The sequence below is a fragment of the Gossypium arboreum genome, chromosome 6 (genome assembly GCF_025698485.1).
Source record: "Gossypium arboreum isolate Shixiya-1 chromosome 6, ASM2569848v2, whole genome shotgun sequence".
NCBI lineage: Eukaryota > Viridiplantae > Streptophyta > Magnoliopsida > Malvales > Malvaceae > Gossypium > Gossypium arboreum.
The window spans coordinates 125,409,764-125,481,852 of NC_069075.1; the positions used below are offsets into that span (position 1 = coordinate 125,409,764).

The following is a 72,089-nucleotide window of genomic DNA, read 5'->3' on the forward strand; positions in this document are numbered from 1 at the left end:
AACCCTACACACCACACATTTGTAGAATATTTCATATAGTAAATTAAACCTAAGTGCATGCTTTTCAAAATTAATTATTTCATTCACACAATCAGAAGGTATAAGGCATACCTTAATACTCAGCGGTCTCCCTTAGTTGCAAAAATTTGTAGTTCATTTAATTATCATCACATGGAACAAGTAATAAAACCATCCAAATAAGCAATCAAGCAAGGAATTATAACGTTCAAAAATCTAAAAAAAAAAAATAGTTTGTAATATCCATTTATAACCTATTGAAAATTTTATTTAAAAATTCTAAGTCTAATTTTAGTACTAAAACCTTGGAACAACCCACATTGCCTTCACTTCGGAGTTTAAAATCTCAACATACATACTCTAGAAAAAATGCCTTGTGATGGATCACCGATTTGCCACCCTCCCTGCTAACCTACGAAGTATTTATCTACAAGGTAAAGTAAGGAGTGTGAGCTTGGAAAAGCTCAATAAGTATACATGCATACAACACAAGTAAACACACTAACACATGTTAGGATTTAAACATACCTTAACAATACACATATAACACAACTTTCACACTCAACACAGTGATATATATTGGCAATTAATGAATATGAAACATAGTCAAGTTAATGCTCATTGGATAAACGGATTTCTAAAATGCACCACATGAATCATAAAGTCATACGCTACCTCCATATAAGTTTAGCATGTATGCTCACACTCTCCAAACACACCACACCATCTATAATGAATGGAGCTATGCTCGACATTCCTCTATCTCTCCAATGTTATCTCTGGGTCACAATGCCTAGCACATAATAAAAAAGGGTGAGCGCTCACAATCCTATGGCATGCCAATGATATCCAATTGTTTTAAGTGTTCACATTGCCAACATATCTATTTAATCACATTTTATTATACAATATAACTGGCTCGCATTACTGTTGAGCTCACACTTAGCATTTCAGAATAATATAATTTTGCACTAATAAAAAATCACAATATCATAAATCTCATAATTCACTTACTAGTTCGTGCATGCATAAATGTGCATTATCAATAAATTTTATATGTTATACAAATCTATATTATATTATTTATTTTTATATTTGTTTGCAAGCATTACATAACCATATATGAATATATATTACATATATAAATGTACCTATTTAATGACATTTGTCACTTCAAATTTTAGCATGCATTTAAAGTCTTATAAATGTATATATACTAAATAAAACAAAACTTATAGACATATATATTATATAATAAAACCCACACATAATATATAGACAGCCGCACTCATATATATTTTATATATATATAACACGCATATATATATGTATATTACCAACTCCCCCATTTATATATTATAAACACAACACGCATATATATGTATATTGCCAACTCCCCCAGTTAAAACTTATTTTCTTCCAATAAGCGAATTCGGAAAAATTTAAGGAATAACAACTATGAAAATAAGGGCTTTTGTTCGTAAAATTTATGAAAAATGTCGCCTAATCCGTGGGAGGGGACGAATTATCGTAATTTGTTTTAACCCGAGACATAAACAAAGACAAGGATAATCTTTCTATTCTAAAAAGAACTTCTGAAAGAAAAGAAACTAATCTTAAAGAAAGCGATAAACAAATAAAAATAGAAGATCTATTTTGACATGAAATGGATATATCCATATATCTCGACTTATCTTTATGAAATGATAAAATATGGCAAAACCTATACCAAAAGTTGGTTCACGAGGAATGGGCGCAGAGTGCACGAAAAAGTGCACGAGAATACCAAAAGGAGTTATTCATGTTCAAGCAAGTTTCAACAATACCATTGTTATTTATTACAGATGTACGGGTCGAGTAATCTTTTGGTCCTCCGCCGCACTTGTGGATTCAAGGGTACAAGAAGGGGACCCTTTTCTGCTCAAACCGCAGCAGGAAATGCTATTCGAGCAGTAGTAGACCAAGGTATGCAACGAGCGGAAGTTATGATAAAGGGTCCTGGTCTCGGAAGAGATGCAGACATTACGAGCTATTCGTAGAAGTGGTATACTATTAAGTTTCAGACGGATGTAACCCTATGCCACATAATGGCTGTAGACCCCCTAAAAAAAGACGTGTGTAGTTATATATATAACCTCCACTAATATTTATTGTACACAAAATAAAGGCCAATTATATATATTATAAATTCATGCATTTTGACTATTAAAATCACATAGTATATATACATAGCGATTCAACCAAAATTGCAAGGATTTGCACAAGGAAGAAGTCAAGGTTTGCATACCATAAATGGGGATTCACAAGTGTCATTTCAACTCTCTAGATCTCTTAATTAATGCTAAAATACAACATACAAATGCACTCACCTATAACTCATCACGGCTCTTCAAACTAGACAACTTTATGCTTGCCTTTATTCTGATTTGTTGAGGCTCTACTAATGTTTTCAACTTCGCACAAAGATATACATATTACTAAGCATTCAAAAACAATCTAGCTTACTCTCTTTATTTTCATACAACGGCTCTTCACTCACACATACTTATTTGACTTATTTTGGACAATCTATTTCGCTTAATTTCTTATTTTTAACTTAATTAAATCCTTAATTTCTACCTCCTAACCCCCTAAATTGTGCCTAATTATAGATCTAAATCTCTAACTTTGCTCAATTTCTTTAATTAATATTTTCTTCGGAAAAACATTGTTCATCCTCATTCTCAAAAGACAACCATTTAATTCATGCAGTTACTTAAAGATTTTGATAAATTGAATTTGTGAACCTCTTAATCTCGTTAAAAATACTACAAATCATTTTAAAAATATCTCTTAGCTCTTTATTATGAGATTCACCATTTTTATGCAAAAGATAGCTTTAAAACTATGGATCTTTAATTTTCTTGCTTAAAAAAACTTGTACATGCTAGTGACTAGACCTAAATTTAGGAGGATTGAATTCGTCAAGGAACATGTTTGTTGATGAGCAAGTGACAATGTTCTTATATATTATTGCTCATCATCTTAAAAATCGAGTTATCAAGCATCACTTTAATAGGTCCAGGGAAACCGTTAGTAGATCATTTCACAATGTTTTAAATGCTATCATACACTTACAAGATGTGTTATTTAAAAAGATAGAGTCAATTACAACTAATTCTACAGACCCAAGATAAAAATAGTTCAAGGTATTGGAGTGAGTTCCATATATAGCTTGTACATAATTTAGTTTGTTTAGATTTAAATATAGTATCCTAACTCCAAGTTTTATACATGTGATGTAGAATTGCTTAGGTGCTTTAGATGGAACCCACATCAAGATTAAGGTTCCAACAGTTGATAAACCTAGATATCGAACACGAAAAGGTGACATAGCAACAAATATGTTAGGTGTTTGTACATCTAATATGTATTTTGTTTATGTTCTTCCTGGTTGGGAAGGTTCTGTTGCTAATGGATGGGTTCTTCAAGATACCATTAGTAGGAGACATGGATTAAAAGTTCATCATGGTAAAGTGCATAATTGGAGGAATTTGAATTAATTTTTAAGATCATATTTTTTTTGGGGGAAATTAACCATGATAAATAGTTTTTTATAGGTTGTTATTATCTAGTTGACGCTGGATGCACAAACTGTGAGGGATTCTTTGCGCCTTTTAGAGGACAAAGATATCATTTGAATGAGTGGCGTCAGGGTTACCAGCCAAGTACTCCGGAAGAATTTTTCAATGTGAAACATGCTTCAACGCGTAATGTTATTGAAAGATGCTTTGGGTCATTAAAATTTAGATGGGGAATACTTGGGAGTCCATCATTTTATTCTATAAGGGTGCATAATAAAATCATTATTGCATGTTGTTTACTCTATAATTTTATTCAAACCTATATGAGTCTTGATCCTATTAAAGCAGAGTCCCGAGAAAGATTACCTAGTAATGTGATAGATAATGATGAAACGAATATCATAAATATTCATCGATCGGATGCATGGGCCACCTGGAGGATAGAACTAGCCAATCAAATGTTCGATGAATGGCAAGCATCTAGAAATTAATTAGGTTTAGGGTAAAAATAGTAAACATTAATTTGTTTATGCTATTTCATGTATCTAGTTTATGAAACTTTGGTGGTGTTTGAACTGTTTTTCCATATTGTATTAGACTTGTTGAATTATAATCTATTTTCTTTTTTCATCATGTGTTATAATTTTATAAAGTGTCGACTTTTTGATTCATAATATTGAATTTAATTTTAATTTGTATTTTTTCTTAAGATAATTATGTCAGGTTTTTCACGATTAAGTGTTTCTTCCTAAAATTCTCAATGAACCAAAAGGAAATAGGTTCCAGAAGAAGCTACGTTGGTTGCTTATATGGTTGACTTGCACAATGTTGAAACCTTAATGTAGATACGAGATTCAAAATCAGTTATTTAAATGAGTTGAAAAAAAATGTTAGAAAAAGTTTTACCCTATGCTATGTTAAAGGCTAAACCTAATCTTGAATGGAGGATTAGGATATTGAAAAGGGATTGGGCAATTGTTTATGACATGCTTAGTGGAAAAAACAATAATGAATTTGATTGGAACGAGCATAAGCAACTTGTTGCTAAAGATGTTGTGTGAAACTCATATATAAATGTAAGAATTATTTCAAGTCTTTATTATCTTGTTTTGACCAGACTTATATCTAATATGGATTCTTTATTTTTTATAGTCATAAAGAAGTCGGTCAATTCAAACATTGTAGTTTCCCTTATTATAACTAACTTACTACCATCTACGCAAAAGATCGAGCTACTGGGAAAGATACTTAAACAACTGTTGATATTATTGAAGAAATAGATGTTAAGGATGTAGCTACTACAAATATTCATGAAGAAATATATGATTTCCATGGATGCGAAGCTGATGTTTCTTTCGATGACATGGATCTTTCAGCTACACAACCGCAACCACCTATAAACCAAGGTGATTCCACATTTTCAAAAAAGAATAAAAAGATTTCTGATGCAGGTGATCATATTTCTTCTACTTCATTTATTGATGTTGCCACTTTATTGGCCGAAAACATACGGACCGTTGGCCTTAAAATCAATAGGAGCATTGCCTCCGAAGTGCTAATTCAACAAAACTTAGAAATGGTCATTCAAGAAAGTGCTCTAAAATTATACCCAACCTTATGTAAAGCAGAAGGTTTAATTGAGGATGAGCGCTATTGCGCGTTGAGTAAAATTCTAGACTATCCAACGCAAATGCTCTTTTTTTTAGTTTACCTTTTTCTATGCGATTGGAATGATTGAGAAGATTTCTTGCTGACCATTAAAAATCATGGTTGTGTTGGTGATGTTTTGGTAACTTTTTGTGTTTGTAATATTTGGATGGTATAATGACATGATAGAATGTCATTACAATGTTGTAACTTTTGATGTTGTAAAATTTAACATATAGATTATGACATATAAGCTAATGAAATCATGTAATTTTTGTTAATATATGAATATTATGTTTGGATATGAAATATAATTCTCAAGCTATTTATTACTTCTAATAAATTATTTTTATTTTAGAATAATTAAATTATTTGTTTCACTAATGATATTTTAACATATTAAATATGTATTGCGTTTAAAAATAATAAAGTAGATTATATATTGTTTTTATAATATTATATATTATGATTTTTAATTCATATTATAATAATTATATTAAAAATATTATTAAATTATATATTATTCTATTAAATTGTATTTAATAATAATTATGTTAAAATATAATTAAATTATTTATTATTATTTTATTAAATATAATTTTATTAAAATTTAATAATAATAACAATAATCATCTTCCTAAAAAATTCTACTAAAGGTACTTTGGTCATTTAAGTTTTTTTCCTTATATTATTACATCTATTCTATTCAACCAAATACAAGAATGTTATTACAGCTCTATTTCATTCCATTCAACCAAACAATTGAATTACTGATTACAGTTTCTATTCTATTACAACTTTATTTCATTACAACTCTACTCAATTACAGCCCTATTCTATTACAGTGAACCAAACGTACGCTTATATTCTTTACAAAATTTAATAATTCTTTAATATATTATTTATATTCCTTACCAAAATTATCAAATTTCCTCAAATAGACCTCGAGCTAGAATTATTTAAGTTTGAATTTTCTCGAGCTCTAATTTCTTTTCGGGCTCTAATAGTTAAGAAATTAGAATTTTTTTTGTATTCGAAAACTATTACCGACTTGGATCAACATGAACAAGCTTTCGAGTTCGGGCCTAGCTTTAGTGTTAGATTATATGTTTGGTATGTAAATGAATGAAACAAATCGAATTCGAAGTTGGATTTTATTTATTTTGGGTAAACTACACTTATGATCACTGTAAAATAGAGTTTGTTTTATTTCGGTCAGTTCAATTTTTTTCTCAATTTAGTCATTTTAAATAAAACAATTGTGCGAATTAGTCACTGTAGTTAAAATTTACATTTTGTTTTAACGGATTTCTAATGTGGCACATTAACACATTTAATGACTAACATGCTATTTTTTTGTTGACTTTTGACTAAAGTTTAGAGATCTTTTTATAAAGTTTTGGAAGAAAATATTTTAGACTTATTACAGGGAGACCCCTAATTTTTAGTCAAAAGTCAACAAAAATACCACGTGTCAGTCACTAAATATGTTGATATGCCACATTAGAAATCTGTTAAAAAAAAACATAAAATTTAACTGCAGTGATTCGCACACTTATTTTATTTAAAATAACTAAATTAAAAAAATAAATTAAAATAACCAAAATAAAATAGACCCTATTTTAAAGTGAACATTAGTGTTTTTAGGCCGCGAGACCATGGATTTAAGTGTCACAATGAAGGGCCAATAACATGGTCCATTAATATTCGGTGAAACGGCACCGCTTTGTTGAGCCGTATGCAAACTAGGGTTTTCTTATTTGTGCTTATTTTAACTTGAGCTCTTCCATTCTGTATCCTCTCTTCGGCGCGCTTCTGCTTTCCTTCAATCCAATCCAGGTCTCTTTCTCTTTCTCTCTCTCTCTCTCTCGCTCACCGTTTCCCTCCATCAGGTTCCCTAGAAAACCCAACGAGGTACTCTGAACTTAAGAAAGATCTCTAATACTTTTTGATTTTGAACTGAATGCAGGTAAGGGCTAAGGCAAGAGGGAGTGAAAATGGTTGAGAAAACAAGAGGAAGAAAGGAAGAGGTGGTGACCAGGGAGTACACCATCAACCTTCACAAGCGCCTCCATGGCTGGTAACTGATCTCTCCCTCACTAGCAAAAATGAATTTCTTTTCTTTGTTTCTTTTTTCCCCTTCTATTCTTACTATTGTGATCTTTGCTTGGCGGTTATTTTTTTTATTTTTGTTGTGAATTTTGCCTCTTTCTTTCGAAGTTATTTGCTTTACTTATTACTCTTTTCTATATTTTCTAATGTTAATTTGACTTCAATTGTTTGCTTTATTCACATTGTTAGTGAAAAGTAGTTTAAACTATTATACCAATGGATTTGGTTGGCTAAATAATGATTTTCATGGGTATAAGAAATGGCGCTATAGGGTTGAGCTTGTAAATGATAGTGAGGTTCATGATTCTCATTGTTTTTCCAATGTTTGGTACATGCCTTCAAGTGAAAACGGATAGCTTAAGGTGACACCACTGCAATTAAGTTAATTGTGCTTGGAAGTTGTATGAATGGATTTTGGTTATAGGAAAATAATGCTAGATTGAATGCCAAATATTACATATTTTAATATATGGCTTCTTGTTCTTTTGGCAGCCATAGCTTTATGGATAATCTAACTATGATTCTGTCTTTGGATTGGGTGGAATTTTAAGTTATTTCTGCAGCTGTGTATCACTTTTTTCTGGGAATATGTTTAACCTTATGGTATGTTTTTTTTTTTTTTAACTTCATGGTTATCTTGTAAAACAGCACATTCAAGAAGAAGGCTCCCAAGGCTATACAGGAGATCAGGAAGTTTGCAGAAAAAGCAATGGGGACAAAGGATGTGAGAGTCGATGTCAAGCTGAACAAACACATCTGGAGCCGAGGGATCCGAAGTGTTCCTAGAAGGATTAGGGTCCGCATTGCTCGCAAGAGAAATGATGATGAAGATGCAAAGGAAGAGCTCTACTCTCTAGTAACTGTTGCTGAAATCCCAGCTGAAGGATTGAAGGGTTTGGGCACTAAGGTCATTGACGATGATGATGAGTAATTTATTGATGTTTAGTTCTATGAAAAACTTGCATTTATTCACCAAGAAATTTACCCAGAGTTTTGGCTAGTGTTATATTTGTGACCTGTGAGACATCATTCTACGAATATTTTGGTTAATTGTTGTCAAGACTATTTAAGCTTGTTCCTTGTGCAATTGAAATTTCCGGCAGATTTTAGAGTATCGTGGTATTGAAGCTTAAGCTGCTATTATATTGTTATGAAGTAGGCCAGGTAAACCCTGTTTTCATTTGGCCATTACGGGACACTGTTGGGTTCCCAGCTTTTTGATGATAAGAACAAAATTACCAAGTCTAGGTCTTGGCATGAATATTGTCAAAGCCTTGTCACCATTCTCAATTGTATGTAAAACGGTAGATTAAATAAAAACAAACCTGGCATGTTAAGTCTTAAATTTGGAGCTTCTGTTCTTAGATTGCATATGTAGGTTTAGAATTTGATTTCTTGTATGCGTAAACCCCTTTTTTATCTCTAAATCATGAAGTCATCTACGACCCTTGTCTTTATCCCTAGACTGCACCCTTGTCTTTAAATCATGATCAGAACATATTTCTTACACTCGGGCTTTTCGATTAACTGGCATATTAGGTGTAACCATGACGGAAAGACCTTTTAAATACCTGGGATGTCAGATGGGACATATCCTTAACGGAAACAGTTCTTTCAATCCACCCTTGAACGCATTCAAATCAAACTCGCAGGAGGGAAAGCCAAACTCCTATCGCTGGGATGTTCCCCGTAAGTTGGTACTTATAAAAGCTACTTTGACATCCATACCAATTTATTCTTCATGTATCAAGGCCCAACAAAATATTATAGACAAAATACACCGAGTTATCAAAAACTTTTTGTTGGGGTCACAATTCCAATACAAAAAAAAAACTACAACTACGTAGCTGGAAACTTCTATGTCGTCCGAAAAGAGAAAGTGGACTAGCTAGCTATACCCCAAACAGAGCTTTTGAACGAAGCGCTTCTATGTAAGCAAGCATGGCGTATTCTCACATAACCACACTCCTTCGGCCAGGCACTACTGTCAAAATACTGCACCAACATCAACTTCCTTGAGGTTGGACCGAAACCAGTGGATTCTTGGACATGGAAGAGTATCCTAAAAGGCCGTGACATATGTTTACGAGGACTTAATATCTAAATCTGGTCAAGCCGCAATGTCTCTATCTGCGGCAACGGTCTAGCACTCCGGCAATACCAAAAACAGAAAATACCGAGAATTCCATTAACAGACATGCAAGATACAGAAAACAAACAGTGGCGTTCCCAGTTTATACAAGATCGACTGAGAGACAACTGGACCAATGAACTACATTAGAGAAGTTTCTCTTTAACCAAAAATGAGGACAGGTATGTATGGAAACATAGCTTCTCAGGTGAGTTCTCAGTAAAAGCTGCCTACAATATGCTAATCGAGGAAAACAACCCTGAACCCAATAACAGCCAGTTTCATATAAAATGGGAGGCTCTATGGCGCATTAATGTCCCACACAAGATACAACGAAACCCTATGGAAGTAATTTACCGTGTAATAACTAATCATAGTGAACACAATGGGGCCTTGCAAACAAAGGGCAAAACAAGGGTTGAAACAACAAATATTTGGAACCCCAATACATCAATTCAAGAGAGGTCTACTTCTACCTATCACCTAACATTATCGTTCACCTACAATCACCAATACTCAATATAGGGCGCAACAGCAGCCCTCACCGTTGAAAGCCCTCCTCCACTAATCTTTGCTATCTCCCTACAACATCTCGACCAAACCCACAGCAAATTAACATTGATCGGTCAAATTCTATGCCCGCTCCAACGGCTCCGAATTTCAGAATTTCAACATGTGTTATTTATCTCCCCAACAGGAAACGGCGCAAGTATTTCCTTGGCCAATGTCAAGTCCATTGGAAGACTCCCCAACAGATATAATACACTTGTAAAGAGGGATCCAAACACACGTACATGAGGAACGTCATCCACTCCAGGCACTGGTTAACAGGTTGGCGTATCGAGCAGCACACTCCGGGTTCTCAAAGCAATGGTCAACGTAACTTAGAACTACCATGTTTCATTTGTAGATTACCAAAAAGAAAAAAAGAAAAAAAAAACTGAAAAAAGGGCTGAGAAGAGAAATGAAGAGCTAGAAGAGGTGTCAAGATGTGATTTTCGTTCCACTGAGAATTACTGGTTAACAGGTCTTTGAAGAGCAGAGCTAAAGTTGCTTCTAATTCTAATCATGCTAAACAAGATAAATTCTGCTAAAAAATGAGCCTAGATGAGCTAGAATGCTGCTTAAATTGAGCATATATAAGATGTGTAAATATCTCCATTAGTAAGAAAGCAAGTATTGCTTTTATTTTTTTTTTTCTTCAAAAAAAAAAATTCCTGCCTTTTGAGCTCATTTTTTTTCTGATCTTTGTAAGAATTACAAAAGAAAACATACTACTTCCCATGGAAATCAGACAGTGTCTTGTTTCTAACTCAGGCTTCATATATTACTCAAGACGGTAGTTTTATCATTTAATTTGTTACTAAGATAAAACTGTAGGTTTTAGACATGAGGTAAAGAAGACGTATATATTATTGCATTAGATGATAACACTAACATCAATATATAACAAACATGTGGTGCTGTTAAGGATGAACAGAGAAAGAACAAAAATTAAGAAACAGTTATACTTTTACAATTCTTTTCAAAGTACGTAATATGATTGCCAATGCGCAAAAATTACTAAAACCCATGAGTATTAAACTGAAAATCAAGACCATTTTCTCACGTCATCTTAGAAAAATCCAATCAGAGATCAGCTCTTCCCGGATATCTTGGGAAGGGAATAACATCTCTAATGTTCTCAATGCCAGTGGCAAAGAGAACCATTCGTTCAAAGCCTAGCCCGAATCCACAATGTTTAACAGTTCCGTATCGCCGCAGGTCAAGATACCACTCATATGGCTCAAGAGGCAACCCCACCTCCAAAATTCTGCGAGGAATAGCAACAAACTCATGTTCATTATTATTTTCAATATCCAATGCCAATGATAAAACCATGACAGCTCAGCAGTACAAAACAAAAATACCATCATGGCATGAACCAGGGAAACACTCCTACATACCTTTCCCGAATGACCTCATAACGTTCTTCCCTTTGGCTTCCCCCGATTAGTTCTCCAACCTGAAATATTTGAAAAATATTAACTCGAAAACATGACAAAGCAAAAAGGTAAGATTGTAAATGAATATGTAATGACAGAATAGGAAGTAAATGCCGACCTTGGGCACAAGGACATCCATAGCAGCAACAGTCTTCAAGTCATCATTGAGCCTCATGTAGAATGCTTTTATTCCCTTTGGGTAGTTATAAACAATAACGGGCTTCTGAAATTTAACTTCAGTCAAGTATCTGCAAGGCCAACGCAAAATAGGATTTTAGCATCCACATAAAGCAGGTAGAAGAAACAATTAGAAAGACTTGCATACCTTTCATGCTCAACATTTAAAGCAGGTAGAAGAAATAATTAAAAAGACTTGCATACCTTTCATGCTCAGAAGCCAAATCAATCCCCCACTTCACTTCATTCTCAAATTTCTTACCACCTTTCACAGCTTCCTCTAAAAGCTCCACCGCTTCTGTGTATGATATCCGTACAAAGGGAATTGAAGCAACCATTCTCAACCGATCAATGCAACCTTTATCATAACTTTTAGCCATGAATTGCATATCGTCAAGGCATTTATCAAGCAACCAATTGCACATATACTTCACATAAGCCTCGGCACAGTTCATGTCATCCTGTAAAAGCATCCAATCTTTTCACTTAATTTTCTACATAGATGAAAGTAAAGGAGTACTATAAATGCCAGCCATACCTGTAGATCTGCAAATGCTATTTCAGGCTCTACCATCCAAAATTCTGCCAAATGCCTTGAAGTGTGAGAGTGTTCAGCCCGAAAAGTTGGCCCAAATGTATACACGTTACTAACAGCACAAGCATATGTTTCAACCTGCAGTTGCCCAGAAACTGTCAAAAAAGCTTGGCGGGCAAAGAAGTCTTGAGTGTAGTCAATCTTCCCATCCTTCTTGGGAATCCCAGGTTTCAATTTAGATCTCTCCTCCAGCTTAGAGAGATTCTCCTTTGCTTTGTTAAGTTCAGCCACAGAAGCAGTGATTTCCGATTTGCTTGCTTTGGCAGCTTTAAGCTGTTTAACAGCCTCTCCTCTCTCGCTCACAACTTGCCTAGCTGCTTCTATGTCAACCTCCGATGGAGGAGGGTTTTTAATCAGTTCCTTCTCCAGCTTTTCAGATTCACTAATCAAAGTTGTGACTTGAAACATCTCACCAGCACCCTCACAATCACTAGTAGTTAAAATTGGAGTGTGCACATAAAGGAAATTATGCTCTTGGAAGAATGAATGCGTAGCAAAGGCAAGTGCGTTCCTAATTCGAGCAATGGCTGCAATCTGAATCCACATATAATTACCAAGAATTACAAAATAACAAAACAAATAGCAAAATACCTATTGCACAGCATTAAAAGGTTCCTAAATTTACCAAATTTGGTTTCCAATTGAACTCAGCACTGTTCACTTGTCAGGAATATTAATAACTATACCTTCAATATTGTGTAGTAGTAGTAAAATTTTAAGCTTTTTTTTCAGGGAAATAGTATTATTTTTCAACGTTCCGTAAAAAGAAGGGATGAGCATTCAATTTGAGTAATGATTCATACCGTGTTGGTCCTAGCTCGAAGATGAAGATGATCTCTCAAAAATTCAAGCGTGAGCTTCGTTTTTGGAATCGGGTACTTAGCAGGATCCACCTCGCCTAAAGAAACCACTTTTTCGACCCGAAGCTCAATCTTCTGCCTCGTGCCTTCAGGTGGCACCTTCAATATCCCATCCACCACCACGCAGGTGCCGGTCGCCACCAGCTTGCTCAGAACAGCCAGTCCGGCGTCCACAATCACCTGCAAGTTCGCCGGGCTCGACCCATCATTCAATTCCAAGAAGGCGAAAGTTCCTTTCCCTTGCTCTCTCCCTGTCTTTACCCAACCACCGGCCCGGACTCGTTGCCCAGCAAGGCCAGCCCCGCCATCTGGCCGGCCCACGATGGAACGGATCAGGACACGGTCAGAAAATGCGTGTTTCTCAACGGTGTCAGTCAAGTTCAGCGCGGCGAGTTGGTCCGACGGCGGCGGCGCCTGATCTGTTTCCGCCATTGGATTTTTTGAGCGAGACAAAAATGAACGAGGAAAATGAGGGCCTTAGAGAAACTTAAGTGATATAAACCCTAAAACTAGACTTTATATGTAATCAGGAGCGATCTGTTGCAGCCAAGACTACATTAATTTCAATGTACTCCAATGGGGCAGGGTCACAATGTCTTTTTAGTACACGTGTGTCTTTTTAATTGGTGCATAATGAATCCCACGGAATCTTTTGCGTCTGAAACTGACGAAAAAACTACCAAGGATTCAGAGAGCGCGTTATTTTAAGGTGGAATCCTGTTTTCATGCTGGCGCTGCTACAATCATACTTCGTCCAAAAACTTGTTTTTTTAATTAATTTCACTTTTAATTCTTTATTATAAAAAGTAAAAAAAAAAAAAAAAACAGATTTAACTTCTTTATAGTAAAATGTAAATATGGCAAATAAACAATTTGCTTGTCTCATAATTATTTTTTCATTAGTTTATCGATCTGCGCATGCATGAGTTAATATTATATATAAAATTTGATATGCTAGCTTATTCAATTATGTTAAATTCTAAGTTTAGTGATAACAATGAGATGTAATGTAATGATCTATTAGAGGGAATGTTTTCTTGAGTATGATGCATTAGAGAGAATGCTTTCTTGAGTTTTAACTGTGTTAGCAATCATAAAATATTAGAAATCTTATTACATACGTATACATGCATATAAACCAACAATTTTAAGCTTATTTGAGTTAGCAATGACTAATCTTTTTTACATTCCAATTTGTTAATATCACTATTTTCATCTTTTACTGTTATCGTGTCTTGTTATCTCTCTCTCATCGACAACTTTAGTTTGCTTCTGTTTACTTTGCTATTTGCTTCAGTTTTTCTTTATGGTTACTTGTTTTTCTATACGGTTCTTGGGTTTCTCTATTACAATGACCATTACAGATTTCAATGGAAGAGGTGAAGAGCCTATCACTGTAACATCCCGAAATAGGGCCTAAACGGAACAGTGGTTGCGAAACCATAAATCCGAGGTAGAATGTAACGGCCTAATTTTCAGTGGTGTCAAAAATGGTGATTTGAGATCACTAAATCGGACAAATAAGATTGAACAAGATACTAACTTAATATTTATGAGTCAAGTAAGAATTTAGAAGAATTTGTGAAATGGTGAAATTAGTGAATTAAAATAATTTATTAGGTCAGACGGGTCAAAAACGAGGTATCTAGACCTCGAATTTGAAAATCGAGCTATAAATATTTTTATAAATATTTATGAAGTGTCATTGAGTTATTATTAAAGTTTCGTTAGAAAATTTTGATGTTTGGATAGCTAATTAATTAAAAGGACTAAATCGAAAATAGCTCAAAATTTGTTAAATTGTGAGTAAATAGCTTAAGTATTTAAAAAGATAGATTTAAAGAACAATTAGACCCAAAGGTTAATGGCTGGACGGTTTGGGTATGAAATAAGCAAGAAAACAATGTGAACAAGAGACAAAATTGGAATTAGCATAAAAGTTAATAGTTAAAAAATGATGTAATTGAAAATCTAGACATTTCTTCATCTTTCTCAGCCGTAAACGCCGTAGCAGGTCTCCTATGCTGGTTTTTCATATTTTTGCACCATGTAAGTTCAATTTTACTATTTTTTAGTAATTTTATGTTTTTGTGACTTTTACAATTAGGTCCAATCATCTAATTCATTAGTTTTGATTTGGTGGGTGAAATTGGAAGTTACCCTGGCTGAGTAAGGGTAGTTTATGATGAATTATTATGAAATTGAAGTTCTAATTTCATATTAAGGTTGTTTTATTAAGTCATTTTGATAGAAAATGGTATTTAGGACCTAATTGTGAGCAAAATTGTGAATTAGATGTTGGTGTTGAAATTCAGAATATCAAAGGCTGTGAAATAGTTTATAATGATAAAATAGAAGTGTTAATTTAGAAAAAAAATTAGTTCAATTGATGGGTGAATTGAGCAGGGACTAAATTGTAAAAAAACTGTAAATTTTGGGGTAAAAGTGCAATTTCAAAATTTGAACAGCATAAATTGTGAATTGAAATAGAAATCAAATAAATGCTAATGAGTAGAAATATTTTATATTATAGATCAAGAATCCAAAGAAGAACGAGGAAAAGAAAAAGTAAAGGACTAAATTGTAAGGTTTAGTCACATTTTGTATCAAGGTAAGTTTACAGTAAATAAATGCAATATTCTTTTATTTACATTATTATTGTCAATTTCCAGCATTTATATATTTATGTTATGAGAATATTTAAAGTCGAATTAAAGGCGAAGTAACAGAGAAAAAGCATCGAAGCCCCGTTTGAACCTTAGGAATGTTAGGATATTGGGGTTGACAGACGAGACAGACAAAATGAGCCATGTAAGTCCATATCAGATATATGGCTTTGGAGACAGGAATGAGCCATGTAAGCCCATAATATATATATATATATATATATATATGGCATTGGAGACAGAATAATTCATGTAAGTCCATGTCGAAGACATGGCATTGGCGAGATATTGATAGAGCGTGAACGACCCTAGTATCCTTAGTATTCCGAGTGGTTCAACGGGTCATTGTACACGTTAAATTGCAGTGAATTATCAGCAAAAGGGAAGGTAGATTATATTTATGAATAGTGAAAGGTCGTAAGAAAGAAGGTAAGTGAGTAAAGAAGAAGGTAGAAAATGAGAAGTAAAGGAAGTTTATGAGGCTAGGTGACATTATGTATATTTATTCAACATGTTGAATGTTGTAATTTATTTGCTTGTAAGCTTACTAAGCCTAGTGCTTACTCTCTTTATTTTCTTTTTCTTATAGTTTTATCAAGCCACTCGGGGATCAAGGAAACGCTTGAGACCGATCACACTATCGAAGAAACCACATTGGTATAGTTAAACGTTTCGCTTTTGTGTATGGCATGTATAGGAACTTGGTTTCTTTTAATATGATATGATCAATGAATGATGTGTAAATACTTTCTAGTGATTAACTAATAGAATGGCTGATGATATACATGTTTAATAGTATGTATGATTAAGTAGTAACTATCACATGAAAACTATGAAAATGTGAAAGTAACTTAAAACAGATTCAAGTATCGAAATAACGTGATTTTGAAAAATCACAAGAAATTGTAGAGACATGGGTTGATGGTGAATAATATATGAAATTAAAGCTCATTGTGTCTATTTTCATATGGAATAATCAAAACAGGCAAAGGTTTTGTATTTTATAAGATATCTGGGTTTTAGTGAAATAGGGCCAGAGCGATTTCTGGATCCCCTGTTCCAACTTTAGAAATTCACCATAAATTTTACAAAAATAATTAGGTGGTGTACTTTATATGTTTAGAATCCTTATTGAATCTAGTTTTAATGGAAACAAGCGGTATAGTCATATGAATTTTGTACAGAGAGAAAAGTGGTTCGTAGTAAGTAGAGGCTAGTGTAGTCGAATTCTGAAACAGGGATAACTTTAACTAATAAACTGTACTAATTGGCTAAGTAAAAAATTCTAGAAAAAAATAAATAGATAGATATATGAGTCTAGTTTCAGGAAAAAATTACGGATCTTAATTTTGAGTTTTGAAACTCAAGAAATGAATTTTTAAGCAACCATGACGCAGAAAATAGTTTATTCCGAAAATTAAAATAAGTGATTTAGAGTTGTTTAAAAGGTAAGATAAGTTTAGTAACACCTCAAGCTTGACTCCCGTAACGGTTTCGGGCGTGGGGGCATTACAATCACCATGGACTACAATAATCCAATGTAGCTGCATCCTTCAGATACACCAGACACATAGTTGGTTCTGCATAAGCTAATGGGTCATGAAAATTATTCCATTTTGAGCCAATCCATGCGAATTGCATTGTTGGCCAAGAATAAGCTTGATTTTGTTGATAGAGAATTGATGCAACCAATTTTTCAATCACAATGTGATCGTTGCAATGCGATTGTTCTTTCATGGATCTTGAACAATGTTAATATCGATCTGTCCATTGGAGTCGTGTTTGCAACCAATATTGTCCAAGTATAGAAAGACCTTAAGGAATGTTACGATAAGGCCAATGGGTCACATATATTCCTTCTTCATTGGGAGATTGCTCCACATATTCAAGGTACTACCTCCATCTCTAATTTCTTTACTCGATTAAAGTTGCTTTGGGATGAGTATAATGCCTTGGTGCCAGTTTCTTCATGTAATTGTGAAATGTCCTCAAGATTTTAGAGCATGTTCAACAATAGAGATTGTTTCAATTTCTCATGAGCTTGAATGATCATTATACTGCTATTTGTAGTCACATTTTTCTTATGCAACCATTACCTGCGGTAAATCTTGCATACTCTATGATGATTTAAGAAGAATCCCAACGGCAACATACTTCAGGAGTTTCCTTTAATGACCCAATAGTCTTGTATTCTTCAAACATTCAACAACAATCTAAAAAAAAAAAAGGTTTAATGGAATATGTTATCATTGTAAGGTAAATGGGCATAAACGAGAATCTTGCTACAAGTTGATTGGATTTCCTCCAGACTTCAAATTCACTAAACGCAAGTCAAATACTTCAATGGAAAATTAGGTTGGCTCAAACAAATCGTCAACTGAAACTTCTATTGCTACAAATTCTCTACCTTCAGCCTCGATATTCACCTAAGAGTAGTACCAACCAATTTTAAATCTCTTGAGTAATGATTTGAAGCCAGTAGATAATTCGAATGTAGGTGCTACACATATGGTAGGTATGGTTTCTACACTGTCTTCCTTCTAGTAGATTTTGGATATTAGAGCTACAAACCATATGATATCTGATGAACGATACCTGGAATCTTTGATTTCATGTGCTTCAATCTCATTGTTTGTTCAATTGCCTAATAGAAAGCCGGTACCAATTGTTAACAATGGTTTATACACTTTATTTCCCTTTGCCAAGCTTACTAATGTTTTTTATGTCCTAGATTTCAATTTTAATTTGCTTTCTATTTCAAATTTAACCCGATACTTACATTGTTTTGTTTCTTTTTCCCTTCATTTTTGCCTTCTTCAAGACCTCTACAGTAGACAAGTGAAAGCAATTGGTTGAGCAACATGGTTTCTACATTATCTTTCCACCACATTCTCCAAATTCTCTTCAACAACATAAACTTTCTATTACACCACCGGTTTCATCTTTGGCCACACAAGATTCTTCATTTCTTTGGCATGCTCATCTTGGACATGCTTCCATTTCCAAAATCAATAAATTAGATAATGTTCCATGTAATGTTTCAAAAAAAAAGTGTATTTCTCAATGTCATATTTGCCATTTAGCTAAACAAATACGACTTTTATTTACTATAATTCATACACGAGCTATTGCACCTTTTGATTTGGTATATCTCAATTTATGGGTTCCTTACAAAATTTTAACCCATTTGGGACATCAATTCTTTCTTACTATTGTCGATGATTTTTCAAGAATGACCTGGACTTTTATTCTCAAGCTTAAAAGTGATACTATTGTTATCTTAAAACAGTTTATTGCTCTTGTTAATACTCAATTTTCTTTGTCTACTAAAGATTTTTGCTGTGATAATGGGACGAAGTTTTTTAATTCCAAGTTTAAGCTGTTGTTTGCTCAATGGGGATTGTAGATCAAAGTTCATGTGTCCAAACACTACAACAAAATGAATTCGTTGAACGTAAACATCGTCACCTTTTGGAAATAGCTCGAGCTCTTAAATTTCAGTCAAATGTACCAACTAAATTTTGGTATGAGTGTGTGTTGGCAGCTTGTTACTTAATACATCAATTGCAACTTTTTTTCTTGATTGGAAAACTTCTTTTGAAAAACTATATCATAAACCAGCTTAATTATCTCATTAACGGGTGTTTGGTTGTCTTTGTTATGAAAAAAATTTAATCCCATCGAATAATTTTCCCCTCGGTCATTACCATTGGTTTTCATAAGTTATTCAATGGTTTAGAAGGGTTATATTTTGTATAATTTGGAAACAATTTTTTTTTTGTAAGTTGAGATGTCTATTTTATGAGGTTGCATTTCCTTTTAAATTTGATCTATCTCATCAATCCTTATTTCCTCCTAACATGTCCTATCCTTGCTTGGACAATGAGTTTCTTACCTTCGCTCCTCTTGATCAAAATATATTAGCTCCACCAACCCCACATGTGTCTTGACTGACCTCTAATTGTCAAATGACCTTATATTTTCTTCAATCGGTCGTTGTAGCCATTCATTGTACCTTCACTCCTTCCATTACCCACTGTGTTTTCCATTCCATACTCTACGATTATCTAAGCCTCCAACCTGGATACAAGATTATGCTTGCTTTTCTCATTCAGCTTCTTCCTCTCCACTTCAGGTAGGTCACTTCTTTTATTTCTTATCATCATTTGCTTTCTCGTAACATTTCCTTTGTTGCTTCCATTTCCCACATACCTGAACCTTGAAATTATGTTGAAGCTATGCAGCAAGAGATTCGGGCCTTAGAATCAAATACCATTTAGGATGTAGTTCCTTTACGCCTGGTATGTAACACCCCCTACCCGTATTCCGAGCCTAGAATAGGGTATGATGCATTACCAAACTTAATATGATCAATCATGTAAAAAAATCAGCCATAAAATTTTTTCTAAATTAAAAACTTTCATACATATGTTTAACGTCCCTTATATGGGCCTACGGGGCCCAAAACATACATTCAGGGTGGTTCGGGACCAAACCGTAAACATATGAAACTTTTGCAACACTTAGAAAATTTTCACACTTTGGAGAGTCACACGCTCGTGTTTTTAACCCGTGTAACTCTCTGCTTATAACTTCATCACCCTTGTCACCGTGACACTTCATATAAATAACAAGAAACGTGTATGGGCTTAATTCTCATTCAATTTCTCATATATATATACATAACTTCACGTTATGTAATCATACAACATATATCAGCCATATCTCCGTAATCTAAATATATTTTCATAACAACTTATCTTGATTTCAGACTATTTCATATTTAAGCTTAAATAACCAAAGTATTTGAAATATCATATTTATGCAAATAGTACACATGAGGTATATAATTCTATAATTATGAATAAACACATTTATCAAACATTTTCCATATTCATATATCAATGTCTCATGTCTCCATATATCAATAACCGTCATTTTCATGAATTCCGAGTTCAATTTCATAATTATTTGTCTCGTGTTCAATTTATTCCATATCGGAATTTTATTCATTAAAACATTTGAATTATCAATACATATGGACACTACATTCAAGATGAACAATTATATAATCACAAATGAATTCATTTATCAACCAAGTTCTATACTCGTATCTTATCAACTCGTACTTCCTTGTATCACATAATTCCATGTAACACTTACCAAACTTTGTCAAATTAGTGAACGTCTTACGGAATTGAGTACTTCGTTTTCTCGATGCCATAGTTCAACTATGGTCTTACACATCTTCACATAATGATGCCATAGCCCAGCTATGGTCTTACACATATTCATATATCGATGCCATAGCCTAGCTATGGTCTTACACGAATCACATATCTCACTGATTCCATATCCCAGATATGGTCTTATACAGTAGCATATATCACATCGATGCCATATCCCAGATATGGTCTTATACGGAAATCACTTGTCACTTGTAGTAGAAGCTACCACTATTCACTGATTAGGTAGCCGGAGCTACCATTTTTCACTGATCAGGTAGCCGGAGCTACCACTTTTCACTGATCAGGTAGCCGGAACTACCACTTTTCACTGATCAGGTAGCAGAAGCTACCACTTTTCACTGATCAGGTAGCTGAAGCTACCACTTTTCACTTGTCATTTGTCATTGATCAGATAAGTGTAGCCGAAGCTATCACTTATCACTTGTTGCCATGGTCCAACCATGGTCTTTTCCTTCAATTCATCTTGTCACTGAACTGAAACGCTCAATTTGATCATTTATTCAATTTTCATGCTTTTACATTATTCACGATTTTATCATCAATACATATGAAATAATACATCATGAAATTCATAAAATTAACAAATAATCACTAAAATTTAGCTATATAAACTCACAAGTTCAATTTTTGTATTATAACGATAATTATAATTTCATAATAAATATACCAAATAAAACATTATATCATTTCTAATCCAACACTTATCGATTATAATCGGGCATGAATCAATTTATACACGAGTCATTCATATATTTTTGTATATTTTTGTATATTTTCCTCCTCCTCCTCTCCATCCACATCCTTAGTATAAACAACACACTTGTAGGTAACATTATCCATAATTTTCACTATCTACTTATGTGAATATTCAAGCTGTCCATCTGTGTCATAGTTCACTAAATTATTTTTATCTTGAGCTACAGAACTCCAAATTAAGATCCATAAATTTTCCCAGAAACTAGACTCATATGTATTCTTACCATAAACATTTCATAATTTTTGGTTGGGCCAATTAATACAGTTTATTCATTGAAGTCTCCCCTGTTCTGCTGTCTGACAGTTCCGACCCTTCTTCACTAAAAATTAATTATCTTCTCGTACAAGATTCGAATGATGTCCTCGTTTGTTTCTCTTGAAAGTAGACTTATTCAGGATTCTAAACATATAAATTTAAGCCTCTAATTATTTTTATCCAATTTTTGATGATTTTCCAAATTCAGAACAGGGGAATCCGAAATCATTCTGACCTTGTCTCACAAAAGTTATTGTATCTCATGATTTACAATTCCATTGCTTACATAATTTCTTTTATAAGAAACTAGACTCAATAAGCTTTAATTTCATATTTTATTCATCCTATAATTAAATTTCTACAATTTTTGGTGATTTTTCAAAGTTAAACTACTGCTACTGCCCAAAACAGTTTTAATGCAAAATGTTGATTTCCATTTTACCCCAAATTTCACAATTTATACAATTCACTCCTTGCTCAATTAACCCCTCAATTAAGATAATTTTCTCAATTAATACTTTTTCTAGACATTATAAGTTATTTCATAACTATTTAAATTTATAATTTCCACAGAAAACTCTAACTTCAAACTCTTTTACAATTAGGTCCCAAACATTCACTTTCTATTCAATTCTTTCAATAAAATCAGAATATAAGCAATTTAAAGCTCTAATTCCATGCCAAATCATCATATACTTCCAGCACTCATCCATAACAACTTCAAAAATTAGACATGGAATAAAAAACTAATGAAATAGTAAGTTGGACCCAATTGTAAAAGTCCAAAAACATAAAAATTTCAAGGAGAAAGCAAGAATTAAACTTACATGAAGCTAAAGTATGAAAACCAGCTTGAACCCTCCTCCATGGCTGTTTTTCAGCTGATGAATATGAAGAGAAATGAAGAGAATTCTAGATATTGCAATTTAGTCCCATTTTTATTTAGCTAATTTTGACAATTTTCCAATTTTGCCCTTATTTCACCCATTTCCTGATTTTTCTCAGCTATTGCCGCCCAAAATATCTCATTTGGGCTTATTTGAACTTTAGGTCCTTACTCATTTGACAATTGAGCTAGTTAATCCTTTTAGCAACTTTTACACCCTTTTCAATTTAGTCCTTTTTATTTAATTAACCACCCAAACGTCAAAATTTTCTGACTAAATTTTATTACTACCTCACCAACACTCCATAAATATTTCTAAAAATATTTATGGTTCGATTTATGAAGTCAAGGTCTCGATACCTCATTCTCGACCCAATTTACCTAATTAATTCTTTTAAATCACCAAATTCATTAATTCAAAAATGCTTTTATATTCACATTTGACTCATAGGTATTAATTTATTAAATTTTCAACTCACCCTTCGGATTTAGTGATCTCAAATTTCTATTCCCGATACCACTGAAAATTAGGCTGTTACATGGTAAAATACCTATTGGTTGCAAATGGGTCTTGAAAGTCAAGTATAATGCTAATGGTTCGATTGAATGGTTCAAAGCTCATCTTTTTGGTCAGGGGTTTACTCAGCAAGAGGGTATTGATTACCATGACATATTTTTTCCGATTGCCAAATAAGTCACAATGCATATTGTCATTGCCCTTCTTGCCCAACACGGATGGTCATTGTTTCAAATGGATATTTATAATGCTTTTTTACAATGTGATTTACATGAAGAAGTTTACATGTTTCTTCCTCTCAGTTTTTGCATTCATGGGGAGACTCGGGTTTGTTGACTGCGAAAATTACTTTATGGATTGAAGCAAGTATCAAGACAGTGGAACATGAAGTTTATAGAGGCTCGTTTACTTAATGGTTATTCACAAACTAAGCATGACTATTCTCTTTTTACTAATAGTCGATGATCGAATTGTTATCATGGTTATATATGTTGATGACTAAGTGATAATTGGAATGATGGGGAGCTTATTGATGAGTTGAAACAAGTATTACTTCAGAGTTTCAAGATGAAAGATTTCGGAGAACTTAAATATTTTTTCAGTATTGAAATTTTTCAGTTAGAGAGTATGATTGTAATATACCAAATAAAGTATTCTCTTAAACTAATTTCAGATATGGACCTCACTGGAAGGAATGTAGTTGTTATCCCTTTAGAACAAAATCAGAAGTTAGCTTCCATTGAATACAATGAAACAGTCCAAGTAAATCATGATGATAAATGTTATCATATGTGCAAATGTGTCAATAACTTATTGGGAGATTGTTCTACTTGACTCACACAAGTCCGGATATTGCTTTTGCAGTTCAACACCTAAGTCAGTACATGCAATGACCAAAAAAGTAACACTACAAGGCAACATTATGAATAGTAAGATATATGAAGAAAGATCTCAGTAGAGGGTTGTTCTTTCTAATAAATGGGTCCTTACAATTAATAGCATATTATGACTCAGATTGGGTATATTGTCCAATATCGAGAAAGCCAGTAACAGGATATTGTGTGAAAATGGGAGAATAATTGATCTTATGGAAGTAAAAAAAAAAATACACCATCTCAAGGTCATTAGCAGAATACAGAAGCATGGCCTTGACAATATTTGAAATTGTATGGTTAAGAGGGTTATTGGACGAGCTTGGAGTTAAAGATAAGGAGCTAGCCACGTTATAAAAGTTTTCAAGAGAGCTTTTAATAAAACCGTTCTATTATTATTAACTCAAGAACTGAACTTAAATAGAGAAAAGAGTCCTAATCCTAATTGGGTAAATAATTCCCTTATTCTAATAAAATACTAAAAGATAAAATAAAATATTCCTAGAATATGAATAAAACTTATCTACCTAAATAAGATTTATCTACCTAAATAAATTTAAAATATATACATATTTCAACACCCTCCCTCAAGTTGGTGCATATATATCAATCATGCCCAACTTGCTTACAAGAAAATCAAAACTTGTCTCAGAGAGCCCTTTGGTGAGTATGTTAGCAATCTGTTGTTTTGAAGGAACAAACGTCATGTACACTTGGCCTTCTTCAATCTTCTCCTTGATAAAGTGTCTATCAATCTCAACATGTTTAGTTCTGTCATTGTAGCTTTACTATCACAGTACAACTTCATTGGTGAAGTTATTGGTCTTCCCAGCTCTTCCATAATTCTTTTTGACCACATCATTTCACAAATTCCTTGAGCCTTTGATCTAAACACAGCCTTTACACTACTTCTTGTTACGATACTTTGTTTTTTGCTCTCTGTTCGGATTTCTTGAAGAATAAACCCTTTCCAGGTGAACTCTTCATGTATCTTAGAGTTTGAAACACTACTTCTTCATGTTCCTCCATTGGGGAGTGCATAAATTGACTTACTAACCTCACTGCAAAAGCTATGTTTGGCCTTGTATGTGATAAGTAAATTAACTTACCAACTAATCTTTGGTACTGCCCTTTATCAACTAATCGACCTTCTTTATTTCTGAATTTTACATTTGGATCAATTGGTGTGTTAGTTGGGTGGCAACCACTCATTCTAGCCTCTTTTAAAATATCAATCACATATTTTTTCTGAGAGACCACAAGACCCTTCTTTGATCGAGCAACTTCCATTCCAAGAAAGTATTTCAAAGGACCCAAGTATTTGATCTCAAACTCCAATGCTAGATGCTCCTTGAGATGTCTTATTTCATTTATATCATCTCCTGTAAGAATGATATCATCGACATTAACTATAATAATTGCTATTCTATCTTTTTGTGAATATCGATAGAACATTATGTGATCAGCTTGCCTTTGTGAGTAACCTTATTTTTTAACGACTTGAGTGAACCATTCAAACCAAGCTCGAGAAGACTGCTTTAGACCATACAAATGTTTCTTGAGTTTACATACTCGAGTTCCAAATTTTTCTTCAAAACCTAGAGGAGGATCCATGTAAACTTTTTCTTCAAGTTTCCCATTTAGGAAAGCATTCTTCACATCTAGTTGTTGTAAAGACCAATCAAGATTAACAAGAATTGATAAAAGAATTCTAACGGAATTTAATTTGGCTACTGGAGCAAATGTTTCAAGATAACATATCCCATATGTTTGAGTGTACCCTTTAGCTACCAACCGAGCTTTGTACCTATCTAAAGATCCATCTGGTTTGAATTTGGTTGTGAACACCCATTTACAGCCCACTATTTTTTTCTTACAAGTAATTCTATTGTTTCCCATGTACTTGTCTTTTCAAGAGTACGCATCTCCTCTAAAATAGCCTCCTTCTACTCAGGAACCTGTAAAGCATCTTTCATATTTTTGGGTATTTTTACAGATCGAGACACAAAATAAAGGTTGAGAATGTCGAAGATAAGGCTTTATAGGATACAAAGTTAGACATGGGATATTTGACAATACTTCTAACACCTTTTCTTTTGGCAATTGGAATATCTAAATCAGAAAATTCGTTGGCAGGATTATAGCTTTACTTAGACTTTTGACAGAATCTTGCGGGTCGGATTCTTGGTAATGAATCTGGTGGATTCCACTTTCTTGATTTTGATTTCTTCTTGAGTAAACAATTAACTCCTTTGTTTGTTCTTTATTCTCATGATTAGACTCCACACCTTTATACTCCTTTTCATTAACATTAAAATCATTAATTTCTGTGTTAATCATAAATTCGCCTTCCCCCTTATTAGAATCCCATTGTTATATATTCCTAGTCTTTTCTTGATCAATTATAGAATATTCCTTCCTATAATTCCCTTCCTGAAGATTAAAATCAAAATAAGATTGCGTTTTAATAAATGTGACATCTATGGTAACAATAATCTTCCTATCAATTGGATCATAACATTTGTAACCCTTTTTATTAAAAGCATAGCCAATAAAGACACATTTTTTTGCTTTAGGATCTAGTTTACCTTGTTGTGAAGATGAACAAAAACACTACACCCAAAAACTCGAAGGGATAAATCTGTGATCAATTTAAAGTTAGGAAAGTTATCTTTAAAGAGATGAAAATGAGTTCTATAGTTTAGAGTTTTACTGGGCATTCTATTAATAAGATATATAGTTGTTAACAAGGCTTTGCCCCAAAGATAACGTGGTACCTGAATAGTGAACATCTAGGTTCTAGTTACTTCGAAAAGATGTCGATTTTTTCTTTCTGCAATCCCATTTTTTGTGGTGTATTTGTATAAGAACATTGGTGACTATTTCATATTTGATTAAGAAAACACCTAATTGGTCACTAAAACATTCCCCACCATCATCACTTTAAAATACTTCTATTTTCACACTAAATTGTGTTTTCACCATAGCATAAAAAGACTGAAACACAATTTTAACTTTAGACTTAAATTTTAATAAAAACACCCAAAAAATACGAGTATGATCGTCAATAAATGTAACAAACCAATGTTTTCCTGAAAAAGTCGAGACTCTTGAAGGTCTCCAAACATCACTATGAATTAACGAAAAAGGTTTGGAGGCTTTATATTTTTGAGATGGAAAGAATGACTGATGATGTTTAGCCAATTCACAAAATTCACAATGATATGAAGAATGAGTTTTATTTTTAAATAGATTAGGTAACAAATATCTTAAATAGTAAAAATTAGGATGTCCAAGCTTATAATGCCAAATCATAACCTTATCACAATCAGAAGCAGAATTTAAATATAAAATAGTTGTTGGTTGACTTAGATGATCGTCTTCAAGAAAGTAAATTCCACCAAATTCTTTAGCATTGCCAATCATCCTCCCCGAGACCATGTCTTGAAATTTACACATAGAGGAGTCAAATATAACGTAACAATTCGAGGACTAGGATAATTTACTAACCGATATGTAAAACCAAGGAAGATAAAATTTTAACAGTGCTTTTCCCGGCTATTGCCGAGAAAGACCCATCTGCTACTTTGATCTTTTTGTTTTATGCGCAAGATGTGTAAGTTGAAAAAAGAAAATGACTACTAGTCATGTGATCATTAGCTCCAGAATCAACAATCTACGTGCTTGTTTTATAAGGCTTGACACTAAAAAACAGAAAAATCAGTACCTGATTAGGCAAAAGAGGAATAAGGATTATTGGATGAGTTAGGAATAAAAGAATCCATCCAAAACTGTAGCGATTGAAAAAACTTGTGTAAATGCTCTAATTGTTGAAAAAACTTGTGTAAATGCTCTAATTGTTCCTTAGTGAATGGAGTCCCTTCTAAAGAACTTGGCCCTCATAATTTCCATTAATTATTTGGAAAGCTCTGCTATCCCCTGATTGTGAACCACGACCATTGCCACTCTTTTTTTTTTCCATTTGTCGATTTTCTATGAAGCTTTCAACACGTTTCTCGAGTGTGCCAATATTTTTTGCAGTGATTGCACCAAGGTTTTTTCCTTTTTTCACTATCATCATTATTTTTAATAGTTACAAGAGTAGAATTATCATCATTAGCTTCAAACCCTGGCCTTAACATTACTTTTCTCATTGTCTCCTCTCTTCTAACCTCAGAAAAATCTCACGAAGTTTTGGAAGCGATTTTTTCCCTAAGATTTGAGATCTCACTTCATCAAATTCTTTATTGAAACCAGCCAAAAACAAATAAGCTCTTTCATTTTCTTCTTTTTTTCATAGCTTTTACACCATCTTCGGGACACTCTCATTCATCATTATAATATTAATCCAGTTTTTGCCAAAGAGACATAATCTCGTTATAATCCCCTTGCCTAGCTTTCCAAAGTTTTATTTTTAACTCAAAGATCTATGAAGCGTTTTCTAAATCTGAATAGGCGTCTTTCACAACGTCATAAACATCTTTAGCAGTTGGGAGAAAAAGAAAAGGTTTACCTACGAATGCTTCCATGGAATTAATAAGCCACGCAATTATCATAGAATTTTTGACCTCCACTTGCTCATTTTTGGATCGCCCACCAGTGGTTGCTTAACTTCTCCATTTAAATGACCTAGCTTACCGCGCCTATCAATTGCTAATTTTACGGACTGCGACCATTCTAGATAATTCTTGCCATTTAGCTTGTGAGATGTCAGCTGAAAAGAAATGTGAGACGCCTCTATCCCTTGAGTCATTGTACTTTCAGTAGTTGTTTTAACGATAGAACTTTCCTCCTCTGTTTGATTGTTGGATCTCTTATCTCTAGTGAAGGTTGTTTTAACCATGATGCTACTTTTAACCTAGCTCAAATGCCATGAAAGTTTTCAAGAGAGCTTTTAATAAAACTGTTCTATTATTATTAACTAAAGAACTGAACTTAAATAGAGAAAAGAGTCCTAATCCTAATTGGGAAAATAATTCCCTTATTCTAATAAACTACTAAAACATAAGAGAAAATAGTTCCCTTATTCTAATAAACTACTAAAAGATAAAATAAAATATTCCTAGAATATGAATAAAACTTATCTACCTAAATAAAATTTATCTACCTAAATATATTTAAAATATATACATATTTCAACACGTTATTCGTAATAATAAAGCAATAATTCAAATAGTAAATAATCCTATCTCTTACAAGATAACAAAACATATAGAAATCAATTACCACTTTGTGAAAGAAAAAATACAAAGAAGGTGGTTTAGACTGAGTATGCTGATATCCTAACAAAAAGATTTGGAATTTAGCAAGATGAGCACTTTGTTGGCAAGTTGCTTTATTTCACCCTCATCCACTAACTCGAGAGGGAGTGTAGCATTTGCAAATATGGTTAGGCAGTTTAGATAATTACTAAGTTTGTTTAATAAGCAGTTAATAAAATAATGTATATAAACCAACGATTGTAAGCTTATTTAAGTTAACAATAAATAATATTTTTTACATTCCAATTTGTTGATATCACTATTTCCGTCTTTTCTTGGCCAAAGAAATTAATAACATGTAAAATGTAACAAAGGGCTATCAACCATACCCTTGATTGGTTGTATACTTAAATATTTTCAAATTACTTTATTAAGATCGATGTTCTCTTATTTTATTGTAATTTAAATTATTGTGCAATGATGAGTGACATGAGATGATAAAGTAATCAAATTTATATAAAATAATTCATTACCCTTTGAATTTAAATTGTTTCTATAAATGGTGAAGACATGAAATTTTGTGGGCGATGACAGTAATTTAACGCCTTCATCTAATGTTTTTCCAAGTAAGGCTTTTATGAGAGATGCTACACTTAATGAAAGATTTGATAATTCAAATTAACATGGTCATAGGAAAGAGGATTTTCTCAATAATGAGACATCCTAAACCTTTTTCTTGAAACTTCTAATCTGGGGAAGTAGACACTTGAGGTTGTACATGATAAAAGTAAAAAATCAACTTCAAGTAGAAAATCATCACAAAAGATATTAACTACTCAAATTTAGAAGTTGTGTGAGAGTATGGCTACTCAAAGGAAGTTAATAAATGAAATTAATTTCCTTCGTTTTCAATATACTATTTCAGATACAATGGATGCATTATGTGCTTTAGAACTTAGAAGATGAAATTCCAAAAAAGAATGATTTTTACTTTTTGTCACCAAAATATTCTAAACCCTAATAAAACGAGAGATATTTTTGAACTTAGGTCCTAATGTTAGGATTTGGTGGCTTTAACGTGAGTATGATGATCAAAATGTTAATACACATTTTTCATTATTGTTAGCAGCATCCTCATATGGCTTTCAACCATTTCAACAACCGTCTCCACCACAAGGTCCTTAAGATTACTAATATGATATGATATGCTATCATTTTGTCTTATTATAACTTTGTTATGATATTTCAGTTTGTACTTGCAAACTTTGTTATAGTTTTTGGGGTTGTATTTGCTAACTTCAGCCAAAACTTGATGTGCAAATAGAGGCGAAGCCATAAAATTTTTTTAGGGGTTAGAATTAAATTATATATTTTTACGATAGTAAAATGCTGGAATTATAATTTTTAAAGGATTAAATTAAATTTTATCATTTTTGGAGGGTCAAAATGTAATTTTACCACAACTAATTTAAAATTTTATAAATTATAAAGGGGCCTAAATAAAAAATTTTCATTTTAGGGAGGGTCGAAACCTTTGCCAGCCCCTTAGCTCCACCCTTTTATGTAAAACTAATGTATGATACTTTTTTTATGTATGATGTTTTTTATGGTATGTTTTTTTATTAAAGTGTCTTTGTATTGTATAGAATGTCATAAAATATAGTTTTTTTTATTTGTTTACTTTTTCAGGTTATGGATGATTTTATGTACGAAAGTTTTGATATGAATTATGATAATATTGAATTAAATGAAAAAGTTCAACGAAGAATAGCCACATTGTTACACAAGTTGAAACAAGGAAGATCATGTGTTGGATTCAAATTATATTGATACATTATAAAATTTATTTCACTAAACAACCATGTATGGATTCAAATTATACAAGATAAAAGTGGGTGGAAGAAGTATTAACTGGGCATAAAGATCATTGTATGAATAGTTTTAGGATGCCAAAAAAGATATTTTTATTGTTTGATGCATGATTTGCAAACAAATCATGGCTTAAAGCATGAGAAAGTATCAACAATGGAGAAGTTAGCAGTAACATTGTACATTCTAGAAAATAGAGAATCAAACTCGAATACGGCAGAGCGATTTCAACGATTAGAGAATTATTAGTTGAATTTTTAATGATTTATAATTTCTTAAATGAGAATAGACACAATTAAACCCATTGAAGGTCAATTCGAGGAAGTACCAAGTCAAATTATATTGGCCTCACTTTAAGGTAAAATTTGTTGGTAACGCAAAATAGGTGTATCTCACATTGATTAAGTATAGGCTACTAAAAGAGTTTTTATATAGTCTTTGCTATTACTTTTATTGAGTAATTGGGCTAAAGTTCTAACACATGCACGTTGTTTTTACTATTGCTAAAAGGGTGGGTTAGGCTTGTTACTTCTCTTATTCTTCTTCTTTTTTTTTTTTTGTATTATCTTTGGGGGATAATGTCCACTACATGATTACATCGATCAGGGCAAATTTGCTTCTAAGGCAATGGTTCTTCCACGACACAGTGATTCTTTCTTTTATTTACGCTTGGTTTATTTTCCAATTAGTGCTAACGATTTTGTTTTGCAATCGTATATTTTAAACAAGATTTACATAATTTTTTTTATTTCTTGAATAAAACTAAATACTAACTTTTATCACATTGCATGTATTTATTTTAAACGATTGTTTTGGGACCATAGATGATAAAAACATGCATTTCGCCTTCTCATCAAATACCTTTTATTGGTAGGAAACATTGTAGTTTGTGATTTCAATATGTGCTTTATTTTTTCATTTCTTGGTTGGGAAGGAACAACAAATTAATAGTAAATTTTTTTCCAAGCACTTGGAAGGCAAGAGTTAAATTTTTCACACCCTCCACCAAGTTGAAGTTTATTTATTTTAGTTAATAATTACATAAAAACAATATCATATCTTTAATTTAATTTTAATATTTTTGAGATTAATATCATTTCTACCTTTTACATAGGAAAATTTTATCTTGTAGCTTCAAGATATCCATAAATAACAGGTTTTCTAGGACCATATAAGAGAGAATGATGTCGTTTACCTAATTTTTCATCGAGGTAATTGTCGGTATCATGAAAAAAAATTTAATCATGAGTGTTCTTTTTTATGCTCCGTGATTGAATGAACATTTGAAATGTGGAAGAAAAAATTGCCAATATTAAGAGATATTCCAAGTTACTCATTCGAGAAACAAGTTTTAATTGTTAATGAAACAATGATTTTGCATAATTACATTCCAAGACAAGCTGAACTAAATTATGAAGATTTTAGAGAATTTAAAAATATGCCCGACATACTAGCCTCTTGAAGTCATTTTGATTAAGGTGAATTGAGTTCTTTTATCATGGAAATTATGATGTTAAGGAAACTATTTCAATGAGTTCATCTTCCTAAAGAAACTTTATATCTTAATTTAAATTCTAATATTAATGTAAGTTGTTATGTATTATGTTAACTTAATTTATTTCCCAATATTAATATATTTTATTGTATTTAAAAATATTCAAGTAGATTCTTTAAAATTTATAAGTATGGTGTTATTATTAATATTATTATTTTGGTGGTGTTATTATTTGTAAAAATAATATTGGGCATTTTAAAGAAATTAATTAATTATAAATAAATCATATTTATCATTTAATATAATAGATATTTTAAAATGAATATGAAATAATTAATTAAAATATTTCTAAAATATATAATGTTATACATTATAATTTTATTAAATAAAATTATAATTTCACATACTTTTAATAATTTCATAAAAATAAAATAATTTAAAACTTTTACTATATTTCATTTTAATCTAACATCCCTAATAGTTACTTTCCTTTCTCACCTCACCGATACAATTGCATTTGAATCCAAACATACACCCCACCACTATTTTCAATCTCACAGCTAAAAGTAATTAATCTCATCGCTACCGCTGTTTTTAATCTTACCAAGGGCAAATTCACCGCCTATCCAAAAGAAGCCTAAGTAGTTATCAGTTCCATTTGTTCCCTCAACAAAAGCCATTGTTTTCCAACCTAAATTTCTTTTTTTTTTCCAAATCCAAATATGTGGATATTTCTTTCATGGCTTTCCTCAACTTTTCATTCGTTTGTGTTAACACCCATTTCTTTAAACCCTTCATTAAACAAGGAAGCCTTAGGGCAAATCCCATTCAAGTTTCTTGAATTTTTCAAGAAGCCAGAGATTATGGTTTGGATGATTGGTAATAGAAGAAACGAACATGAAAATCCATAACTTGGTTATGAAGATTTTGATGTTGGTAATGCAAAGGGTTGGTGTTAGTGGGTATATCCCACATTTATTAAGTACAAGCTATTAAGAATATTTTTATATAGCTTTACTTCTTACTTTCATTGAGCAATTGGGCTATGGGCCTATTACACACGTGTGATGCAATTGTTTACTTGTGCTCGTGTCCTCAACACGTATCGTGTGTATATTTATTTTGGATAAAAAATTATTATTTTTTCAGAAAATAATATTTTCAACAATCTTTTTTTTTCGTTATATGATCTGAAAAATCTGGGATTTTTGGCTGTTGGGGCGGAAATAGTGGGGGTAGTTTCAGTGCATTTTTTACTTCTGCGCCCCTACCTTTTTACCGTTTTGTCCTTCTGTTATTAGTACAAATAAAGGGTTAATTTCCTCATTTTTCACACTAAACAGAAACACAACCCTCTTTGAAACACATTCCTCTTCTCTACTTTCAGTCTGCGATTTCTTTATAAACTTTGTTGTTTTTTTCCCTAATCACTTTAGAGAAAATTATGCTTAGGAGTTTGGGTTTTAAGCGGGATAGATTGTGTCCCCTTAAACTTTCCTGGGAATTTTTCCTATTATGATTTCTTGAAAAGAGAAACACCAATCGAGTTCTATCTTTCATATTTGGGTGTACGGATATCGAAAGACTACCTTAACATTGGGGGACGATGTCCACTACACGTTTACACCGATCAGGGCAAATTTGTTTCTAAAGCAATTGATTTACCACGACGCAATAATTTCTGTTTTCATATTTAATTATTTATTCTTTAGTGCTAATAGATTTGTTTTGCAATAGGTTTTTTTTCCCAACATTTGAGACTAGTAAGCTTTAAGGGTTGAGCTTTATCTGATGGGCACCTCTTATAAATACTTGATTGTTGTTACTAGCATTGCCGACTAAATTGGCATTGGCAAGCTTCCTTTTGTTTCACTCAAAGCAGAGATGGATGCTCTTGCCATGGAGGTAGTCTTTGTCAATATTGACTTTGTTAGGCAATAGCATCACTTTCACCAAGTAGCATATTTTGTAGGGTTTATGAGCTTAGATTTAAATTAAAAAAATTCAATACCTTCTCTGTTAAAAGAGTTTTTTTATATTAAATTTCTTTGAAAGGGAATTTTGGATTGTTAAAATAACTGGTGGAGTGGGACCATAAGAGCAAAGTTCTTGGAAAGATACATGCTTGACTTGGAAGTATTGTTAATCAGGTACCCAACCAAACCCCCAATACTAGTTGGTATTGTCTCTGTGTCAAGTCGAGCTCAAGCTTAAGGCATTGAATTGGGCCTTGCATGACACACAATCATTTACCAAGGGATGTGCATGTCTCGCTCTTGGTAGGATTCAAACTCTCAACCTATAGCATATAAGTCATTGTCAAAAGGTATGGTACCACTTGATCTAACTCCTACTCTATGAACTTTCCTCAAGCTCAAACTCTCATTAGAGTTGGAAGATAAAATCCTAGTTCGACTTAAGGACAATATCGACCACTGTTTGGGTTTCGACCAATTTCTCAGTGGATATCGAAATGATTTGCAAGTTTCTTTTATATTTTCTTTGTTGATTCTGAAAAAGTAATCGGTTTGCATCCATTTCAACTTTGTTATTTGAACCACTTTGTTAGAATAAATGTTGAGATAGATCAATTTATAATAGGGTAAAGCAAGAAGTAAAATAAGGAGAGAAATAATACACAGTATTTGTTAATGCAATTCAAATAACAATCCTACTCTTCAGTTAGTCAAATAATAATTTTATTAAGCAATTCATTCGAACAAACTATTTGCTAAAACTCAAACTACCCTTTACACACAAATACTTGCAGCCCTAAAATTAAGCCTTATTGAGGGGGGTCAACTTCTTTGGGAGAAGTCTTCAAAGTATCATCTACCAAGCTGTTGACTGCTCCCCAAACAATAGAAGGTATTGTCCCTCTGTTTGAGTTTTGTCTCCTATATTCTATCAAGAACCAGCATGCCATGAGCAGTTGCCCGAAAGGCCTAGTTCACAAAACTAGAAGCACCTTAGTTGATGGACTTGCAAAACCAAAGACGTGAGAATATTATGAAATTACTTGTGTGCAAGGTGACTCGAACCACCAACCCAAGGCTTATGACCCACTTATCTTCAACTATGGTGAAATTTTAAGCTTCATTAGTTTTTCATAGTTGTGAGTGAGAATTTTATTATTTTATGCTTTTTATGATGCTTATGGGTCATGTTGGTTGGGTTCATGTATAATACTAATATGATACATAATTGTTTAAGCTCAATCTAACTCGAAATATGAATATGAATTTTTTCTAAATTTATCTATATTTATAAATGATTAAACTAAATCGATTTAAATATATCCATATTATTATTTAATTATATATATTATTTAATATCTAGTAATGATATATATTATTTTATTTTAAATTTTAATGATAAACAACTTAATATCTATGTTTTTAACGGGGGTAAGTACAAGAGGAAAGACAAGGACCTTGTTCTCCAAATGCTAAAAAGGTTGATTAAAAATATAATATTATAAATTAGAATAATGGTAAAATTGTCTTTTAAACTCACAAATTTTATAACTCAATTTTAGTCTCTTTAAACTTTTTTTCTACTTGCACTCATGATTTTTATATTTATATTATAAAAGTATATATTTAATTTTAATATGATATAAATTATATAATATAAAATTAAAAATAATATATTAAAAATTAAAAAAAATGAGCCAAGCCATGAATTTACCCAAGTCTAGCCCATACTCTAAATTAGTATTTTTTCTGGTCTAATATTTTTAAACCCCTAGATATCATACCCACCTTCAAGCTTAACAAATCTAAAAAGAAGGTTAAAATATAAAGTCTATCCCATTCTTCAATAAAACAACTAAAAATTAAATTTTTTATTTTTCATTTTAAAATCTTAGTCCAATCATTAATATCATTTGTATTTTCTATTAAAATTTATCAATTCAACATGTTGATTAGATGACATATGATTGACAAAAATAATTTTACAAATCAAAATTTAACAACCCAACATGTTAATTAGATGGCATTCATATAAGATCAAATATGATTGACAGAAGATAAATATGCCAAGTTAAAATAATTGACGATAATTAGACTAAAAATTTTAAATAAAAAAATTAACTTTTACCTTTTTTGGATTAAACATATTTGGTACTAAAAAGCAAGATGCATGATTTATGTTAAAAGATGAGTTTTCTTTTTCAAAGTTGTATGAAATATAAAAGCAATGATTTAAGAAACTATTAAATGTTGTTCAATTAGCTCACAATCTTGTCTTAATAGAATAGACAGACATTCGAATCGATAAATGCTTTTTGTGTTTAGTAATACTTTTTAGAAGCACTTTTGAAGTAAAAAGATTGCTAAATAAATAATTTTTTGTTAAAATTTTTAGCTTTTTTAAAAATACTTTTAGCTAAATAGAGAAACTAAAATTTTTACAGTACTTTCCCTTCTCTGGTTCTCGCTCCTCTTCTCATTTTCTCCAAGGTTTTTGTTGCTCTCTCCCTCTCTCTTTTTCTACTCCCCTAATCTCATCTTCTCATTTCAACTCCCCATTTAACTTTCTCATTTTCCCCCATTTCAGGTTATTTTTGGTCGCTGCTGAGTTTGGTTGCTCTCTATTTCAGGTTAACTTTCTCATTTCACCTTTGATTTTCTTGAGTTTTCTGTTTGGTTGTTGAGTTTGATTATTTTCCTGAGTTTAATTTTCTTCGGACTTACAATGAAGCTATTAAAAGTGTCCTTAAATGGCAAACACACACAACAATTAACCCCTAATAAAAGAGAAACGGTGAAAAATGGGAATTCTCTTTTACAACATCAATTAGATTAGTGAAAGAATTTATTGAGAAATAAAAGATAACAGAACTTGACAAAGTTTTTAACAATGAAGCCTTCATTAGTTACTATACTATGTTTTTAAAGATTGAAAAAAAAAGGTGTCGCTATCCTTGGGACTAGTTTTCTGGCTGCTGATTAGTTTTTGGCTGCCAAATTTGTTTGGCTTCAAGGATCAAAAACTTTCATGATCTCTTTCTTTTAAGGAAAATCCAGACTGAAAATCCCCGTTTTGGTTCCAAATATGTCCCTTTTTTTTTTCTTTTTTTTTTTCTCTTGGAAAGGAATGAGCTTTTCTTTGTGTTCTTTGAATGTTCAATTCCATAGTCGTCTTTTTGATTTTTTCTCTTTTTTGTTTCATTAATAGTTGTGATTAAAGCTCGATTAAGGTTGTTGGCTTGAAATGGCGCTAAGTTATTCCAAGACACGAACTTTTTCATTTTTTTTTTCATGGTAAAAGGGGATGTTGGGAAATATTTATAGCTTGGGATTTCATGCTAATGGAAATCTTGATATATTTTTATGCGTATTTGGTTAGGAAGAACATCTAATTTTGCTTGGTTCATTTGATTTCAGCTGACTTTTCTTTTCTTTTCCTGCTGTTCTAATTTGTGGGTACGTTTACAAAGAAAATTTTCAAGCTTGTTTTAGCTGAAATTAGATGTTGGGACTTGAAAGATCAGTCTTGAAAACTTAGCACTGGTTCATAAAAAAATTGTTCTTTTTTCAACTTAATTAGCATATCCTCAGATCTCATGTTTGTATGACGTGGCGAAATCATAACTCAATTGGCAAAAACACCTTTCCTTCAAAGGAAATCTAAAGTTGAAATCTTTTTTTCTCAGCCAACTTAGTATTTTATATATCTGTGTGTATGTACTAGAAAGATAATTCTTTTTCTGCTGATCTATGTTTCTCAGGTTAACTTTTTGTTTGGTTAGCTTTGATGTTCTCTTTATGACGTGTGATTATTTATATGATTGTTATTTGGTAAATTACCACTGTGGATACTCTTTATATCTAATATATTGGATATTGTGATGATAAAATGTTGTTTCAAAATTTAAAACTGTACGACTCAAGTTTTGCTAGGCTCAGTAAGAAAATCTCATACACACCTTTCTTTAGCCTATATGTGACATCCTTTGCTAATACCAATATGAAGGATACTCTTTGAGGTTCAAGTAAGAATAAGAAGACTGTAACTTGTTTTGATTTCAAATTATGCTACCCTGGCTTTATTTTGTTAAATCCTTGCGTGTTTGAGAAGCTTTAAACCGATAGTTTGGTTTTTTTGGATATTGAATTTATGTTCTACTTATTTATGTATAATTTAGTTTTATCAATAGTTATTTATGTTTGATTTTGGATATAAAATTTGTTCATAGGTGATAGTATGATTGGCAATTCCAGCGGTGATGATGAAAGGGAGAAGTAAGATATTTTACAACGCATGGAATGTTTTTAATTGGGTATATGAGAATATTATTGATCGAGAAGATATGCATGATGGACAAAGTAACGATGATGATGATGATGATGGTAAATCAAACAATTCAAATGGTTTTGAAATGGGATTAACAAGATATACTATAGATTCTAGCTTAATGAATTCATTTTAAATTACAAATGCTAATATAAAATTTTTAATATCTATATTTGGTATATAAATATTATCTATTTTGAAATTTTAATCCAAATACATGTAATATTTTAATTTGTTATGTTTATGTCTTCTATATTAGAGAAATATCTAATATGAGTTATATATTCAAATTAAATTTTAAAATAAAATAATACAAATGTGTTAAAATCATTAATTTAAAAATATTTTTAAAATAATACAAATATGTTAGTATCTCATGGTTATATTTAGATATTTAAAATATAGTTTATATTCTAATTAAATTTTATAAATAATTAATATTAATTGCTTACAAATATTTTAAATTTATATTTCATATATTAAAATATTAACAAGTTATAATAAATTATTTTTATATTCTTACTAAAATTTCATAATATTAACTAATTTGAACATTATTTAAATACATATTTGTTATTTTTAATATCATGTGTAAAATATACATTTTATTTCTTAAAACATTTTTTTATACCAATACTAAACACCTCAAATTTTAAACTAAACTTTTCAAAAGTACTATCATTATTCATAATAGTTTGGATGAGATATGCAACTACATACTATTAGAGTTCATCACGATAACTTACTTCTGGAGGTGAAGTATATTTGGTCGGATTTTGCAAGAGGTATGTTATCGCCAACGATGCATGTAAAGCTGCACCGTATGGAAAAACATCTTCATTTACTCTGAAGTAGGGTGAATGTCCCGAGTGAACTGCGCCTTCCGTCTCCTTCATTCCAAGAAAGAAAAAAAGTCCAGGGATCGACTCTGAAAAGAATGCAAAATCCTCTCCTCCCATCTGCGGCTGCATTTCTATAATGTTCTCAAAGCCCAAAATCTCCCCTGCAACCTTTCTGAAATGCTCATGCAACTCTTTGTTGTTTGAGTTCACAGGGTACATGGACCTTTCGTCGAAGATCACCGTTGCATTGCATCTTTGTACGCTTGCTTGTTTCGATATAACCTGTAAGTTTGCTTTGTGTGATTACATCAATAAATAAATAAAGCTATGTACATTAGAAGTAAGAGACAAGTGCACCTCCTCAATCCTTTGTCTGAGTTGAAGAAAGCTTTCTTTTGAAAATGCCCTGAAAGTGCCACCAATGGTGACAGAATCCGGAATGACATTGAATGCACCACCCCCTTGGAATTTCGCAATGCTGACCACCTGTCAAATTTATGTTTAAATGAGCATATATGTAAACAAAGTATCTGGAACCTATACAAATAACTTGAATTGCAACCAGATAATACTTTAACACAAGGGAAATCCATAAAAAAGAATCAAAGAAACCGATAAAACATGAACAGCATAATGCCATAAATGAAATGGATTAGTTTCAAAACCAAAAGCTATACAGGTTATGTAAACTGAAAATCATTAGATGCAATTTGCATAAGTTCTTACTTGACAAAAACAAGGATGGGGGAGATTAAATACATGAATGGGTTTCAGGCAGGTTCTCCAAGGTGAAACCTTTGGAGCGTTTCTAATTAACAGGGAGCAAAAGGAACCATGGAAACTAAGTAGAGCATGAGCGCAATACAGAGAAATATTTACCTGAGAATCCAAGGGATCAGCTTCACGTGAAACTAGATGTTGCAAGCTAACAATCACATTGGAAGCTGCTAAAATGGGGTCTACTGTATGCTGAGGAATTGCAGCATGTCCCCCTTTTCCATTAATTACAGCCTCAAAGAAACCCATTGCAGCTGAAATCGGACCAGGTCGGGAGGCCACCATACCGATGGGGACTCTAGCTGTAACATGGAGTGCAAAGATGGCATCAACTTTGTCCAAAGCCCCTTCATCTAACATTATTTTGGCTCCCCCACCCCCTTCCTCTGCCGGTTGAAAAATAAGAACAACTGTTCCCTATTAAACAACGATTTTGAAGTTCATATGTACGGCGATGTACCAAATCAAGCAACCTAAGTTCAATTAAGAATTCAATTGCTACTTGCGAGGTCAAACCTATAAAACAAGGAAGGGAAAATATAGCAAGGAACCTGCAAATCATTTTGATTATGTTGAAGCATCTTTGCAGCACCAAGAAGCATAGCAACATGAGCATCATGTCCACAAGCATGCATCTTTCCAGGAACCTTGCTCTTATGCTCCCAATAAAACCAGTTCCTTCAACAATCAAAACCCAAAAATACCTTCTCACAGAAATTTCATATAAAAAGAAACTATGGTAATATTGAAGGTACGGATAATTTTTTCAACTTAGATCTAAGCTCATAAACCCTACAAAATATGCTAGTTGATGAAAGTGATGTGATTGCCTAAACTAGTCAATATTGTAAAAGACTACCTCCATGGCAAGAGCATCCATATCTGCTCTGAGTGCGACAAAAGGAGGCTTGCCGGTGCCAATATAGCCGACAACACCCGTAACAGCAATCGGGCACTTGTAAGGGATGCCCATAAGATCAAGCTCAGCTCGTATAAGCTTACTAGTCTCAAATTCTTCATAACCAAGCTCCCGGTTTTCATGTATTTTTCTTCTAATATTAACCATCCAATCCATAATCTCTGGTTTCTTGGAAAATTCGAGAAAGTTGAGTGGGATTTGCGCTAAGGCTTCCTTGTTTAATGAAAGATTTGAAGAAATGGGTGTAGGCATAAACGAATGAAGAGTGAAAATCAGTAAAACCCACTTGAGGAAAGCCATGAAAAAGAAAAAGATTACGGATTAGAAGAAACTTAGGTTGGTACTTAGAAAACAAAAGGTGTGAAGAAACAATGGCTTTTGCTTGGGAACAGAAAGTAGAAGAGCATAAAAGGGAACTAGTAAGTACCTAGACATGTCACATGAAAAAGAAAGAGGTTTGGATGGATGTTTCGGCCTTTTGGTGAACTTATCGGGTCAACCGACAGTTAAAACTGTATCACTTTTTTTTAAAGTAAATTTTATAATAAATTAATGTAAATACTTATTTAGTTTCTATAAATTTTAAAAATAAATAAATTAAACTCTCTGAATAAAAATTTAAAAATTAAAATAATTTTTAAAAATTTAAAATATTTATAAAAATTCTAAAATTTATATTTTTAAAAATTATACAAGTTTAAAAATTCTAAAGAAAGTTATTTTTAAATTTTAAAATAATAATTTTGTGATTTAAATAAGTTAATTAATTATTCAAGTTCATTATATTAAAATATTTTATTTTTTTATTATTTTGCTTTAAAATTTTTTCAAATATATATGGTTTCAAATTCATGTGTTCTAATATAGAATTAGTTTATATCATTTATCACATGTCAATCATACATTGATTATTTTTGCTATCATATAAAAAAGTATTTTTAATATATTGGAGTAATTTGTAAAATATTTGACAAGTACCAAATCAAAAAAATATTAGGTATCAAATTAGAAAAAAGAATTAAGTTTAGGAATCAAATTAAACTCCAAAAATATTAATTATCAACTTAGGAAAAAGTGTTAAATTTAAATACTAAAATAGAAAAAGTATCAAATTTGTATACTAAATTAAAAGAAAAATTAAGTATCAAATTAAAAAATTGTGAATAGGAAAGGTTTTCTTATATATTTTTAACCATTATTTTGATTCCACATCATTTTCATGTAGTATTATAATTAAAAAGTTAACTCAAAACTACGATAGACCGTTTTGGATTATTTAAAACCCAAAAAACTGATACAATTCATCTTGTTCATTTCAATGTTCTTCCATCATAAAGAAAGGGCAAAGCTGAAGTATAGAAGGGAAGCCACAACAATGAACGGAGAATGGAGCTTCCAGGAGTGTTTTCAATCACCGATCAAGTTCAAATTTGGGGAAAACTCAAAAAAATTCCTTCCTAAATCTTGAAATGAAACTAAAAAATTCCCAAATTTGTCCTGATTCCAACAAATAAAAGAAATTTCAATATTTCTGTTTTAAAAAAACACAAAATTTCCCGAAACCCACTATCATCCCTTCCCTTTGAATTGACACAACAGAGTGAGCAGAAGGGTTACCACGGTTTTGAACTTATCACAATTTTTTTAACCTATTCAAACCTCTTTTATTTACCCATATTGTAGTTTTGGGTTAATTTTTTTTAATTATAATATTACATGGAAATGATGTTGAATAAAAATAAGTCATCCCACAGTACTTAGAAAAATAAAAATCATCCTCTTGTAATTTTTTGAAGTCTGGATTATTTTTTATGTAGTTTATACTTTTTAAAAATGTAAGGTTAGGTACATTTAAGATTTAGTGATTGTATTTAGTATTTAATATTTAAGGTTTAGAGTTTAATATTAAATATTAGTGGTTAAAATTTAAGGTTTAAAATATAAGATTTTTAAGTTTAAGATTTAGAATTTTAGAGCCAAATATTTAAGATATTAGAATTTTATTTAAATACTAAAATTTAATATTATATCAAAAAATTTAAGGTTGTTCTTGATTGGGTACGTCGTGCTGATTTTGCTGCCGAAAGATTCGTTCAGCTGGTGAAGATCGGACACCTAAGGGGACAAAACGAAAGGAAGAAAGAGTGCCAAGAAGCAATCCCATCGAGTCGAGGCAGCGAACGTCTAATGGATCGGCCTAGTAAGCAACATGTAAGTCTGAAATAGGAGCATTAGAGCCATGCAAAAAAAATAACAGTTGTGTAATAAAAGAGCCTAAAATGAGAGGACGCTTTCCATTTATAACATGTTCAAATTGAAGCGCATACCAATAGCCCAAATTTACTGGACAACCGATGTACATACACCATTATAAGAATAATTCCGTCTTCGAGACAATAGCCAAAGCATCTCGTCGGCTTGAGAAATTATAAGCCAAATAACGATGTATGTAACATAAGCCAGGGTTATGAAACCATAAATATTTTGATGTTTTAGGGCTATACACAGTTTTGACATTATCTGTTAATAAGGCAAGGGACTCGACAGCCTTGAAGTCTGCTGGAAAAGTACACAAACTGTTCTCATAATCAGTGGACATAGTATACTCCTCTGTCACAAAAGCCAATGCAATATTAAAATCAATGAGGGATAAACTATGTGTGGTACCAAGCAACCGAAATTTTATCATGCCATTTGGTCCCTTATACGCTATCCAATAAGCCCAAAGTGCGTTATTTAGCCGAAGACTCCAATCCTTTTGATTAGGCTAAACTGTTTTTTCCAAAATAGTATTGATTTCCCTATTCGAGATTTCTACTTGGACGTTCGTTTAGGGATGGTAGGCTGTAGCTATACGGTGGTGAATTCCGTATTTTTTCATAAGTGCCTCCATGACTTTATTGCAAAAGTGGGTTTCACGGTCGCTAATCAAAGCTCGATGTGTGCCAAACCTAGAAAAAATAGTTCGTTTTAGAAACTCCACAACAATTTTAACATTATCATTGCAAGTAAGCTTTGCTTCTATTCACTTAGAAACATAGTCTACTACAAGAATTATATATATTTCTAAATAAAGAAATAAATGGACCCAAAAATCTCACAGACATGAATCAGGGATAGGGGCATTTGATTTTGTTTAGTGATGTTACTTATATGTTGACATTTATCACAAGACTTACAGAAATTATATGCGTCTCAAAAAATTGTGAGCCAATATAGCGCACACTCTGATACCTTATAGGCAGTACGTTTAGGGCCAAAGTAACCTCCACAAGCTTCTGTATGACAAAAAGTAAGGATAGAAGTTACCTCAGTTTCTAGAATACATCGTCTTATTATCTGGTCTGAACAGTGTTTCCACAAGTATGGGTCATCCCAAATGTAATATCAAGCTTCCCGTCTAAGCTTGTCCTTCACAGAACGTGCTAACCTAGTGGGCAATAAACCTGTGGCTAGGAGATTTACCATATCCGCATACCATGGGAAATGCGCCTTATTCGAAAACAGGCTTTCATCAGGGAACTCATCCTTTATAGGAATGTTATCATAATGTGTTTTTAACCTACTCAAGTGGTTTGTCGCCAAGTTTTCACATCTCTTTTTATCTCGAATCTCGATGTCAAATTCTTGGAGTAGAAAAATCCATCTAATGAACCCTGGCTTTGCTTCCTTTTTTGCGATCAAGTACTTAAGAGTTGCGTGATCAGAAAAATAATTACTTTAGATCCCAACAAATAATATTGAAATTTATCCAAAGCAAATACAATAGCTAAAAGTTCTTTTTCCGTGGTGGTGTAGTTGCTTTGTACATTATTTAGGGTTTTTGAGGCATAACAAATGACATGGGGCTCTTTGTCTATCTTATTCCCCAGCATAACCCCCACACTATGCTCGCTTGCACCGCACATAATTTCAAAGGGTAGTTCCAATCTAGTGCTTGTATTATAGGAACGAAAACCAATTTTTGTTTGAGTGTGTCAAAAGTCTCCTTACATTTTAGGCCGAACTCAAATTTCTTATCTTTCTGTAATAATTCACACAGTGGTTCAGCTACTTTTGAGAAGTTCTTTATAAAGTGCCTGTAAAACCTTGTATGGCCAAGGAAAGAACGTATTTCCCTTACAGTAGAGGGATATGGCAAAGAATTTATAATGTCAGTTTTAGCTTTATCGACTTCTATTCCCTTTGCTGAAACTATATGACCTAGAATCAAACCTTTGTCTACCATAAAATGACACTTTAATTCAAGACAAGATTAAATTCTATGCACCAATTTAAAATTATTGTGAGGTTTTTAAGGCATTCATTAAAATAATTCCCATACACAGTAAAATCATCCATAAAAACTTTGATAATATTTTTCATATATTCAGGAAATATACTCATCATGCATATCTGGAAGGTGGTTGGTGCATTGCAAAGTCTGAATGGCATCCTTTTGTACGTAAATGTGCCGAATTGGTATGTAAAAGTGGTCTTTTCTTGGTCCTCTGGTGCAATTGGGATTTGGAAGAAATATGAGTATCCATCAAGGCAACAAAAGTGAGTTTTACCAACTAAACGCTCAAGCATTTGATCTATAAAAGGAAGAGGGAAATGATCTTTTCTAGTATAATAATTCAACTTCCTGTAATCAATGTAGACATGCTACCCATTTTGCACTCAGGTTGGTACCAAGTCACCCACAACATTTTTCTTTACTGTCATGCCCTTTTTTTGGGCACGACTTGTACCGGACTTACCCATTTGCTATCAAAAATGGGATAGATTACGTCAGCATCCAGCAGCTTGATTATTTCCTTTTTTACCACCTCCATCATATTCAGGTTCAACCGTCTTTGCACCTCTCACTTTGGTTTCATGTTTTCCTCCAAGCAGATCTTGTGTGTGCATGTCAAAGGGCTTATCCCTTTTAAGTTGGCAATGGTTCAGCCAATCGCCTCCTTATGATTTTTTAGTACCTGGTCAAACTTTCTTCTTCAAGCTTGGAAAGTCTATTTGAGACTATGATCGGTAAGGTATTATTTTTCCCTAAAAACGCATACTTAAGATGCTTAGGAAGCGATTTCAATTCTAAATCTAGAGCCTGCACAACAAAAGGTAAAAATTTAGTGTTCGATGGAGACAATAATTCATTAACAGATTCATAATCATTAAATATAAATTCAGATTTATCTTCATAAATCGACTTAAAAATTTTTTCTACTAATAAGTCAATTATGTCGACACGGTTTACGTTCAAAATTTCACTTGGATAACTAATAGCATCATAAACATTAAACTTTACGATCTCCCCGTCAAATTCCATTGTGAGAGTTTCGCTTCGTACATCAATCTTTGTACTAGCGATACTAAGGAAATGTCGGCCTAGTAAGATGTCCGAAGATCCAGAGTGCTATTCTCCTCCATCTTTATCACATAAAAATCTGCAGGGAAAATAAGCCCGTTAACTTTCACTAATATGTCCTCGAGGACTCCTTCAGGATGTACAATAGACTTGTCTGCTAACTGAATGATAACACCTGTTTTCGTTAAAAAAATCGCGTTAAGTGACTCATAAATAGAAAAAAAAACATTATATTTATATAGGCCCCTAAATCACACATAGTTTTTTTAATTCCTAAGTGGCTAATTTTGCATGGTATTGCGAACATGCCCCTATCTTTGCATTTCGCTGGCATCTTCCACTGTAACACTATGGATACATTCTCACTAATGCTTACCCTTTCATTACCAGTTAATTTTTGCTTGTTGGTGTAGAGTTTTTTTGAGGAATTTGACATAACGCAGAATTTGTTTGATAGCATCCAACAGTGGTATGTTGATATCGACATTTCTGAATGTTTCGAGGATCTCCTTGTCCTCTTTACCTTTCTGACATTGGTTCAATCGTCTTGAAAATGGAGGTTGAATTTTAGGCAACGGAGGTTTCGTTGGGACCTGTTCATTGTTTTCAGGCTTTTTTTAGGCAAAACATTGGCCAAGATTCCTACCAGGAATTGGTTCCAATTCTCTTTCACTTCACAACATCACTACATTCGTGTTTTGTCTTGGGTTCAATTCCGTTTGTGATAGCAGCTTCCCTTGAGAATTTATTTTCTCAATTGATGTGGTCAATTCTCTTATAGACGCCTCGGTTTTCTATTGAAAATCAAGCATATTAGCTGCTAATTTATTGACCATGGTTTCTAGAGAAATACCTAAATCTCGTGGCTGTTGTGGAAATCAATTTTGGTATGGCTGATTATATTGTGGGTTGGCCCCATAACTCAAGTTAGGATGGTCTTTCCATCTTGGGTTGTAGGTATTTGCGTAGGAGTCATATCGTTTTTGTGGTGGCCTAGGGAAATTTCCCACAGCATCCAAATGAGCCATAATATCATCATACAAACTAGGACATGCATCGTTTGTATGTTCAGGTGTAGCACATATTCCACATAATTGGGCTGGTTTTGCTTTTTCTACAACAAAAGAATTCACAATATTAGTAAGTCTATCAATTTTATCTTCTAAAGTTGAATTACTTAGCTGGTGAACCCTTCTAGGGGGCTCAAGATTGGCTAGAAATTGTTGAGTATTTATAGCCATCATGGATATTAAGTCCCTTACTTGTTAAGGAGTCATGTTGACCAACGCTCTTCCATTGGCGGCGTTTACCATATTCATCTCTATGGGTTTCAAGCCTTTATAAAAGTATTGGAGTAGAGACTGTTCTGTTATACCATGTTGTGGGCAGCTGGCATACAACTTCTTAAATTGCTTCCAATATTTGTAAAGAGACTTTATTTCTTTTTGCCTTATCCCAACTATCTCCCTTCTTAACTCAGCTGCACGCGATGCTGAAAAAAACCTGTTGAGAAACAAATGAAAAAGATCAGCCCAAGTTGTAATAGACCCAATGGGTAGATAAAATAATCATTCCCTAGCTGGATCTACTAGGGAAAAAGGGAAAGCACGCAATTTGATTTGATCGTCAGTTATGCCCTGAAGTTTCATACTAAGACAAACCATATGAAACTCTTTTAGATGTTTGTGTGGATTTTCATTTTACAACCCAAAAAAAGTTGGTAGTAACTGGATTAATCCTAACTTTAGTTCAAAATAAGTATCCATGGAAGGATACGCAATGCATAATGGTAGGTGTTCTGCCGGAGCTTCGGCTAATTGTCGAGTCGTTTGAGCCATAGGTTGATGTGCTAGATTCGGGTTTTTGTTAACCCTAGTGTTAAGTACTTCTTCTGGTGAATCAGCTTCTAATTTTTCACTTTCAAGTGTTTGAGTAGGGTTTTCGTTAACCTTTGACTCAATTTCATTGTCTACTTCAATTTCTGAAGGTGGGTTACTCTGAGTCCCAACCATCCCTGACTACTTTTTCTGTAACTTCGTTTCCTTACGACTGGATCTCTTAGCCTTCTCTATTTTTGAATTGATGATCGTTTTATGAACCACTAAACTAAACTACGATCACAATTAAGGCAAGTGCACCTATCGAATGGTAATATAGTTATGGTGAGTCCAGAATATCATATCCACAAGGACTAAAAGTACTAGTATTAACTTTCTTTCTATTATTTAGCCTAAAATATAAAGGGTTTGTTCTAATTTAAAATTAACTAACTAATTAACTATTGCAAGCAACAGAGAGTGAAGAAAATAATCGAATAAACCAATAATAAAGACAATACCCAAGGAAGAATCCACCTAGACTTCACTTATTATTCTGACTCTGAATCAAACGATTTATTCACTGGTCTTGATCCGTAGAAATCCCTAATTTTTGTTAGTAAGTTTTTCGAGACTAAGAACAACTTGCTCTAGGTTGATTAATCGAAATCTCTTTCTAATTAAAACCCCTATTGTCGTATTAACTTGATCTATGGATTCCCTTATTAGATTTGACTCTAATCCGGCAGAGGGTTGCATGCAACTCCGCTTAATTGTGTCAGATCTACTCTTAAACAGGGACTTTTGCTCCACTGAATAAGCACATCAAGCTTGGAATAATATCCTAAAAATATTAAAGAAAGAATTAATAACACTTAATTAAGAACAAGAACAAATATTTATCATTAAATTCAGAATATTAAATAATAACATCCATCTTTGGTTTCATCTTCCCTAAGTATATAGGGAATTTAGTTCATAATATAAAATGAAGACATCTCAAATTTAGAAAAACAACAAGGCATGAAAAACCCAAATAAACTTCGAGAGAAATTTGAATGGAGATCTTCAATCTTGATGTGGATCTGCTTCTGAGATGATTTCAACGGCTTCCTTCGAGTAATTTCTGCTTTCTGATCTGCGTGTTCCCCCTTAGGTCTTCTTCTAGTATGTATTTATAGATTTTTGAATGCTCAGAAACCCTAAAAATTGGCTTTTTTCGCGTGTTTGGGAAACAGGGAGCGATATCGACATGGGCTAGCACATGGGCGTCTGGCCTACCCGTATGGATCACGTGGGCGTGTGGCCTGCCCGTGTGGATCCTGAAAACTCCGATTTTGGCCCATTTTTCACTCATTTTGCTCTCAAATGCTCACCTAAGTATAGAAACATGAATTTAAGAGATTAGGAGCATCAAATTCACTAATTTACATCATTAATCATCCATAAAGACATTAAGAATGTGATTAAAATATGTTACATTTATGGTTTATCATGAATCAAACGCAAAACACCTAGAGCAGATCTGGTCATGAGGAACAAATAAACAAAATTAGTACGTTACCAGTTGCCGGCAACAGCGCTAAAATTTGATGTGTCGTTGAGAGCACACAAAAAATATACTATCCCTATAAAATAATGAAAAGAATAGTATAAGGGAAGTAGGGTCAAATCCTCAGGGACTGGATTTGTACAAGTTCCTATTCCTCGAGATCCTGGACAGAGTCGTGCCCAAGAAAACCTGCGTACCTGGGAAAAAATAAAAAATAGAATTAAAAGTTTGATTGAATTGAAATTGTGAAAATGAAAATTAAAATTGTATAGATAAACAGAGTTGAGGAAAAAGAGGTTTTATGGAGAGATTCCAACCTCCAGTTGTCTCGATCTGCCTTGGGTTCAATCCTAGGCTTTTAGGTGATCCCTTTCGAACATAATAAGCCAGTTATAGTGGAAGAGGATGCCTACGACCACTAGCTCTACTTAGATTTTAGACTTACAATTTAGAGGAACCTGACTATAGATAATCGTCACTTTTGTGGGACCGTCTTACACTAGATCATCACTTCTCAATGGAGAATGCCACACCTTTTATCTCTTAAGCTCGACAACCACTGACGCAGTAAGCTAACGAACCGACTGTGCAACCTTCTCAAAACATACAAAGCAACCATTCTTTGCACAAGTTGAAAAAATCACCTTTGAAGGGACATGGACTAAAGCGTCAGCCCCATAATGCGGAAAAACAATGAATACTCGTTGAGAAGGCTAAGCGCGGATTCTAAGCCTCATGAACCCTTTTTGGGGAATTTTAACAACCTTTGGCTAGATAAATTTAGTGACTCATGCTTTTTGGGGAAAAAGAAATAAACGTAATGAAAATGGAATTTTTATTAAATAATATGAAGGGTAACAAAAGCTAAGCTTTCTGGGAGATAGAGTGTTTACAGAAAAGATGAGTGAGATTTGTGTCACTCCATCCCTTATTTATAGTACTAGGAAACCTAGTCTATTCCTAGTTAAATTCTAAAAGATAAATAAAAATAAATAAAGATAAAAGCTAAAATTAAATCTAAATAATAATCTTTAACAATTATCCTAATATAATTAAAATTTAAATAGAGTCTTATGTTTATAAAATCTCTTCTTTTCACTTTTGCCCCCAAGTCTTCCACACTTTACATTTTCGACATCACTTCTTTCCTATTTTGCATGATGACCCATTTTATCTTCAAATTCACGCTTTTTGCCCCCAAATTTCCTTTTTGCCTTCAATTTAGTCCTTACAAGATAAAAACCATAAATAGATCAAATTAGTAGGATCATACTCAAAATAAATATGTAATTAATACATAAAAATATGTCATTCTAGAGTACTATCACTATGTATCTAGAAAAATAATGGGTAAATTGTCAATAGTTACTCAAGTTTTAAGGCGTTGTTTGTAACACTTCATACCCAACCCGATTGTCGAGTCCAGATGTGTGACACCATATTCATTGTTGCAGCAACTTAGATTAACTTCTCTTTCAAAAACAACAACATAAGCACAATGGCGAATCTAAAGGGGGGCCGGCATGGGCCCCGACCCCCCTAAAATGTAAAATTATTATTTAAGCCCTTAAATTTTTTTTAAAAAAATTTAAATTAGTAAAGGTAAAATTGTACTTTGGCCCCCTAAAATTATAAAAATTTGATTTAATCATTTAAAAATTATAAAGATATAGACTATAAAAAATTAAAATTTCATTCGGCCCCCCTAAAAGATTGTTCTGGCTTTGCCCTTGTATAAACATCAAGCATTTATCACATTTTTAATTAAAAAAAAATTCAAGTCATTTTAAACACTTTAAAAACATTTTTAATAGAGTTATAGGTGTTCAAGGATGATCGAGATCAAGTTCAGGTTTTTAAGGGGATTGTTTTGCCACACTTGTATTGGTATAAGTTTGGACTTCTATCAGTAGAAGTCCATGCTACTGTTCATTTTTGGCTAATGACTTGTTCTGATACATCTGACCATTTGTACCAATAGAAGTTTACTAAGACCCAAAAATAACCTCAAAACACATCTAGTTTGATCCAAAATAAAAACAAATCATTTCCAAACATTATGGGACATCAAAATCATATTTAAACACCATTTAAGCATACTTAAACATGTTTGCACACATGCTTTCAACCATAAACACAACATTACCGACTTGAAGCATCAAATTCTCTTACTTAGCATATAAATAACACCTAAGTTATGACATATCTATTGCATTTAAGACTAATATACCAACATAACCATGAATAACTTATTTACACACCATTTACATATATAATCATATAACATATACAAATTCCTAGCATAGTAAATACCAAAATGATAAAAAGGTCTCCAAATTCAAGTTATGACACTATGTACATGCCAACTTGTTACAAAATGTACCAAAAGCTATACAAACTTTGTCCAACAGAGAATTGAGTCTTGGATGTTGTCGACTTCACAAACCCTTGTGATCTAATCAATACTTGTGCACAAAAAAGAAAACATACATTGAGTAATAGAGCATATTGAAAACAATATAAACAAGTATCATCTAATCAAATACATACACTAATTATGTAATTCAAATATAATTAAACCATGTCAACATTTCTTGTCTCTTACCTTTATTTTCATGCTTTCATGCTTGTTATAATATATCACATATTTACATTTTGAACTCAACCATCATACTATTTTAATACCATTTCAATTACATGAATATATACATATTCATTTCTCATTTCACAATCGAATCCATTGATTCATTTTGATAACTTTATCGACCCTTAGGGCTCGTAATTCTAGAATTGCTTGATCTTTCACATGCTACCTTTCAATGCATTAATATTCATATGCAATTTCTCAATCAACATTTAACATTCAATATCCAATGTCATTTAGCATATCACTTGATTTATAATCTCTATTAATTGGACACAGACTCAAGACGGATACACAGGTCAACCAACCATTACACCAATATAATTTGCGCCTACTTCATCATCAATATGTCCGAAGTAATGTGCGCTTCGTACCTCATCAGTATAAACAGAAGTAATATATATAAATGTGCCTTGTACCTCATCAATACATTTGAAGTAATGTGCGCTCCGCGCTTCATTAGTATAAATCGACGTAAATCCCATACACTAATTCTATAGCATGTCAATTATACTTGACTTTATTCGAAATTGTTAATAGGGTATTCAATGTTTCAAAATATATATGTCTCACATGTTATAAACTATTACATAGCAAATTCATATCATTCTCAAATCATTTGTATACCATTACATGTCATTATTATGTTTCCACATTTCATATACAATCAATATGACAATTTGCATCATTCACATATCATTTACATCTCAATTCCATGCTTTTGCATATCTTTTACATATGTATTCATACTTTCACTTACCATTATCACATTTATCTCATAGCCATATTGTAACGCCCTCAACCCGATCTGTTATGACGGATCTTGATCTTGGGTAGTACCAAACGAATACATACAAAAACTTAATCTACTTAAATAAGTTGCAATCAAATTGAACCTTCTTTGTTATATATTTCAAACTAAATTACCAAAGTTTATACAATAAGAAAATAAAATTACCACACATGGTAATTAAATTACAATGATATCCAAATTGAAATCCTAATCTATTGTAGATATCCCAAAATATGGATTTCTATTTAACAATTCAGAATTCAAACTCGCTACCAAATCCGTTCTATATGCATAATAACTTGATACGCCATTTCTTGGCATAGTCCTAACATCGTCCCTCCTAGTGCAGTCTGACATCAACTCATTTGTAACGTAACACACCCAGATAAGTTCATAAGAACTTAGTGAGGAAAACATCATTTACATTAGTCACATTTGCATGTTGCAACCAATAATTAATATATATAGATGGTTTCATCTTTCTTAACCTTCAACCTTGTCTGTTGTGAATGATTCCTCAAGTTCTATTCCTTTACACTCACCTATTACTGTACCTTACTCAGAAACTATTTCTTTTTGTCAACAAAATGTTTTCATTACATCACTTACATCATTAATCTTTGAGCCATCACCTCATTCCAATTTAAGAAGAAACACATACGTTGATCACAGATGCTTCATTTGAATATATAAATTCATGTCCTTAATCAGAATAAATTTTCGATACTAACTCATTACTTCTCCATGTGTTCTTAATTCTTTATTTCCAAACGAATCTTAGAATTGTGTGATACTTTACCATATAATCCATAGGTACATTATCCTTACTAGTTTCACATATTACATTTAAGATTTATGCAAAATACGTTAATTACTTGGTGTAGAGCTTGCCATAAAGAACGTCCTTCAAAGTTCTTCACTAAGAGCCTTATTAGGACTTACCATAAGAGTCCAATCGGAGTGCGCCATAAAGGCTTCTATTGCAGGATTCGCCACAAAGGTGATTCTTTCATAATTCACAACAAAGGTGATTCTTGCAGGATTCGCCATAAAGATTATTCTTTCATAATTTTCCAAAAATGCTATTCTTTTGTAATAAGCCACAAAGGCTATTCTTTTTTAACATGTTTATGATATGAATTTGTCTAAACTCACATTACATGAGATTTTCCCATCATCGTCTTGGGACATGCAGAGAACCCCATTGGGTAATCATCATTCATAATTCATTTTCAAAAGGTTCCATACATGTAAAGTTACCAGTCCAAGCTAAACTTTTAAAATGACAATAGATTACTAGTCCAGGCTAAATCTGTGTCACATGTACCTTCAAGTCCGCAAAAAATGTTGGAGCTCGGTCTCAACTAGACTTCCTTTACAGACCTTTCATGCACTGACACAAACTAAGCATAATCATTCTAAACACCACTGCATAACAAAAGTACTCACATCACATAACATACTGTCTAGACATAGATTCATATCAATATTTCATCACATACTTTAGCTTATTAGATTCCATACCAGATTTATATACTGTCCTCAACACATGTTTATACTATCATAGATATCCTTTAATAATCACCCATAGAGTCACATACTATACATTTTTTAATAAGGTATGAACAATACACATGCAATAGTTAGTATAGAGACTCACCTAACAACCACATATAGCAACTTTAATTCCAGATTCAACATCCAACGAGAAATTGCAACAACCACTACTTATAAAACATAAGAACACCATTAAACTCATTTGTATGACTTTTACCATCATTTCAAACTCAAATTGCTCTCAAACAAAGCCTTATTTCTTCGTTTTACTATTTATGCTCTCTTATTGACTTAATCTTTCATAACATAACATATAGAGTCATAAATTTGACGTGGAGTAATCACTGATAAAGATCCAGATCTACAATTCTAGCTTAAAGGAGAAAAGAATATTTTAGGTTTCTTAAGGTTCAAATAGTAGTACTTCTTGAAGAAGGAACAAGAAAAACTCCCCTTTCTCTTACTTAAGTATCCATTTGTACAACCTAAGTCCTTATTGGAACTTGACACATGTTGCCTTCTTTCAAAATTACCCCAATAGTGGTTTACAACTATAGAGAAAACATAAAAGAAAATCTAATATTTTTATATACCTCTGGCTGTTCCATTAGTTCCTAACCAAATCATTTACAACGTAACTAACACAGTAACCCAATGAACTTGGCATATACTACCTTCGGCGATAACCCAATTTACCCAAAAATCCTCATTACCCTTGCCAAACTCTTATTCTTTACAACTCTACATGTTTCAAGTTAGATCTTTACGTAATATTCTAACGTCTACTATGCACTTGATTTATACACTAAAGCAATAAGTAGGTGGGTAGAACGATGTCTCATAGATTATTCTCAGTCTATGTGCCAAAACTTAAGACCCGCCAAACCGGGGTGTTACACATATTTTCACTTCAAAATACCATATACATTCAAATACACCAACTTTCATCACATTATAACCATTCACCATAATACACAAGACAAGATTTTGTGTTACCTTAATGAAGTTATTACTTAACAAGTTATATATTGAATTCAAATTCATGAAAGCACAAATCGGGATAGAGTTATTCGTTTACGACCTTTGCCTTTCCCTTATCCTGCGACGTCTCGTTGTCATCTTTAGCTACGTACTATAAATTCATTGTAGAAACTATATTAGTTTCACACAAACACATAAATTAAATATGATTTAAATTTTATTCAATTTAGTCCCTATAGGCCTTAATATATGGAATGCTTGTATCTTTTGTTATTCAATATTGAATCAAAATACAATTTCATATTTATTTACTAAAGACCTCTAGCTTCCAATCCATGACAAAATTTTCTAACATCTTTTAATTTATTCAATTTAGTCCCTAATGTTATAAATCAACTAAATGTCTTAGCTTAATTTTAAGGTAAATTTATTACTTCTTACCAATTTCCAACATCTTATTAACATAGTCCAAATCCAACACTCATTAATCTATCACATCCAAGCTTCAATTCACAAAAACTCATTAATGGCAACTTGAACAAATCTTTCTAATTGAAAAATCTAAAAGTTGGGTTAACTAAGCCAAGCTCACATGATGTAAAATCCATAAAAAATTCAACAAAAGATCACTTTTACCTTGTAAATTTTGGATCTACAAAAGCTTGGAAAACTTTCATTTTTTTTCTTTCCTATGTTATGGCCAACATTTGCATGGGATGATGATGAATTTTTTCTATCTCCCAGTCACTTGTATATATATACTAAATATTAACAAATTAATCAAGCTTAATTAAACCTAATGAATGTCATGGAATTAAAACCAGAGTAGGAATGGATGGATGAGATTTTCTTATCCTACTAACTGTGAGTTAATGATGGTTAAATAACCATCAAGTCCTTAGTTGAATTGTTATATAGGTCTGTTTACATTTTTAAATTAAAACTCAATAGTTATTGCACTTTTACAATTTAGTCTTTGTACTATAATTAACAACTTTCTCGATTTAATTACTTAATTGTCCAATAATATATTGTCATACTAAATATGTAAATCCTGCTATTCATAAATTCAATAACTCAATTTAAGGAATTAGATTTCGAAGCCGCATTTTTCAACATTGGCTAAAATTAGGTCGTTACATTGTTATTCTGATCACAATTTAAAAAAAATCGTCACTCTCTTTAAATCAATTTTAAGTTCTAATCATTCCATTTTTAAAAAGCAATTGGTCAACAAATGAAATGCTAATATGACTTTTTTATTGGTATAATAGCAAATTTAGCCATCAACATTTACGTGTGACTATTTTTTATTTTTTTTGAAAAATTTAAAATCAAGACCAAATTAATATAATATGTAAATGTGGAAGATAAAACTTGTTGAATTTTTTTTAAAAAATTGAGAATAGATTAGCAAAATATGTAAAACATTAAGGGCTAAATTTGTTATTATACTAATCAAAAGAAGGTCACGTCAACCTTCCAATTGGTGGCCAAATATATTTTAATGGTGGTATGGCTAGAATTTGAAATTAATCTAAAATGGGTGATGAAATTAACAAAAAAAATATTGGTGACCAATATAGGAGTGCCCTTAAACTTGAATGGCTATTTTGGTAGTTTATCCAAAAATAATTCACATGTTAAATAGAGGGGGTTTTTTTATTCAAATATTGTAAGAAATAAAATTAATTTTCTAAATAAGGAAGGTTTGGGATTTTTTTTAAAAGAATATACATTTTTAGAGAAGTATTTTGACACCGTGGGTATTGAGATTCTTTATTTTAAAACAAGAATCCTAAGAGAACCTAAGTCCATGTTTGAAAAGAAATGAAGATAACAAAAAACAATAAAGAAAGAATGTTGAAAACTTGGTTTCTTCTATTCATTAAAATCAATCTACTTTTAGTAATGTTGAAAACTTGGTTTCTTCTATTCATTAAAATCAATCTACTTTTAGTTAACTCTTTCACCCTTATTTATGCTAACTTAGTTAACAACTACTCATGATGTATGTGCTAAATGGTTATGGTTATAACTGATTTACTAGATGGTTACAACAGGTACAACTAATTACAACAATACTAACAACTTGTAAAAATATTAACAATACCACTAACTAACTACAACCAACTATATTTAACTAGGACGGGAATATATTAAATACTTTAACATTCCTTTTTCACTCTAGACTTCGTTTGACACAACATCATCAATGGGACAAACATGAAGTTAAGAGCATAATTTGACAAAACAAGCTACTGATAAGGGCTTAGTAAGCAAGTATGCAAACTATTCAATGGCAAAAATGTGATTGACTTGGAGATGACTAGCTACAATTTTCTCTTGAACAAAGTGGATATCCAACTTTACATGTTTCATGCAAACACGAAGAACTAGATTAGAAGCAATGTTAACTACATTAAGAGTATCACACTATAAATTTGGAGGCCAAGAAAGTTCAACACTAATTTCATTCAATGAATTTTGAAACCATACCAACTCAACAACTATTTCTGCAAGACTTCTATATTTTGCATTAGAAGTAGACCTAGTTACAACAAGCTTCTTTTTAGAAGACTATCCAACTAGGTTATCGCCTAAGTAAAAATGAATCTAGATGTGGATATCATATCTTTTAATGAACTACCCTAGTTAGAGTTTGAATAGCCCATTAATGTGAAAAAAAAATCAAGAACTCAAAAAATCAAGCCATGATAAAGACTGCCTCTCAAGTATCGGAGAGCTTGCCGATGTTTGTTAATTGGCAATTGCATATACTAATTGACCTTATTAAAACTAAAACTAAGATCAAGTTATGTAATACAAATGTACTGCAATGCACCTACTACACTCTTATAAGTCTTAGGATCATCAAGAACATTCCCATTAGAAGATGATAATGGTGGAAAAGTAACCATAGGAGTTGGAATAAGAGTAGCACTCATCATACATGTCATTTAAAAGTGTTTCGATATATATTTCCATCGATTCAAGTGCAAACTGTCATGGCCTATTGTCACTTCAATTATAACCTACCCAACCCGACTTAAATATTAGACCCGAATTCAGAAGATTACGTTAGCCACCAAAGTGACCAAGTGAGTTATTGTGATTTTGAAAACAATCATTTTAAAACCCTTGTTTAATTTAGTATAAAACTTAGTTCAATACCAATTTATAAATATTCAAAACCTTCATCAAGGTATAGCAAAAAAAAGTGATATGTGGTTATTTTTAAATAAAATAAAATTAAGTGTCATGCATAATATAATTCATAATCCTAAGTCCTATAACATAATTCATATAATATAATAATACAATCTCTGAATAATATTATAAACCCAAAATAATTTTGTAATTAAAAATCGAGTCGAGACCCTTCGGATGTCGTGTCCAAGTTCTAACCTAACGGGTTATCTATAAGGATAAAAATTAAAGAGGGAGTGAGCTATGACGCTTAGTGTGAGTTCTATCACAAGTAAATTAGTGTCAAACAGTAATCCAAGCATAAATAATAACAGTTCTCAATACATTAGTAATCGTATAGTCTCGTAAAAGATGACAGTTCATTTAAGCATATTTATGCGTGATGATGCAATATAATTAGAAATTTTAGTTGTGATGATGCAATATAATTAGCAATTTTAGTTTAAAAGTATAAATAGGTCCTACCCCACTACTACACTCCACAGTAAGAATTCCCCAGAATTCTTATATCCCAAAGACTCCAGTTTGTGGATAATCCACCAGTGTTGATGGTTAATACATTACCGGTAGCTGTGAATACACAACGGGTTTGCAGATAATAGTTGTCAGTATAAGTTGTGGATAAACCATGAGTGCTTGTAGGTTAATATGCTGCCAGTAGTTGTGAAAACACAATGATTTTACAGATAAAAGTTGTCAGTAATTTGTGGATAAACAACCAATTTTTGCAGTTAAAATTGCTAGTGCTTCCTCCTTTCAATGTGTCCCACCGTATGGAATGCAGTATGTCATATGAGCATCAATACAGTACTGAAATAGTAAACATGCTTAACATGCGTTTATGTCATTAGTAGCAGTATACATGGTTTACATGTATTTGGTTATCAATATAGTGAGCATTTGATTCATGCAATTAGTAATTTGGTTCAACTATTAACAATAGTAATTTATCAGTAATTAAGTCATAGAAGACATATATAAATCACATAGCATACTTATATAGTAGTAATCTAATCAATCAATCATGGATTCTAGTATTAATCCTAAAATCGAGGACTCAATTGAATAAACTAAATTACTAAAAATAGATTAGGAAACATTTAGGGACTAATCTGCATAAATCATAAAAATTCTTGGCAAAACTGTAATTTCTTAGAAGCAGGGGACACACGGTCGTGTGGAAAGGGTATACAACTGTGTGGCTAGGCCTGTAATAGACTGAGGTCGTGTGGTATTTGAAAATTCAATTTACATGGGAGACACAACCGTGTGGCAGACTGTGTGGAGGGTCCTAGACCGTGTGAGAAGTGAATTCCCTAGTGTTTCAGGGAGGACATAGCCATGTGCAGGGGCCGTGTGGTCCATATAGGTGGCCCACATGCCCGTGTGGCTGGCCGTGTGGTTTATTCTAGGCTCTATTTTACCTCGATTTTCTCATAAAAGAATACACACATGTCACTTGGGTCTCGAACGATGATCCTCACGTCCAAATCTGATTCGGGATACCTACAATGAGTCTTTCAACAGGAAAATACACGAGAATTAATAACGATTTTCAACATTTTCTAAGGTTAATGAAAGATTTGATAAAAACTGGGAAAGATTGTTTTAACGATTGCAAGATTATCAATAGGCGGGTATTTTGTAGAATTTTGAGATCAAGTATCAAAATTAAAACGTACTTACCGATTCTTCACTAGGATTAAAGATGAGATTATCAATTTTTCATTAAATTAATAGGGAAAACGGTTGAACTATGACCAATTTTAGATTCGAGATTGCAAAACTAATTTCAAAAATGTAAAGGAAATAATTACAAAGAAAAAGATGAAGAAGAATAAGGAAAATAAATAAGAAAAAGAAGAGTAAAAATTCAATCTTATTTGGAGAAAAAAGTTATAGTTCTATTGTAATTAGAAAAGAAGTTCAATATCTAGGGTTTCAAATTTGGAGGGGTTGGTTGACAAATTTCCCCCTTTTTCTGTAAATAAAAGGGAAATAAAGGGTAAGTAGAGTGATTTGAACCCTAAAAGCAAAGAGAACTATGCAAAGGCCTTACCATTTGGGCTCTTACCCACACTTGACATATTTTTACCAAAACTAATATATATCCTAGTATGATTTTGTACCTTGGTTGCTAAAAAAAGAAAAAAATTAGAAGAGTGTGGCTTAAACCTTGGTTTTCTAGGTAATATACTAAGCTCTTAACCATCAAAATTAAGGCTCATTTCTTAGTTAATTAATTCATCTAACCCTATATATTTTGGGGTGTTACATTAATGCCCAAAAAGTAATTAAGTTATCCAAGATCCTTAAGACAAAACTTATGATTAAGATGTTGAATAGCCAATTCAACATCTTAAAAACTATCACCAGTAACAATTATGGCATTGACATAAGCAAACAATAACACATAATAAGTTGTTGTTTTTAGAAGAAAAAAAAAGGAAGAAAGGTTAACAATTGAAGCTTTAAATCCAAGATTAGTAAGAAAAAAAGTGTGAAGTTTTGAAACTAAGCTTGTGGGGCTTGGTACAAGTCATAGAGTGCCATTGTTGATGTTGCATAGTGATGTGCCCATTAGATGGTTCGTCAAAATTTTTAGTTGCTAAGAAATCTTTTGGCTTAAATATACAAGACTTGGTATAGTTAATCATATGATGATGATTACTAGCCACAGACAAAGCATTAGGGATATTATAAACCAAGGGAGAAATTGAGCCACTAGAAAGATAAGAGAAGTCACCAACCATAGAAGAAATTGAAAGACTAGAGTTTGAGTGTACTATCAGGAGAATGATAAACTTGTTTGGTAAAAAAAGTCTCAAATGTAGAAATAGTGGATGATGAAACAAGTGGAAGCTATGTAGTGACCATAGGACAAGAATTAAAGAACAGTCTGGTAACATCTTTAGTGGGATAAAATGGAAACATATGCTTTTGAAATCAAATGTGTTGAGAGATGTATATTCAACTAGAGGAATCCATAAACTTCTAACTATAATGATGCTCACTATAACCGAAGAACGTATATGGGTAGACATATAAGCCAACTTATTCTTGTTATAGGGAGTGAGAGAAGTAGAACATATGTAGCTAAATAAATTCAGAAACTTGAAATCTAGTTTCCTCTTGTGTAAACATTTAAAAGGAGACATCCTACTTAATGTTTTAGTGGAAAATGCATCATACCAATGAGGTAATGGTAGGGAGGCCTATGCTAAGAAAGTTAAACCACATGCAACAATTTTTTTGTGTTTACGATCCAATAACCCATTTCTATTTCAAAGAGTGAGGGTATGCAACTCTGTGTTTGATACCAAAACTGCGAGGATAAGAACTAAACGAACTAAAATCCTATCCAACATTAGTTCGAAGCTCCTTGATCTCACAAAGTATCTAAACCAATAATATCATGCATTAATTTGGATCTCCTTTCGTTTCGAGTATTTTCTCAATCTTTCTTAGGCAAAAAACAAGTAAAATGAATTAGTTAAAAACTAAATAAAATGTGTAAATAAGGAAATCAGATGCAATTTTAAAAGACACAAACTTAAAATATTGGTAAAACTAAAGAATTTTATACTTAACATTAGTAAATTAGATTATAACATCCCAAAATTTTCGACTAGACATGTGACACTATTTCGATAATATATATAGTGAATTTTCAAGAAAATTAAAAATTCATCAGATAAAAAGAAATATTATGATAATAAAGTGATTTTGGATATGAAAATTAATGAAAAGAATTTTACAAGTGAGAATGTGATGAAAAGACCAAATCACAAATTTTAAAAAGTTTGAGGATTGAAGTGTAATTTGCCCAAAATGTGAAAATTAAGTTAATATTGATTAATAGGCGTGAGTATAAGTTAAAATATGTATTGGTATAATGAAAATTACATTTGGGACCAAACTGAAAAAGATTAAAAAATATAGGGATTAAATTAAAAAATTTTCATTTTTACCTGAAAATGGGTAAAAGTCTAAGTTTTACCACCAAAATATTTTTAATAAAGTTTTATTATAAGTTATGACATGGATTGAACCAAGTTTTTAATTTTGGGAAGAAATTGTGCTAAGTAGCATAAAAAAGGTAAAATCGTAATTTTTACCCAGAAAGGATTTTGGTCAATTCTCACATAAATGAGTTCTAATAAGTTAGAAAGTTTTTAGTATACAAAATTCAATTTTTTTGGATATTAAGATTATTTGAAATCTACATCAAGTTATGTTTATTTGTTTACTGGATGAGTATCTTTTAGTAGAGTGTTACACATGCACTCATAGCTCATTCCACTATGGCAACTAAATTTACTGTGACATCCCAAAAACCGGGTTAAAAGAAATTGAGTTTTGAAATCAAGAGTGGTTGTCTCTCGATTTTGAGTCTAGATTTTGGAAATTTTTTTATAAGTAAATTGATTTGGTTTAGAGGTTAAGTGTTCCAGTTATGAATGTGAGGTTCTGGGTTCGATTCCTGTCTCTTGAAATTTTTCTATTTTTAATTAAAACCCTATCTTTGGACATGTGAGTTATAAGTTAATTTCGATCAATTGTTGACAACAATGACCCTAGTGGTTCAATGCTTAAGCTTTTGTGTACCCTTTGGTCTTGTGTTTGAATTATTGTGAAAGCAATAGGGAAATGCTTTATTTTGAATTGTTCCGTGTGGTAGTTATTTTTGTTAGTTAATTAAACTTCCCAGAAACCTCCTGTGTTGTTTCACCTTTTTTTTCTTTTCTTTTTTTCTTCTTCCATATCTTTTCTGCCATTTTTCATTTGTTCTTTATTTTTCTTCATTTTGATTTCTTCTTTTCGAATTACCTTTATTTTTGCTAACTTACATCAAATTGATTCTGGACAAGGTTTGACTTCTCTTACCTAGTTCAATTCAGTTGCTGGTAAGTTTCGATTTAAGGTTATGTGTCGATAGTTCTTCGACATAACTTCAGTTTTGAATGCTAATCTTATCGTTTTGTTTATGAATAAGTCATCCGATTTTTCGCTATAATGTTATTTTAGGGGACGAGAATTCATCCTTGTGTGCTTCTGCATCAAATCCATAACATGTAGGTAACAAAAATCCAAATTTCTACAAGTTATGAATGCCAGAAAACATGGCTTTTGATGCCACACGGTCGAGTGTCAGGCCGTGTGCGTAACACAACCATGTGTCAGGTAGTATGGTAGACCGTGTGAGGCATTATTTAAGGTTACACGGACTAGGGACACGGACGTGTGTCCAAGCCTGTAACTCATTGTTTAGGACCAGATGGCCGTGTGTGAGGCTTTGTGACTGGCCATGTGAGTCACTGAGAGGTTCACTCAGGTGTGTGTTAGGCTGTGTGAGCCACACGGGCCAGACACCCAAGCTGTGTGGATCCATACGAGCGTATGGGTCAAAATTCTGAAATATTCCCTAGGGTCGTGAACGTCGTCTGGATAGAAGGTAGGCTTTCCGTAGGGTCTGTATGATTTGTATTAAGTTACAAAACTCAGGAATTGTTGATCTGTTAGTGAATAATCTGCTATTTGTACGTATATCTATTTTGATTTAAGATAAGTAAAGATGATTGCTAATGTATAATGTACCCCCGTTTGGATGCGTTGAGGTATGTGAATTATCCAGGTACGATCTGTATTCTATTAAGTCTGATGGTATGCTCCTGTGTTACTCTATTGATTAAGAATATGTGATATCCAAATATGTTGAATTGATTGGTATTGATTCTGATTTATAACAATGCATGTGCCTTTATGGCAATCTAATGTGATCTATAGAGGTTTGATAAATCTGTTTTACAAAACATGGACTCCCATGCCTACTGATTTTGTTATTGTACGATAGCATGACCTACATGCTTATTAATATGACTCTTTATATGCTTGCTATGACATATTGCAGGGGATTTGGGATGACATGAAAAGAGGAAGTTTCTGGCAGTTTAATGATTTGTATTATCTGGTGGTTTATCCACAATCCAGTTTTGGCAGCTTGACTGCAATATTGTGGCTTGACCACATGTATCTGATCTAGCATTTTTAATTACAAATTTAAGTAGCACTGTCCATAGTTATCTATTGGTGTGATTTGGTTGTACGAGTTCTAGGGAACTCTATTTTGGTGTGTAGCGGAGTTGGGTAGGATGTTTTCTGATAAATCTACACTCTGATTGGTTTTGAAAAAAATACTGTAACGACATAGACATATATTTGTTGTTTTGTTCTGCTTTGTTCTATTCTGCTCTGCTTTGTTCTGCTCTGTTCTGTTATGTTGTACTACCATTGTTGTAATCTCTGTGATACTCTGGATTTGTTCTATGCTAGTTATATGGTCGCTATTGAGTTCTTTGCATTACTACAATTTATATGTTGTGATCCGTTTATTTGTATTTGCGTTTGGTTATATATTGTGCTTTGTAGCTCACCTCTTTGTCTTATCTTTATCTGTTTAGGTAAACATCTGACTTAGGATCGGACAGCATATGGGAGCTCGAATTGTTTTTGCACTGATGTAACTATGATTTGATCTTTTAGGTTTGAAATCTGTATCTGAACTCGCCTTGCTTTTTGCTAACCACGCCAATAATTGACAATTTCTAACATGAAACTACAAAATCACTTAAGTCGACTAAAATGGATTTTTGGTTTTCAAAGTTAAAACTCTAAAAAGATTTCAGCTACAAATCAAGTAAGGATTTGAATGTTTTATGAATACTTACTGAAATTAGTTTTCAATACGTTGATGCAACTTTTCTAAATTCTGCTTAAACTTCTAGGCCGGCTTTGGAGTGTTACATTTACAGCCTATTATGAGGCATCTAATAATGGAATATGGATTTGAAATATCTTCACTTTGTTGCAAACAGTGGATGGAATAGAAAGACCACTTAAATTATATGATCGAATTTTATCAGGAATGAAATGTCGTATTACTGAAGATGACAATTATCGGCTAAAAAAAGATACACTAACGAGGAGATACGAGAAGATTTAATGGAGTTGGGTCCCACTAAAGCACTAGGAGACAATGGCTTTCCGACATTTTTCTACCAAAAATATTGGTTGATCATCGGAGACGAGGTTTCAGATTTTTGTCTTTGAAGACTGAATGAAGGTATGGAAATGAGTTCGATCAACAAAAAAAATATTGTGCTAATACCTAAGATTTTAAATCCTTCCAACATTACTTAATTTAGACCAATTAGCTTATGTAATGTGATTTATATAAATTGATAGCTAAGGTCATAGCAAGTCGACTTCGGGTAGTAATTAATAAATGTATAGATTTAGCACAGAGTGTTTTCGTACCAGGGAGGTTAATTTCTGATAATGTGTTACTAGCTTATGAAATTTTACATACTCTGAAGCACAAGAAGACTGGGAAAAAAAGGTTTATGGCGGTGAAATTAGACATGAGTAAGACATACGATAGAGTTGAATAGAAGTTTATGGAGATGACAATGAAGAAAATAGGTTTTGATCCAAAAGGGGTTGATTCGATTATGAAATGTGTGTCTACAGTATCGTACTCAGTGGTGTTCAATGGAAAGCTAGGGGAAGTGTTTCATCCCAGTAGAGGTTTAAGACAAGGAGATCCTCTAAGTCCATTTTTGTTTTTATTCTGGGGGAAAGGCCTCTCAAGTCTTATGAGGATTGCAATTGGAGGAAGAATAATCAAAAGAGTAAAAGCTAGCCGAAATGGGCCATCTGTCTCACATTTACTCTTTGCAGATGATTGCATTTTATTCATAGAAACTACTAAAAAAGGAGCGCATTCTTTAAAACAAATTTTGAATGAATATGAAAAGTGTTCTAGCCAGTGTATTAATTATGACAAGTCAACAGTGTTTTTTAGCACAAATACACAAGATAGGGAAATGATAGCAGTCTTTAATGTACTTGGAGTAAAAAGGTCAACAGATCCAGAACGATACTTAGGGTTTCTAATATGGTGGGAAAAAAAAAGAGATCGTCATTTCAAGTTTTGAAGGACAGTTTTAAAAAATGAATCGACAATTAAAGCATAAAGCACCTCTCTCAAGGGGGGAAAAAAGTTTTCATAAAAGCAGTTCTTCAATCCATCCCTACTTATACTATGGCTTGCTTTCTTCTTCCTAAGCCTCTATGTGTTGAATTGGAGGGCATTATAGCCAAATTTTAGTGGCAGAAAGGTCATGACAAAAAAAGGCATTCATTGGTGTGCTTGGAAAGAACTATGCTCATTGAAGGAAGATGGGGGACTTGGTTTTTGGAATCTTGAAAATTTTAATGTGGCGTTGTTAGTAAAGCAGGGTTAGCGCTTTATTAATTTTCCAAATTCGTTATTAGCTCGTGTTTTGAATGCAATATATTATCCTAACTCAGATTTTTATAATGCTCGGTTAGGAACGTTACCTTCGTTTACCTGGAAGAGTGTCTGGGCAGTAAGAGGGATTCTAGAGAAAGGAATATGCAATATGCTAGAGAGTTGAAAAAGGGAACTATATTTTCTTCTGGGATGATTTGTGGATATCAGGGGATGAAGCAGACAGATTACAAAACCATGAAAATAATGAAAATATCAGGTTAGTTTCGGATCTAATAGAGGCCACTACTAGAACTTGGAAAACAGATGTTATTATGAATACCTTTAGTATAGATGTTGTAAGGAAAATCATGCAGATTCCACTGGTAGAGATAGCATACGAAGATTTACAAATATGGAGAGGTGAACTGTCCGGTGAGTTCTCAATCAGGAGCGCCTATAAACTATTACAGGAGTTTAGCGTGGATCCTAATAGTTACTTTATACAAACTGAAATAAAAAATTTCTATAAGAAACTATGGAAATTATACATCCCCTCAATAGTTACATTGACAGTTTGTAGAATCTCTTGGAATTTTATTCATTCCCTTGTTAACCTCAAGCAAAGGAAAGTGGTGGTGGACGCACAATGCCCTCGATGTCGTCAAGATGAGGAGAACAGTAACCATATTTTTTGATAGTGTCTTACAACAGTCGAGACTTGGAATCACTTAAATCTGTCTTGGGTACTGAATAACAATACTCAGAATACGTGGGAGTGGCTTACCTAGGTTTTCGAACAGGGGACTAGTGAACAGATTTGATTTTTCTGTTGTGGACTCTAGTTGATTTGGTTCAACAGGAATAGGTTAGTATATGAAAGGAGAACTGTGACATGAAGAGACATAGCAAAACAGATTCAAAGTTATATCTCAAAGCTCGACGGGATAAAAGAGAAAAACTCACATACCAGTCCAATGAAAATTTTCAACAGAATGTTTGCAGAGCAAGGGTTATAGTTTATTTTGATGCAGCTTATGACCAACAACATTCCAGATCGGTTTCGGGCTTGCTTGCACGAAACGAAAAGGGGGATATCTTAGCATCGAAAATGGTCACTCATTTTGAAATAGTTACTCCGTTCATGGCAGAGGCTCAAGCAGAGTTACAAACAGTGAAATTAGGAATCTTCATGGGATTAAATAAAATGGATGTAAAGGGTGACTCAAAAACTTTTATAAAGAAATGCCAAAGTTCCAAGATTGACAAATCGACCATTGGGGCAACTATTAGAGACATTCAAAGCACAAAAGACAGATTTCAAGAGATGGGGTTTCATTTTATCCCTAAAACAATGAATATTTATGCTCATGTTATTGTGAAGGAGGCTCTAAAGAGGAGAGAAAGCTGTTACCTGGTGGGAGGGATTCTAGAACACGTTAGCCAAGCTATGGAGAAGTATAGACCACGACATTCGGATTGAGAGGAAATAAAGATGGAAATCTCTGGAAAGGATAGCAAGTAAATTAAAGATATATATTTTTTTAAATTGCTATCATTAAGGCTGGGTGAGTGATGTGTAAAGGCAGAGACTATTGGCATCTAGCTGTTGATTTGACTGTTTTTGGATTTGTTTTATTTTACTGTTTAGTTGTAGTTACATTCGGACGACTTGGGTTAGTTTTAAATGTTTTAAAGCGGCTCCTTTTTTAAGTAGGCTTTTAGGTGTTTCTATTCTTCTTTTAGATTCGGGCTAATGGATTTTAGTCCAATTATGTTTATATGTAATTAGTTTATTCTATTAATTCCAGTCAAATCTTTTTCAAAAAAAAAACAAAATCAACTGAGCCACATCACAATAATAAAAAGATTTTTCTTGAAATAAAGTATCGGTTACTAAAAGGTATTGGGTTTAGCCACCCTTATCGACTTTATAAAAAAAAAATCAATAATAAATAATTTACATATTATCATTCTATAATAAAATCTATACAAAAATTTGTGATCAACAAAAATAATTTGCAAAATTCTTTGAGTTGTTTATATATATCTATATATCTATATCTATATCTATATATATATATATATCTTTAATTTAGAATATTATTAAACCTTTTCGTTAAATTGTTATATGGAAATTTAACAATTTAAAAAAAAAACTGCAGCAAAAGAAGAATAATCGCCAATATATGATGTTGTCTTTGAAGAGACCACTAAAGAAAATATAAACAATTTAAGGAAAACATCCAACATCACAACCCCAAAAATCATTGCTTCTCAGATACACTTTTGAGACAAAAAAATATTTCTAAAATAAAAATACTGTTAAATAAAATGCAATGCTTTTGAGCTTTTCAAAAGTATTTAAAAAAAAAAAATCTTTACAAAAGCATTTTTTTCCCCAAAAACAAAAACAGAACCCAAATCACTAAAACATAAAAGCCATTGTTACTTGCACCACCAAGATCACTTCCACTTCAAAGGCCGAAGCCACGGCCAAAACCTATAACACCATGTAAGCCTTCTAGGCCGCCAATACCCATATAAGCATCTATTCCAGTGACACCATCAATTCCACCATATTTCCCAATCCCACTAAAGCCACCAAGTAAAAGGATTCCCCTAAACATACCAGCGTAGTTGCCAATTCTAGCAAAGTCACCAAGTCCAGCATAAATAAAATTCTTCTTATCATCAGTGCACTATCTTTTGGTGAATCTACCTTCTGTATATCGGTTTACAATGTTTGTTTCTTCTTGAGTCGATGCACATTTGCACAACCACCAAAACAAGTAAAAAGTAAGTTGTTTACATCATGTTTTAACAACAATTGTGCTAACTTCTTAATGTTTATAAAGTATAAAGATCAAATTATGATAAATTAAAGAAGACGGACTAACTTTTCGGTTTTCATAAAATAGAAGTATGAAATTCCAATTAGACGTATATATATTCACTTAAGACGACATCGTATGAGCCACCTAGTTGCCAGTTAAATGCTAATAAATATGGTATGGATGGAGCCGAGGTCCTTAAAAGCCGATCAATGAGGCCACGTGGAAAGCCGATAGCGTCAACGTCGTGAAGAACAGAAGAAGAAACGAAGCAAAGGCAGCTCTTATTCTAATACAACACGCTTAAGGAAAAGTCGCCAAATAAAATACCACTACCCTTAAGGAATCTACAGATCTCTGTCCCTCTTTCTCTACGTCTCAAACCCTAATTCCTTAGTTTTTACAGGTTACAAATCATTTTCTTTACAACGCTTTTTTTATTTGATGGAATTCTGTTTTTTTTCGTGTTTCCGAGTGATTGATTATTGTTTCTTTTGATCGGATCTTATTGGTTATTATCGTTAAACAGAAGATCGGGGGTTTAATCGCAGAGAATCAACCATGTTTAACAGGCTTTTCGGGAAACCCAAGCAGGAAGCAAATGCTCTAACCACGTTAGACAAATTAAATGAGGTATATTCTCAGAATTTTATCTTCTTTTTTTCTTCTCTAATTAAGAAATCGCTTATTTGCTTTGGATTTCTTTTGCGTTTTGCGGATCGGTTTTTTGCTCTGAATTCGAAATTTGCGTTTGGTGAATTTGGGGTGGGTTGAATTTAGCGACAATAAGTGGTCGGGACTTTGGGATTTGCATGAAATAACTTACTGGCTAACGGATTAATGGAACAATATCATGTGATAGCTTTTGGTGAATCATTAAATTGTTTGATTACATTTTTGGAAGGTTTGTTTTCGATCGACGAAAAATAATAATAGCTAAAGTGGAAAAAAATGGTAATACACTTACATACAAAAGTAGTAATGGAACCCTTGTTGACATGGGCTGTCGATCATCTTAGGGGGAAATCCCTTGATCAGTGGCTCCTAGATTATTGTGTGCATTTAGACAATGGAGGCACTTCTGCAACAGATTACTAGTTCTGTTCGATATAGATTGTGAAATATCAGAAAATTTTGTCATAATCTTGATGAAAGTAGAATGTGGGGATTGGACATAATTGGTTAAATGAATATAGGCATTGTTACTGCCTTCAGTTTTGATTTGCAGCAAATTTTGCTTTCTTTTTGGATAAATAAAATCTTTTAATCCAAAAAATAATGGAGCCCTAATTACGTTGTTTCTATTTTAGATTTTGTTTAATTTGTACCCTATATTTATTTCCATCATACAGACCCTTGAAATGC

General features: G+C 32.5%; 5 protein-coding genes and 1 long non-coding RNA gene across 6 annotated transcripts in view; 4 read left to right on the forward strand and 2 right to left on the reverse strand.

The window, feature by feature from the left end:
* The first annotated feature begins 6,908 nt into the window (after positions 1-6,908).
* Positions 6,909-8,454, forward strand: LOC108484163 (60S ribosomal protein L31). The gene is made up of 3 exons (XM_017787853.2): positions 6,909-7,067; positions 7,198-7,308; positions 7,989-8,454. Exons 2-3 carry the CDS (start codon positions 7,226-7,228, stop codon positions 8,269-8,271), a joined length of 366 nt encoding a protein of 121 aa, XP_017643342.1. The 5' UTR covers positions 6,909-7,067; positions 7,198-7,225; the 3' UTR covers positions 8,272-8,454.
* On the reverse strand, positions 8,151-13,601 carry LOC108486595 (asparagine--tRNA ligase, cytoplasmic 1). The gene is made up of 6 exons (XM_017790727.2): positions 13,032-13,601; positions 12,172-12,762; positions 11,838-12,094; positions 11,575-11,704; positions 11,418-11,476; positions 8,151-11,284 (listed from the first exon to the last, which is right to left on the reverse strand). The coding sequence occupies exons 1-6, from the start codon at positions 13,518-13,520 to the stop codon at positions 11,101-11,103; spliced, it is 1,710 nt and encodes a 569-aa protein (XP_017646216.1). The 5' UTR covers positions 13,521-13,601; the 3' UTR covers positions 8,151-11,100.
* A 23,723-nt stretch (positions 13,602-37,324) lies between these two features.
* On the forward strand, positions 37,325-39,256 carry LOC128294146 (uncharacterized). Its single transcript, XR_008284411.1, has 2 exons — positions 37,325-37,461; positions 39,061-39,256. It is a non-coding gene; the product is annotated as an uncharacterized LOC128294146 (long non-coding RNA).
* Positions 39,257-39,808: 552 nt separating this feature from the next.
* Positions 39,809-42,180, reverse strand: LOC108484401 (IAA-amino acid hydrolase ILR1-like 1). Its single transcript, XM_053029469.1, has 5 exons — positions 41,637-42,180; positions 41,329-41,455; positions 40,880-41,194; positions 40,358-40,486; positions 39,809-40,282 (listed from the first exon to the last, which is right to left on the reverse strand). Exons 1-5 carry the CDS (start codon positions 41,816-41,818, stop codon positions 39,881-39,883), a joined length of 1,155 nt encoding a protein of 384 aa, XP_052885429.1. The 5' UTR covers positions 41,819-42,180; the 3' UTR covers positions 39,809-39,880.
* Positions 42,181-68,785: 26,605 nt separating this feature from the next.
* LOC128293830 (uncharacterized) lies at positions 68,786-69,373 on the forward strand. The gene has a single exon (XM_053029377.1). The coding sequence runs from the start codon at positions 68,786-68,788 to the stop codon at positions 69,371-69,373; it is 588 nt and encodes a 195-aa protein (XP_052885337.1).
* Positions 69,374-70,855: 1,482 nt separating this feature from the next.
* Positions 70,856-72,089, forward strand: part of LOC108484104 (vacuolar protein sorting-associated protein 32 homolog 2) — a 3,210-nt gene continuing 1,976 nt past the window's right edge. Inside the window, exons 1-3 of the mRNA XM_017787767.2 lie at positions 70,856-71,130; positions 71,254-71,357; positions 72,077-72,089. The exon at positions 72,077-72,089 is cut by the window's right edge and continues 87 nt beyond it. Of these exons, the coding sequence (XP_017643256.1) occupies positions 71,286-71,357; positions 72,077-72,089 (85 nt within the window). The 5' untranslated portion in view covers positions 70,856-71,130; positions 71,254-71,285. The remainder of the gene's footprint in view (positions 71,131-71,253; positions 71,358-72,076) is intronic.

Coding starts and splice junctions, on each gene's coding strand:
- LOC128293830 (XM_053029377.1), top strand. CDS start 68,786: ATGAAGAGACATAGCAAAACAGATTCAAAGTTATATCTCAAAGCTCGA.
- LOC108484401 (XM_053029469.1), bottom strand. CDS start 41,818: ATGAAAACCGGGAGCTTGGTTATGAAGAATTTGAGACTAGTAAGCTTA. Junction 41,456..41,636: donor TGGATGCTCTTGCCATGGAG/GTAGTCTTTTAC, acceptor TGATTGTTGAAG/GAACTGGTTTTATTGGGAGC. Junction 41,195..41,328: donor ATAATCAAAATGATTTGCAG/GTTCCTTGCTAT, acceptor GTTGTTTAATAG/GGAACAGTTGTTCTTATTTT.
- LOC108486595 (XM_017790727.2), bottom strand. CDS start 13,520: ATGGCGGAAACAGATCAGGCGCCGCCGCCGTCGGACCAACTCGCCGCG. Junction 12,095..12,171: donor TAGCATTTGCAGATCTACAG/GTATGGCTGGCA, acceptor ATGCTTTTACAG/GATGACATGAACTGTGCCGA. Junction 11,705..11,837: donor TTGGCTTCTGAGCATGAAAG/GTATGCAAGTCT, acceptor TTGGCCTTGCAG/ATACTTGACTGAAGTTAAAT.
- LOC108484163 (XM_017787853.2), top strand. CDS start 7,226: ATGGTTGAGAAAACAAGAGGAAGAAAGGAAGAGGTGGTGACCAGGGAG. Junction 7,309..7,988: donor CACAAGCGCCTCCATGGCTG/GTAACTGATCTC, acceptor CTTGTAAAACAG/CACATTCAAGAAGAAGGCTC.